This window comes from Heteronotia binoei, chromosome 15 (assembly GCF_032191835.1).
Source record: "Heteronotia binoei isolate CCM8104 ecotype False Entrance Well chromosome 15, APGP_CSIRO_Hbin_v1, whole genome shotgun sequence".
NCBI lineage: Eukaryota > Metazoa > Chordata > Lepidosauria > Squamata > Gekkonidae > Heteronotia > Heteronotia binoei.
In genome coordinates this window covers 18,235,032-18,298,420 of record NC_083237.1, presented here as the reverse complement: position 1 = coordinate 18,298,420, position 63,389 = coordinate 18,235,032, and the positions used below count along the sequence as shown (strand labels likewise).

Sequence of the window (63,389 nt, the reverse complement as noted above, 5' to 3'; positions counted from 1 at the left end):
AACAGGAGCACCACCGACATGGTATTTGTTCTCAGGCAGCTCCAAGAGAAATGCAGGGAACAGAACAAGGGTCTGTATGTGACTTTTGTCGACCTTACCAAAGCTTTCGATACTGTTAGCAGGAAAGGCCTGTGGCAAATCTTGGAACGTTTAGGATGTCCCCCAAGGTTCCTCAGCATGATCATCCAGCTACACGAAGACCAGCGAGGCCAAGTCAGACACTACAACGACCTCTCGGAGCCCTTCCCAATAGGCACAGGTGTAAAGCAAGGCTGCGTTCTCGCGCCAACACTCTTTACGATCTTCTTTAGCATGATGCTTCAAAGAGCCGCAGTAGATCTAGATGAGGACGATGGTGTCTACATCCGCTATCGCACTGATGGCAGCCTGTTCAACCTGAGGCGACTAAAGGCACACTCCAAGACAATGGAAAAACTCATCCAAGAGCTACTGTTTGCTGATGATGCTGCACTCGTCTCCCACTCAGTATCAGCTCTGCAGCATATGACGTCCTGCTTTGCAGAGGCTGCCAAGCTATTCGGCCTAGAAGTTAGTCTGAAGAAGACAGAAGTTCTCCACCAGCCTGCACCCCAGGAAGATTATCACCCTCCCTGCATCACTGTGGGTGAATCAGTTCTGAAGACAGTCCAGCAGTTCAGCTACCTGGGGTGCATCATCTCCTCAGATGCCAAGATCGACAAGGAGATTGACAACAGGCTGGCAAAGGCAAACCGTGCATTTGGCCGACTGCACAAAAGAGTGTGGAGCAACAAGCATCTGAAAAAAGGCACAAAGATCTATGTTTACAAAGCGGTTGTGATGACAACCCTCATCTATGGCTCCGAATCGTGGGTTTTATACCGTCATCACCTGCGACTCCTTGAGCGCTTTCATCAGTGCTGCCTTCGCACCATCCTCAACATCCACTGGAGTGACTTTGTGACCAACACTGAAGTCCTCAAGCGGGCAGAGGTTACCAGCATCGAGGCACTGCTGTTGAAGACGCAGCTGCGCTGGGCAGGGCATATTTCTAGGATGGAAAACCACCGCCTTCCCAAGATTGCCCTGTATGGCGAACTCTCCACCGGCCATCGAAATAGAGGGGCACCAAAGAAGAGGTACAAGGACTCCTTGAAGAAATCCCTTAGCACCTGTCACATCAACCATCACCAGTGGTCTGACCTAGCCTCAGATCGCAAAGCATGGAGGCACACCATCCACCAGGCTGTCTCTTCCTTTGAGAACACACGCATAGCTGGTCTTGAGGACAAAAGGAGATTGAGGAAGAATCGCACTGCTACAGGACCAACCCTAAATCAGACTTTTCCCTGCAGCCGCTGTGGCCGGACCTGCCTGTCCCACATTGGTCTTGTCAGCCACCAGCGAGCCTGCAGCAAACGTGGACTATTGCACCCTTCTTAAATCTTCGTTCGCGAAGCCAAGCCGAGAGAGAGAGAGATAAAGTTTATATCTCCACTACCTGGCATTATATTTTATGACATGCATGGCCCGGCCCGACAAGGTCTAATTTATGTCAGATCTGGCCCTCATAACAAATGAGCTTGGTGCCCCTGCTTTATATCTTTTGATCTTTTTAGTGGTCCTCTGTGCTACACAGACCCCCACCATCTTGGACATGCTATTTTAGAAAGAGTACCAGGAGGAAGGGGAGGACAGTCAGTTGGCAAGTGGCTGTTCCCCCAGTGGTGCTCAAGGTAGTAAGCTGTTCCCATGGTAACCAGGTGCAGAGGAGGTGCAGGGGCAAGGCCTCAGAACTTGGAAGGGAAGTTGGGAGTCCTGACCATCACAGGGGCAATTCCTACAAAGGGCAGGTGGTGATGGTGGTTAGGAAAGCCTTGGAGGGCAGGGTAGCACAGGGCCTAGGACAGAGCAGGACCATTCTGCTACAAAGGGCAAAGGTGAAAGTGGCTAGGACACCCTACTGGAAAGGGACCCAGCATACAATGCTCTGCTTGTGAAGGGTCATGGATCCTACCGGACTTCAAAACGCTCGGGGGAAGTGTAGGATCCCAAATATTTGTTCTCTTGAGGTTGCAGTGGGAATGTGGACTGTAAACCTCCTTGAAGTTATTGAATTTTTACCTCTCATTGACCTGTTGTGGAAGTCACCCTTCTGGTTTACCGCTGGGTGACCGGAAGAGGTCCAGGAGACATCTAGAATGACCTTGGCAGAGATCTCATACTAAATCTGACAGATGGTGGTACAGTGCTCTTCAGAAGACACAGGGCTTTTTTTTGTAGCAGGAACTGCTTTGCATATTAGGCTACACCTCCTGATGTAGCCAATCCTCCAACAGCTTGCAGGGCTCTTAGTACAGGGCCTGCTGTAAACTCCGGGAGGATTGGCTACATCAGAGGTATGTGGCCTAATATGCAAAGCAGTTCCTGTTACAAAAAAAAAGCCCTGGAAAGACCTATAAAGCAGCAGGGATTGCAGCAAAGAGATGTTATCGCTACTACTGCATCAGAGGTGGCTTGTTATTGCCTGCCACGGCGTAGTGACTCTGGACTTCCTTGTAGTTCTCGCATCCAAGTATCAACCGAGGTGTCCTTGTTTAACTTTGGAGATCAGGCAAGATCAAGCCAGCCTGGACCATCCAGGTCACAGCTACAGTGATAAAATACATCTTGTTATATTACTCAGGGGCATTGTGAATTTGCATCAAGATGTCTTCTCAAAATTGGATGATAATTTCATCCGTTGCATCTCCATCCTCACAGACAAGCATTGGAGGATGCGATGCTCTGTGTTTCAGGGACTCTGGCAATGGGACTCGGGGAAGTAGTTTGGCCCAGGGCATGAAGTCCTTAGTATGGATGCAGGGAACCGTGGAAAATGCAAGCCTTGAGACCCCTTATGTTAGGAAGGGAGGAAAGCCTTGCAGAAGTAAGACATCTCCACTGCCCATATCAGGTATTAGGAAAGGGGCAAGCAAACACCATCATGTTTTCCAGGGCTTTTTTTGACCAGGAACGCACAGGAACACAGTTCTGGTGGGCTTGGTTGCAGGGGGTGTGGCATAATATGCAAATGAGTTCCTGCTGGGCTTTTTCGACAAAAAAGCTTACGTGAAACAATTGTGATATCAGCGGGTGTGGTTTAATATGCAAATGAGTTCCCGCTATTTCACTTTATGGAATAGTGCTGATTGCAGGGGGTGTGGCCTAATATGCAAATGAGTTCCAGCTGGGCTTTTTTCTATAAAAAAAGTTCTGGTGTTCTCAATGGCATTTTGGGGAGAAAGGGATCATTCATGTTTCAAACTCAGAAAAGTATTTATCTAATTTTTAGGAAATAACCATTCTGTATTGAGTGAATAACAGTAAAACCATCCCTATGATGTGTCTACACATATAAATCAGCATTACCTACAGTTAGATCATATAGAGAAACAAGAATGATTTCCACATACAGTTATGTTTATCGAACTAGCTGGAATACATAAGAATTGTACAGTTGTGAGTGCCTTATAAAATAATGGACAATTCATTTTATTGTATGTTACATTATATATATTTGAAAAGTGCTTGCACAGTATTCTAGTAGAAATGTGTACTGTTGCCTTCCAGTGCACAAAAGGAGTCAGAAACACTGAACAGGGATCTGTGCCTTTGTTGTCTAGTACTGACTGCATCAGCTTTGTCTTGGAGATTACTGTGGCATGTTCCTCTTTTTTTACATGGGCACTTTTCTTTTCAAAAAGACCACCTTTCTCTTCCATAATCGGAACAGTGCCTCCTTTACCTGATCATTCCTCAGACAGTAAATCAGGGGGTTGAGAAAGGGTGTTAAGGAAGTATAGAAGAGTGTTACTGTCTTAATGACATTTGAATCCGTTTCTCTTCCTGGGTTTACATACAGCCCTGCTGGAGGGCCATAGAAAAGCGTGACCACCAACAAGTGAAATGATATGGTGGAGAAAGACTTTAACCGATTGCCTTTGCTAGAGTTTTTCATCAAAGTGACAATCACAGAACTGTAGGACAGCACAGCAAACACGATGTTGCCGAGGATCACCACAACATCCATGAAAATCAGACTAACGAGGGGAGCCTTTGGAAGTGGAGGACAAGCCAAAGCCAGAATTGGCCCAGGGTCACACAAAAAATGGTCAATGATGTTAGGACCACAGAAAGACATCTTGGAGATCAGTGTGACTGGGACAATGAATGCCAGAAAGCCAAGGACCCAAGAAGCAGTTACTAGGATGTAGCAAAAATTTGGGGACATAATCTGTGGATATCGCAGTGGGTGGCAGATGGCCAAGTACCGATCCAAGGCCATAGAAGAGAGGAAGAAGGCTTCGGTACTGCCAAGAGAGAAAAATACGTAGAACTGGAGGAAGCAGGAACTGAAGGAGATGATCTTGTTGGACAATGCCAGGTCTAAGAGCATGCGGGGCACCGTGGTGCTCACATAGCAGATCTCCAGCCAGGAGAAGTTGCTCAGCAGGATGTACATGGGAAGCCGGGACAAGTGGGTGTCAAGATGCACCAACGTTATGATGGTGATGTTCTCCACCATGGTAAACATGTAAAGAAAAGTGAAAAAGGTGAGGAGCAGGAGTCGTCGCAGCTGCCCGACTTCAAAGCCCACCAAAATGAATTCCTGAACTGTCCCGTTGGTGAACTCCATCTGGAATTAGAGAACAGAGTCATCATTGCATACCATATATTGTTATCTGGCTATTTGTCTCCATAGAAAGAGAAAAGCTAAAAAGACATGGCATCCAGTTAGGGAGAGAGGGGATGTCCACGTTTCAGATCACATCCATTTAGTCATAGAATCATAGAGCTGAAAGGGACCTCCAGGCCATCTAGTCCAACCCCCTGCACAATGTAGGAAACTCACAAATACCTGCCCCTAAATTCACAGAATGTATTGTTCCTCTGGGTACTTATAAATAACAAATTATAAAAAGTAATAGGAAAACATGCGCTTTGAGTAATCTTCTGCACAGGGTAGGTAGGAGTGAAGTTACTGCAAAAAGATGGTCACAAGTTCTAAGCTCCAAATCTCAGAAATCAAAATAAGACAACGGTTGTTTATTTTTTACTTCGGCTATTAAATCGCTGCCAAAAGTACTGTAAAATCAATCAATTAGAATTAAATTATGAGAAATCAAAAGTGTTAATCTTCTCCAAATCTAGGAAGCAATATACTTGAAGGGTGGGTGACCACGAGCTCGAACAAGTAAAACACTTCATGTACTTAGGGTAACATTTCCAGGCTACTACATCATGGACCCAACAATGCAAAGTAACGATTAATAATGCCAAAGGAAATGTTACTCGCTTCTGTTTCTCTGAAAAAGGGAATCAATATGTTCCTGCTGTGCTCAAAGTTTTTAATTTGAAAACTGTCCCTCAATTACTTTATGGAACCCCTATTTGGATTGATTCAATAAATAAAGCAGTTGAAGAAGTAGACTCGGGCTTTTTACAGAAGATTTTGGGTGTTCCATCTTGTGTACCATATGCTGCTTTATGCCTGGAATGTGGCCAAAGTCTTATGACCACAAGTGCGAGGTTTATGACCTTTAAATTTTGGCTTCGATTGCACTATAGATCTGAATTCTCTAGCTACTGTGGCCAGTTCTTGACAGAATCTAATATTTCCCCATGGCTGGTGAATATTGAAAACAAACTAAGAACACTGAATATTTCCTTTGAATCTCTTCTCTCCCTTTCAGAATTAGAGGCAATGTGAACAATAGGAAAGGAAAGGTCCCCTGTGCAATCACCAGTCGTTTCTGACTCTGGGGTGACTTTGCTTTCACAACATTTTCACGGCAGACTTTTTACGGGTGGTGTGAACAATAAGGGTCAGATTATTTGAGGTAGAGCTATCTGAACTGTACAATGCAGCTAATGACATGCTTGTCTCTTAGTCATGGGATCTTATCCACTGCTAGCTACTTTTACCAACTTCAGGCTCCAGCATTACGCAGAATCTTTTCTCTTGCTTGGTTCAATGCCCTCCCTTCAGCGATTTCAACTGGGAGATCTAACGGTACACCTTTTGCTAACAGACTATGCCCTTGTGCAAGTGGGTCCCTTGAAACTGTGCCTCATGTGTTATTACAGTGCTTCTATTATGTTAATATTCAGCGTAGCATTTTATCGTTAATTCTTGATAGTATCTTAGCGCTTCCCGATTCATATGAACTGCTGTATCTATTACACAACAAAGATGGGAACACAACTGATGCTGTGGCAATGTTTTTGCAGGCTGCTCTTCTTATATGCAGTAATGTGTTGTACTTTAAATTTGTATTAGACAGATTGACTTTTTTTTGTACAGATTTTAGACCCGTTTAGAATGTTCTTTTGTCTTGACTCATGTTGGCATGTTTTATCTATTTGTATGCATATATGTTAAACAAAGCAGGAGTCAAGTGCACCTTTAATAGCAACCAAGTTTTATTCAGAACGTAAGCTTTCGTGTGCTCTCTAAGCAGACTTCATCAGACGAGGGGCTCAGGTATTGTGGGCTGAAATACAGGCAGTTTGTTGATTAAGTATGCAGACTGATCACATGGTAAACCAGTGTGTCTTGGATAGCCATAAAAGGTAATAAAGTCCTCTGCCAATTGGTGCTTCTTTAAATCTAGGTGAATCACAAAAGGAATGGCCAAGCCACACTGGTTTACCATGTGATCAGTCTGCATACTTAATAAACCAATCTCTTAAATAGACATTCTGTATTGCTAGTGCTGCTTTATATCTTGTGCTTTCCAGTTAGGATGAGGTGAGAGTTTTACAAAGTACATAGCTCATGCCATCAAAACTAGAGGATGTGAAAAGCAGATTGTCTCTTTATGATTTCTAGTTTCATGATTTTCTAGAACACCTCAGAAGAAATGAATTGGACAGAATTCACCATGAAATAGCTGGCTTGTTTCACGCCACTTATGGCTAGTGTAACACCAGGTGTAAAATGAACACACAGAATCGAACTCTTCCACCAGAACCAAGAAACATGAGATGAAGACAGAGAAATTGTCAGCATCAGCAGGAGTTTCAAAAGTTTCCATTCCATATGAGAGTATACAGATACTAGTTTAGATAGATGCTCTGAAACTGGTGTTGGAGTGGGGAAAGAGAGGGAGAGAAGGGAAATCAATCAAAAGACATTTTAATTTTTTTCACAGACCCTTGCATGATCAGGAGGGGTTTTGTGAGAGGAGATGTCTGGTCTTCCAGTTGTTCAGTGCACTGAATGAGAGACCCTCCTTGCAGGCAGGTAGGGACCTCCACACATTTTTCAGAGAGACTTCATTCCCCAGTATCATAGAAAAATAACATGGCAGCGTCCATACATAAAGATGGCAGGCTGTCTTTGAATGAAACTGGAATTTGAAGAGTCTAACTGGAGGAAAGCACTTTGTCTTAACAATTAAGTACAAATTATGAATGCAGCTGACAATCCTGGAATACCTCACAATCCCTCAGTTTTATTGGTCAGATTCTCTCTTTTCTAGCCACAATTTTACCAAAGATCATAATTTCCTTTAAGAAGCACAAATGTTTTTTTCCCCTGGACTCTGTCAGCCATTCAAGGTCCCACTTCTGTTGCCTTTGCTGTCTGTAATAGTTCCCTTTACTGTACCTCAAGAGCTTTGAAAGCACTGTTCCATCCAGTAGAAAAATCATCAAAAATCTTCTGTCAGCATCGGGTTGGAGGAGAAATCTATTGTACTTTACTGTACTTTTACTGAGCAGCACAGCTGTGATGTTGGTCCTCCATGCAAAAGGTTTTCTGGAAAGAAAAAGGCAATATGAATGAGCACTGAAGACTTAATGCTTCTAATAAATCTTTGGGGGCCCTTGAGTGTGTCCCCCAAGAACATTAATAAGTCTTCACTTCAGAAACAGAAACGTCTGAAGTCTGACTGAGATTCCTCTTTGGACTATTTTAAGCAACCAGATGTACTAGTTGAGTTGATTACGGTAGGTTGTTAAGGAAGGGCTAAAGTATAGAAAAAAAGACACAGCTAAGGTGTATATGAGGAGATACCATTACACACAGCATGAATATCTTCTTCTCCCGTTCCTCCTGCTATGTTAGTCATAGCAGGAGAAACAGTCTCCAGTCAAATTGGCAGACAATCCATGGAGGCTGGTCCAGTAGAGCAAAGTGACAAGGCTGTACCAACTCAGGCTGCTCCATCTGCCTCAGGGTTGCCAAGTGCAATTAAATATCTGGGGTCTTCAGGGGTGGAGCCAGGAGACCGTGGGTGTGGAGCCAGGAGCAAGGTTATGACAAGCATAATTGAATACCAAAGGGAGTTCTGGCCATCACATTTAACGAGACTACAAACCTTTTAAATGCCTTCCTCTATTGGTAATAATGAAGGATAGGAGCACCTTCTTTTGGGACTCATAGAACTGGACCCCTTGGTCCAATTTTTTTTGAAACCTGGAGGTTATTTTGGGGAGAGGCTCCAGATGCTATGTTGCAATTTTGGTGCATCTACCTCAAAAAACAGCCCCCACAGAGCCCCAGATACCCGTGTATCAATTCTTCATTATACCCCAAGGGAATTGGTCTCCATAGGGAATCATGGAGTAGCCAGCAGACATTTTCCCCTCCTTTAGTTTCTGATGACCCCAAAGGGGGTGGAGGGCCTCCAAACTGGGGAATCCCCTGCCGTCACCTGGGGATTGGCAACCCTTATCTGCCTCTTGCCTACCTCCTGATTGTCCTTAGTAGGTAGTCTGTGGGTTGATGGGCTGGCAGCTCGGTCCCTCTTGTCACTGTATAACTCAAAACAGCAATGGTTGCCCTCTTTTCTCCAAGGTTGGGGACAAAGGATGGTGATAGGGGAAGACTTATCCTGAAGGAACCCACTTGTATGTGGTGTGCCACAAGGAGTGGTTCTGCTCCCGATGTTATTTAACATCTATATGCGCCCCCTTGCCCAGATTGTCAGGAGGTATGGGCTGGGATGTCATCATTATGTATATGACACCCAGCTCTATTGATGGGTGGCCAGTCCGACTGTACCCCGGATAATCTAGACCTGGTCCTTCAAGCCGTAGAATCTTGGCTCAGGCTGAGTTGATTGAAGCTGAATCCAACAAAGACGGAGGTTCTCTATCTGAGCTGGGGTGGCCCAAAAAGGTTGATCCCTTTGCCAGCTCTTGACAGGGTGCCACTAATTCCAGCCCCTAAGGTCAAGACCTGGGAGTGCTCCTGGAATCCTCTATGACAATGGAGGCCCAGATAGCAGCTACTACAAAATCCACCTTTTTGCACCTTCAGCGGGTGTGGCAGGTGCCCCCTTTTTTGGAGCATGACAACTTAGCAATGGTGATCCATACTAAGGTCACCTCGAGAATAGGTCACTGTAATGCTCTCTTTATGGGACTCTCTTGACCCTGACTTGGAAACTACAGCTAGTGCAGAACACTGCAGCACGGCTGCTAATGGGGCTCCCTCGATGGGGAAACATTCAACCAGTGCTGAAAGAGCTGCACTGGCTACCTACTGTGTTCCAAGTCCATTTCAAGGTGTTGGTATTGACTTTTAAAGCCCTTTATGGTTGGGGGCCTGCCTATCTACAGGACTGCCTTTCTCCGCACATTCCCCAAAGAGCACTGCATTCAGGGACACAAAACCTGCTATCTATCCCCTGACCAAGGGAGGCCAGACTGTGTTACACACAGGTTAGGGCCTTCTCAGTGGCAGCACCAGAAATGTGAATGCCTTCCCAGAGGCAAAAAGGGCATTGTGGGATCTCTCTCAATTCTGCAGGGCCTGCAAAACTGAACTATTTCAACAGGCCTTCAACATCTAAACCAGGAGAAGACTGCCATCCTACACTGCTGAGGAACTACGATCATAGGATGACTGTCAGAAGATCCTGCCTATTCTGAAGTTGAAAAAGGTAAAGGTAGTCCCCTGTGCAAGCACCAGTCGTTTCCGACTCTGGGGTGACGTTGCTTTCACAACGTTTTCATGGGGTGGTTTGCCATTGCATCCCCAGTCAACTACACTTCCCCCCAGCAAGCTGGGTACTCATTTTACCAACCTCGGAAGGATGGAAGGCTGAGTCAACCTAGAGCCAGCTTCCTGAACCAGCTTCCACTGGGATCGAACTCAGGTCATGAGCAGAGAATTCAGATTGCAGTACTGCCGCTTTACCACTCTGTGCCACGGGGCTCTCTACTGATGTTGAACAGCACCATAAAATGTTTTAATTGTATTCTATCATTTTTAAATTGCAATTGTAGATGTTTGAACTGACTGTCTGACAGAACTGAGTCTGCTTGCGGAGAGGGTGGGATAGAAATCTAAAGTAATAAATAAATAAACTTTGGTGGACATCATAATGCCTATGGGCACCATATTGGGGACCCCTCCCTCCTCTGTGGCATCCAGGGGTGGAATTCTAGCAGGAGCTCCTTAACATATTAGGCCACACACCTCTGATGTAGCCAATTCTCCTGGAGCTTACAGTAGGCCCTGTACTGAGAGCCCTGTAAGCTCTCCCTCATATGCCTTGGAGATCCCTTTTCTGCACTTCAGCAGTATTCAATGTGATGCTTTATCCAGAAGATGGTACACCATAAGCACTGTGTCAAGATATGGGTCATGTGTGCTATTTCTTGTGTCTCCTTGGGGTGTACAGTTGTGAGGTATTGGATAGGCTTGATAGGAAGGAAGAGTGTATGTGTATCTGGTGCCTTTGTCCCTCAAGGACGATATAATTACCCACCAAAACAAGCTTTTTCTCTGGAGATATTCTGCTCCCAGGTGATTTCCACAAGTAACTGTTGTTTTCCTGAGCTATATATTTATTTATTATTCCATTATTTTCAATGTGTGTGGATCATTATCTGAAATCAAATGTAATATATTATGGCCATGCAGCTGGATTCGTGATAATAGCAAAAGTGAAGAAAGATTCTTCTCCAAAAACATGATCACTCGTCACTCTTTTCCATGGTCTTTTTGTGGAACCGGGCAATGCTACAAAATCATAAAAATGCATGCATGCAGAAAATTAGCATGCAATTGTAAATTCCATGTATGTTTTGAGGGGTAGAAGCCATACTGAGCCATGCAAAATCCTCCAAACAGTACCAAAATCCACAAGGCCCTGATCTGGTGTGGCACAGAACTCTGCAAGAGCTCCATACAATAAGCACATTAGGGCCTTGTGGCATTTTAAATTCACTGTAAAATGGTGAGGGCAAATTTGTGGTGGCTTCTTCATGGAGCACATGAAAACCATACAGTTGGGACTCTCATTAACAACAACAACAAATTATTCACTTGTACAAGGGGATCTACATAACATTGCATTTGAAATTTGGTGGTGTTGTGTTGTCAAGACCCTCCTCTTGCATGGCAAGACCTTTGACATGCGTTCCATTTCACAAAGAGTTCTTTGTGAAATCTCTTGATGCAGTCTCTACTCGGAAAATGACAAACTCCTCCGTGACCCTCCATAACCTTAGACTAATTTGGGGGCTGCCTACCTGAGCAATCCAATAAACACTGAACAGGGAAAGGGTCTCTTCTTGTATGGGTAACTACAGTAGTCATCTATCTTTGATGGAAATCTGAGGTGTTTTGTCGTATATTTCCTCTCGCTTTCCTCCTTTTTACACGTGAGGGCAGTAGCAACCTTAAAGACCAAAAAGGTGTCCAGGGTAGGAGCTGCAAAGCATATTCCCTGGAAATTTTGTTGGACTTGAAGGTGATAGCAGACTTGTCTTTTTGTCTTCTACTGCAGAGGAACATGGCACCCGCCTGAAACCATCCTTTTTGCATGGTCACCTTTCTGTTCAAAACTATTGTCTTTCTTCTCCACAACTTGCCTAGTGCTTCCTTCACCTGAGATACCACCGTTAAGTGAAATGATATGATGGAGGAGGATTTTAACTGATTACCTTTGCTGATTACCTTACCCAATGACCTTTTTCAATCAGGGTGACAATCACAGGGCCTAAGACAGCACAACAAACATGATATTACCAAGGAGCACCAAAACATCCTTGAAAATTGGACTAATGAGACAAGCAGTTGTTCACCTGTCCCTTAAGCTAAAAGGTTAAACTAAACCAACCCTCACCAGGTGTTAAGGAAGGGAAGAGATAAACAAATGCTCTCATGTTCTCAGTGACATTTTTGGGAGAATGGGATAGTTCACATTTCAAACTCAGAAAAATAAAAGAAGAAGATGATGATATTGGATTTATATTCCACCCTGTACTCTGAATCTCAGAGCAGTCACAATCTCCTTTACCTTCGCCCCCACACCTGTGAGGTGGGTGGGGCTGAGAGATCTATTGCTGCAGCTGCCCTTTTTCAAGGAGAGCTCTGCGAGAGCTTTGGTTAACCCAAGGCCATTCCAGTAGCTGCAAGTGGAGGAGTGGGGAATGAAACCCAGTTCTCCCAGATAAGAGTCTGCCACTTAACCACTACACCAAACTGGCTCTCAAGTACTTATTTGATTTTGGGGAGAATTTTTTGGGAGAATGGGAGAGTTCACATTTCAGATATTTGATTTTCAAAATATAACCATTCTGTATTGAGTCAACGACACTAAAACCATCTCTATAACATATCTACAAATATAAATCAGCATTACCTACAGTTAGATCATATAGAGAAACAGTAGTGGTTTTTGCATAAGATTATTTTTATTGCACTTGCTGGAATGCGTAAGAATTATACAGTTGGGAGAGCCTGACAAAATAATGGAGAATTCATTTTACTGTATTTATTACAGAATATATGCTTCAAAAGCACCTACCTAGAATTCTAGTGGAAATGTGTGTTGTTATCTTCCAGTGCACAAAGGGGTTGGAAACATTGAGCAGAGAACAGTACCTCTTTTTTCTTTTCATATCATATAAATATTAATTGCTCACAGACCATTTGGTCATAAGTAAATGGCAATGAAATAGAAAATTTATCAATAATATAGATTTTACAGATTTTACAAAATAAATGTTTAGAATCAGCAAAGTGCACAACGTAAAACATCATTTCCCATTTTCTTAAAATCCTCCTCTTGACTCTTAAATCTAAACACTCAGAAGAAATTTTACAACTGAAACTTGGATGGTTAGATCAAAGTCACCAAGCAAAGGTTGGAGCTTATTTGCCACAGGCAGATCAATATTGGAAATCAGTGGGTTGATAAACTGTTTTCTTAAGTAGTTATACCTTTGGCAAGCAAAAAACCCCACATGTTCTACAGTTGCAACAGAGCCGAATCCACAACCACATAATCTCTCCGAATAGGGCTTTCTCATGTAGCGCCCACTAAGAAAAGCAGTAGGGAGCACATTAAACCTGGCTAAAAAGAAGGCTCTTCTGTAGGCTGGGATGGTCAGAAAATCTATATAGGGACAATAGGATTTGGAGTATGTAAAACCAAAGGAGGCAGGAGAGCACATGCGATGAACACGGATAATAGTGCTGTTTAAGTCCCTCTGTTGTTCAGATCAGCTTTTCCTCATGCACTAATCTTGAATGTTTTGTTATATATTTCCTGACTCTTTCCTCTTTTTTACACTGTCAATTTTACTTTTCAAAAAGACCGCCTTTCTCCTCCATAATCGGAACAGTGCCTCTTTCACCTGATCATTCCTCAGACAGTAAATCATGGGGTTGATAAAGGGTGTTAAGGCAGTATAGAAGAGTGTTACAGTCTTAGTGATATTTGAATCAGTTTTTCCCTCTGGCTGTACATGCATCCCTGCTAATGGGCCATAGAAAAGTGTGAACACCAACAAGTGGAATGATATGGTGGAGAAGGACTTTGCCCGATTGCCTTTGCTAGAGTTTTTAATCAAGGTGACAATCACAGAACCATAGGGCAGCACAGAAAACAAAATGTTGCCTAAGATCACTACAACACTTACGACAACCTGACTAATGAGGGGAGCTTTTGGAAATGGGGGGCAAGCCAAAGCCAGAATTGGGCCCGGATCACACAAAAAATGATCAATGATGTTAGGACCACAGTAAGACATCTGGGAGATCAGTGTGACTGGGACAAAACATGCCAGGAAGCCAAGGACCCAACAAACAGTTACTAAGATGTAGCAAAAATTTGGGGGCATGAGCTGTGGATATCGCAGTGGGTGGCAGATGGCCAAGTACCGATCCAAGGCCATAGAAGAAAGGAAGAAGCATTCGGTACTGCCAAGAGAGCAGAAGATGTAGAACTGGAGGAAGCAGGAACTGAAGGAGACCATCTTGTTGGACAATGCCAGGTCTAAGAGCATGCGAGGCACAGTGGTGCTCACATAGCAGATCTCCAGCCAGGAGAAGTTGCTCAGGAGGATGTACATGGGAAGCCGGGACAAGTGGGTGTCAAGATGCACCAACATGATGATGGTGATGTTCTCAGCTACGGTGAGCATGTAAAGAAAAGTGAAAAAGGTGAGGAGCAGGAGTCGTTGAAACTGTCCAACTTCAAAGCCCAGCAAAATGAATTCCTGGACTGTCCCGTTGGTGAACTCCATCTGGAATTAGAGAATAGAATCATCATTGCATATGATATCCTGTTGTTATCTCGTGATTTGTTTCCATAGAAAGAGAAATTATAAAGAGACATGGCATCCAGTTAGGGAGAGAGGGGATCCACCTCCACCACCCTGGTAATAGCAAAACAAGAACTCTGAGTGATCTTCTGCATAAGGTAGGAGTGATGCTTCTGCTAGGAGATGGTGACAAGATCTTAGCTTCAAACCTCAGAAGTCAGTCAATGGTTATTTATTTTTTGTGTAATCTGCCCAAGAATTGACAAAATAAGTTCTGGCAAGCCTGAGAATCCTCCATTGAAGGTTGCATATTTTAGAAAGGATCAAATGGAGAGAAGCACTTTTATTTCTTTATTTCTTTTATTAGATTTATATCCTGCCCTTAACAGGCTCAGGTTGGCTAACAACCAATAAAAGAACATTGAGATATAAGACTTAATACTATACAATGAAATAATCAGTCAAATTACAAAATCTTTAGCCAACAGCAATCCAAGGTTGTTGTTCGTTATGGTGCTCATAATGCCTTAAAATTAAATTGGATGCAGCTGAGAACCCTGGAATACCTCATGATTCCTCAGTTTCATTAGTCAGAATCTCTCTTTTCTAGCCATAATTTTATCATAAATCTTTGTAATTTCCTTCAAGAAGCACAAGCGGTTTTTAGATCCATTCAAGGTCCCACTTCAATTGCCTTTGTTGTCTATAGTTATTGCCATTACTGTACCTCAAGAGCTTGAAAGTGCTGCTCCATCTAGGAGAAAAATCTTCTGTCAGAACTGGTGTGTGTGTGTCTATTGCAACATCCTGTACTTTTTTACCAAGAAGCCCAGTCGTGATGTTGGTGCTCCATGCGACAGGCTTGCTAGAAAGAAAGAGGAGGCATGAATAAGCATTGACATTTGAACGCTTCTAATAAATCTTTGGGGGCCCTTGAGATTGTGTCCCTCTAGAACAATATCAGTATATTTTCAATTCAGAAATAGGCTGCTTATTTTTGCCATGAGGAAAAATTTCTTCACACAATCATTCCCCTGAGGTTTTTCTTTGGACTAATTTAAGCAACCAGATCAATCAATAGAGTTGATTAGGTTGTGAGGAAGGGCTACAGCAATTGGAACTTTTGAGTTTAGGAAAAAAAGACACAGTTAATTTGTGTAGGAAGGGATACCATTACACACAGAATGGATATCTTCTTCTCCTGTTCCTCCTGTTGTAATGTTTTGAAACTATCTGAACTGCCTTTGATGTAGCCTTTAAGATGCCGTGCTATGTTTCATTCTGTATTACTTCCAAGGTATCTTACCTTGGTCAAGTATGGGATTATCAATAAAATGATTCTTTGATTTAAACAATAGCTCGTTTATTCGAAATACCGATGCTTGACATTTTGGAAGTAATCCACTTTGGGACTCTAACCAAATTGGCAACTTTCTAACCGTATGGTGGAAAGAACACCAGACAACGGCAGACTCCCTACATCCCCCGAGAGAAGGAGTGGAGAATGCAGAGAGGAAGAAACCGGGGCCAGGACTCCTCCATGGCACATCCTAGATGCCCGCAGGGTTGTGGGGAGAGGATCACCCCTGCACATCCAACAACCAGTTTATATGCCTCCTTGGCCCGCTGTAGCTGCTCTCGGAGCAAGTCTTTCTGGCGCGGAGTTCTTGCAGGTAGGCATCAATGGCGGGGACATTTGTGGGTGGCAGGATCACCGGGAAGAACCGAGGGTGGTACCCGTAGGTTGCAGCAAACGGGGTCATTTGGGTGGATGAATGGACTGCGTTGTTGTATGCAAACTCCGCTAGGGGCAACAGAGTGGTCCAGTCATCCTGCTGGTAACAGGTGTAACAGCAGAGATATTGCTCTAGTGTGGTATTGGTGCGCTCTGTCTGACCATCTGTCTGTGGGTGGTAGGCTGAGGACAGGTGCACTCGAGTACCCAGGCTGGAATGGAGGGCTTGCCAGAACCAAGAGGAGAACTGGGGGAAGAAGGGCGGCAGGCTTTGACTTTGCATGGATTTTCGGCGGATTAATGCAGTCTCCATCTTCAACGCTTACCCCATACCCCTGATCAAAGATTTACTGAACACGGTGTCAGAGGGGAATATTTTCACCAAATTAGATTTATGAGATGCATACTTTTGCGTGCGCATAAAAGAGGAAAATGAGTGGAAGACCTCCTTCAATACTCCCATGGGACAATTTGAATACTTAGTCATGCAGTTTGGATTACAAGGGGCACCCGGAGTGTTTATGAACTTTATAAATGTGGGAGTGCTGTGGGAATACTTGTATAAAGGGGTTGTGGTGTACTTGGATGATATAATTGTTTATTCTAAGGATTTACAATCCCACTTGAAGCTAGTTCGAGAAGTATTAAAGACCTTATACAGACACCAGCTGTATGCCAAATTGTCGAAATCGAAGTTCCACAAGACAGAACTCAACTACCTAGGATATCGAGTATCCAGACAGGGACTAGCCATGGATCTCGCCAAGATACAAGCGGTGTTGGATTGGGAACCTCTGAGGACACGTAGACAGCTCCAATCATTCCTTGGTTTCGCAAATTTTTATCGTAACTTCATACAAGGATTTGCACAAACCATGTTACCTCTGACTGACCTCTGAAATACCAAGGGGAAAGGGGCCGAGGCTAAAAAGTTAATGGCTAAATTGGCCTGGACAGCCAAGTGTCAAGAAGCCTTTAATAAACAAAAAAGATTGTTTACCAGTGAGCCCATCTTCGTTCATCCTAATGAGTTAAAACCCTTTGTGATTCAATGTGACGTTTCCAATGTCGCGGTGGGACTGATTCTGATGCAACCTGATGAAGAGGGTGGGCTAAAACTGTGTGCGTACATTTCTAAAAAATTTTCCCAAGAACAACAGAATTGGTCCTTTTGGGATAAAGAGGCGTTTGCAGTAATTTTTGCCTTAAAAACATGGAGGTCATGGCTAGAAGGGGCACGGGTGCCGTTTGAAATCTGGACAGACCATAAGAACTTAGAGGTGCTCACGGGACGCAGGAAATTGACAGAAAAGCAAATTCGCTGGGCGAGTTTCTTTGCCAAGTTCAATTTCACCCTGAAGCACATCCTAGGTTCAAAGAACTTTTTAGCTGATGCCTTGTCTCGACTTCCCCAACATAACAGTCAACGGGAAGAAATTGTTGACTCTATTATCTCACCAAGCCACCTGGGGAGGCCGTAACTACCCGCTCCAAAGCAAAGTGCGAAAGCCTAGAGCAAAAATGGGGGGGAGAGAGACTGATTGCAGAAGTGGAAAAGGAAGGCGACCAGAAACCCGGTGGAGTTACCAAAGGGGAAGGAGGGTTCTGGTATCGAGAGGGAAAACTTTATGTCCCTGAAAGTCTACGAAAAGAAGTATTGCAATTTTGCCATAGCAGTAAATTGTCTGGACATTTTGGATATGAAAAGACTTTACATTTAGTGAACTGACAATTTTGGTGGCCGTCTATGAAAAAAGACATTTCAAACTATGTAGCTTCTTGCCCAGTGTGCATAATGGCAAAAAAGAGGGGAGGAAAACCTCCAGGATTGCTACAGCCATTGGAAACAGCCACCACGCCATGGGCAGTAGTATCAATGGATTTTATCATACAGCTACCAATGTCTTAAGGGAAAACGGTCATTTTAGTCGTGGTTGATACATTCTCAAAGCAAGCGCACTTCATTCCATGCGCTCAGCTGCCCACAGCCAAGAAATTAGCCCATGTTTTTCCAACATGTGGTTAAATTACACTCATTCCCAGATAAGGTCATTAGTGACAGAGGACCTCAGTTCATTGCCAACTTCTGGCAGGAATTTTGCAAAGTGACTGGGATAGAACAAGGACTAAGTTCAGCATATCACCCGCAGATTGACGGTCAGACGGAAAGAATGAATGCGCTCCTAGAACAGTATTTATGGTGCTTCATTAACTACCAACAGTCCAATTGAGTAGAACTGTTACCGTTTGCGGAATATGGATACAATAACAGTGTGAACAGTTCCACAAAAACTTCCCCTTTCTTAGTAGTGAATGGGTATGAAGGGAAACCATTTCCATTGCTGCCAGGGGGAACCACCCCAGAATTACTGTCTTCTTTCAAACATTGGTGGGAGGAGGGGTTGGGGAAAACGTGGAAAATAATTCAGGAGAATCTAGAAGCAGCTAAAGACAGTTACAAAAGACATTATGATGAGAACCATGTTCTGGTGTGGGACTTCAAAGTGGGAGATACAGTTTTTGTGTCCACCAAGAACCTTCCATTATAGCAGCCATCTAAAAAGTTGGCCTATAAGTTTCTCAGTCCTTTCAAGATAAAGAGGATAATCAACAAAGTGACTGTAGAATTGGAATTACCAAAATTGTTTAGTAAAATACATCCTGTTTTTCATTGCAGTCTTCTCCGCAGGGACCCTGGAGGTACGTCCTGGTACCCTCGACCACAAGCCTCACATCCTATCCAGATTGGGGGTCAGAGTCATCACAAAGTGAAAGAAATCTTAGATGCTAAATTGAAATGAGGGGTGTTATACTTTTTGATTAGATGGAAGCATTTTCCACCGAGTCATGATGAGTGGGTGGAGAGCTCAAATGTCCAAGCCAAAGACCTAGTATGGAAATTCTACCAATTGCACCCCTCCAAACCCCGGGCGAAATCTTAGGGGGGGCAGTATGTCAAGCATGATATTTCCTATATTCAATTTAGAGTGCATACTCCCCCCCTCCCTTCTACTTTCTTTTCTTCCCTGTACGAATAAAGATTCTTTCTCAAAGCTTCCCCACCTGCGGACTCCCAAGGATGCAGGCGATGCTAGTAATCTTCCTAGTGCAAAGTAGAAGCACCTCCCCCGTATTCACATACATAGCCGCACCTGGTTCCACTCTCTAAAACCACTTGGTTGGCTCCAGGAAAGGTGTTGGTGGACACCATGAGGCACATGGGCACCCTCCTCTATGGCATCATATCTGCTCTGAGCTCCCTCCCCTCCCTAGTCTCTCTTCCACAGGCATCACCTTCAAATCTCCAGGAATTTCCCAAGTAGAAATTGGCAACTATACTGCAAAGGCTTTTTGCTTTAATCCAGGTCCATCCACACCAGTATATTAGTATATTGGGCAGGGACCACTACTTATGGCTCCCTCTTGGTGTAGTGGTTAAGTGCCCGAACTCTTATCTGGGAGAACTGGGTTTGATTTCCCACTTCTCCATTTGCACCTGCTAGAATAGTCTTGGGTCAGCCACAAGTTCTCATAGAGCTGTTCCTCTCAAGAGCAGTTTCTGTCAGAGCTCTCTCAGCTCCACCTACTTCACAGGGTGTCTGTTGCGGGGAGGGAAAGGGAAAGGAGATTGTAAGCCACTCTGAGACTACTTTGGGTAGCAAAGGGCAGGGTATAAATCCGATCTCCTCCTCCTCCTCCTTCTTTGGGCCCCTGATTGGAAAGTTCACCAAACAGGAACTCTGTCAGATGGGGAAATGTGACAACTACCTGAGCCACAATGTTGAAATGCACTGTCTTTTTTAAAGCTATCACCCTATCATCCTCCACTCACATTTCCAAATTCATACAGAACAAATTTAGGATATGTGTGTTGAAATTTGAAGAGGCAGGGGTCATTTTGTAGAAAAATAGGTGGTGGAGCTCCTCCAGGGATTGTTATGCAGTTGCACTTGCTATTCAATGGACAAGGTAGGTAGGTGGGGAGGAGGAGGAGGAACCCTCAGAAAGGTTCAGGAGCTGCGCTCCTGTGAGCTCCCGCTGAATTCAAGCCCTGCCAACAGATATAGCATTGCACCATTGGTACACTGCAGCACTGGTGAATTGAAGGCAAACCTGTAGATGCTTTTGTTGCCCGAATATGTGGAAGTCAAGGTGCTGGGGCTCCTGAGAGACTTGAATACAGAACCAACAAGTCTGAGGCTGTAGTCAGATGGCAGGCTAGGTGCAGTCTGCCTGTGCCCCTATTTTAGCCAGCGTTATTGGTTCCAGAGAGGTTTGTCCAGACACGTCACCCTCAACCCACCTCATTGCACACTCACTCTGCAATGGATTGTTCAGATTATTGCTGCGCAGTAAGCACAGAGTGAGTGGGTGGGTGGGTGGGTAGGTGACATCTTTTTATTTTTGGTTAGTCCTTCACACATGTGCATAAGCGCATAGCCGAAACACTGGCTCCTTTTCGACAGCTCTACAATCTAGGGTTGCCAGGTCCAATTGAAAAAATATATGGGGACTTTGGGGGTGGAGCCAGAAGCGAAGTTGTGACAAGCATAATTGAACTCCAAAGGGAGTTCTGGCCTTCACATTGAAAGGGACCGCACACCTTTTAAAAGCCTTCCCTCCATTGGAAATAGTGAAGGATTGGGGCACCTTCTCTCGGGGCTCATAGTATTGGACCCCCTGGTTCAAACTTTTCGAAACGTGGACAGTGTGTTGAGGAGAGGCATCAGATGCTATGCTGAACATTTGGTGTCTCTACCTCAAAAACAGCCCCCCCCAGAGCCCCAGATACCCATGGATTAATTCTCCATTGTACCTTATGGGAATTGGTCTCCACAGGAAATAATGAAGTGCCCAGCCGACATTTCCCTCTCCCCCCCTGCTTTCTGATGACCCTGAAGTGGGGGGAGGCCCTCCAAACTGGGGGATCCCCTGCCCCCACTTGGGGATTGGCAACCCTACTGCAATTCCTCCACCAAGTACTGCAGCTGCTCTCAGCCTCCTTTGCTGTTCCTCTCTTCCTTGGAATACATGGAGGGAAAGTGTGAGGATCAGGCATTTTTGAACCCCTGCATTGCTGATAAGGATAGTACTTACTATGGTGTTCCTGTTATTATGCATGCTAATTAGAGAAAGCTAGGAATGTTTTTGGCACTACTGGACCTGGGAAATTGAATAATACTTATAAGAATGGTCCCTGGAAGAAGGATTTGAGATCCGAAACGGCTTGCAAAGTGGACCTGTTCTCCTTTGGACCACCTACTTTTAATACTGGACTGAATGTTATTTAGTGGCTTTCAGCCACATAAGGGCAGTAGGAGCACTGAGTAACGTATGAGGTTTTAACTTGGTGATACGTACTGATATTATTCGTTTTGTATTTTGACACTTATTACTCACAAGAAGTTAAAATTGCATTTTACACGGAGAGTTTTTTCTTTTTGTTGTGGCTCAGTCTCTTCTCCGTGGTCCCGTTTACATTGTGAAGCCTCCAGGTGGGGCCTGGAGACCTCCCACTTTCACAACAGGGCTCCGGCTGGGTGAGATCGGCCCCCCTGGAAAAAATGGCTGCTTGGAAGGGTGGACTTTATGGCATCGTACCATGCTGAGGCCCCTCCCCTTCCCAAACCCCACCCTCTCCTGGCCCCACCCCCAAAGTCAACAGGTATTTTCCCACGCAGACCTGGCAACCCTGGCTGGCTGAGGGAGTGAGATGAGACCTGCAGTACTCATATCCTTCTTTGTCCCATAAAACTTGATATTTTGGTAATGTTTGTTGAGCGATAGGTTTGAGGGAAGGGAGGGGGGAGTGTGGCAGGATATCTCTCCTGCATTGGACACTGCTACTGTAGTTGCAAGGAAAAGGAAAGGTCCCCTGTGCAAGCACCAGTCGTTTGCGACTCTGGAGTGACGTTGCATCATGACGTTTTCTTGGTAGGCTTTTTTTATGGGGTGGTTTGCCATTGCCTTCCCCAGTCATCTACGCTTTCCCCCCAGCAAGCTGGGTACTCATGTTACCGACCTCAGAAGGATGGAAGGCTGAGTCAACCTTGAGCCAGCTACCTGAATTCAGCTTCCACCGGAATCGAACTCAGGTTGTGAGCAGAGAGTTCAGACCGCAGTACTGCAGCTTTACCACTTTGCGCCACGGGGCAGTAGTTGCAAACCGTAGTCGCAAACTCATTTGCAAAAGGAGAGGTTGCCTCAGAGCAGCACCTCCCCCCCAAGGGTTGGTATTCTTCTTCTGTACAACTAAAGACATTTTCCCAGATGGTCCTCCATATGCAGTTGTCTTCTTAGGCAGTGCTGTAAGTGAGAGGGAGGAGGGCAAAACCAGACCAAACATTCCTCATGAAGAGCTGTACGTATTAAAACCAGCACCTTGAATTGTATCCAGAAACAAAAAGGCAGGAAATGTAACTGGTTGAGAATGGGCCTGTCTCCCTATTCCAGCAGGTATCTCTGTGCAGCCTGAAGTCTCCAAATATCTTCAACAGCACCTCTTAGAAGACTGGTTGCTTTCTTTTTTTTCTATTTGTCTTTTAAACCTGTCACCCTTCTCCTCATTGGTTTACCAGGTGTGCATTGGACAATACATGTAGACTTTGGGGGTGGATCCAGGATCCAAGGCAGGGTTTGGGGAGGGGAGGGGCTTCAGCATGGTGCAATGCCATAGAATCCACCATTCACATTTTCTCTAGGAGAGCTTATCTCTGCCAGATGGAGATCAGTTGAGAAACTGGGACATCTCCAAGCCCCACCTGGAGGCTGTGCAACCAAAATAGAGAATCACGGTCGAGAGTGACTGAAGAAAAACCCAAAGTTTCCGTGATTACAAGCCTCAATCAAGTAAAACAACTTCAAAGGAGACTTGCAAATATATCAAATATAATAACACACTCTCATAAATTCATAACTTCATAAACATACCCTTACAGAATGGAACACTTCATACACAGGGGCCTTGGTGTAAATAATTCATAAACAAATTAATGTGCAGCTTCAAGGTCCAAAAGGCCATTATTCCCATTAAAATGTCCTCAGTTCCAAAAGACTTCAAATTGTGCAGCGCTTCGTGCTCAATAAACAGCTTGGCAGTCTTGGCAGCAATGAGGCAGTACTTTTAACCTCTCATTTCACGTTCGCTTTATCCAGCTGTGTGTGTGTGTGTGTGTGTGTGTGTGTATATAAATACAAATGCTTGCACAAATAAAGTCACATAGAAATAAACAAGAAAATACACCCAAATATTCTAAGAAACATACTTTGCAGTAATTCATCTTCTTCTTCAGTCTCAAGTCGAGTCTGACTCTTTGTGACCCCATCGACAAAGTCATGCCAGGCCCTCCTGTATTCCACGGTCCTCCGAAGTCTGCTCAAATTTGTGTTAGTAACATCAGTAACGCTATCCAACCGTCCCCTTCTTCTTTTGCCTTCTGTCTTTCCCAGCATCAGAATCTTCTCCAGGGAGTGCTCCCTTCTCATTTGGTGGCCAAAGTATTTGAGCTTCAGCTTCAGCATCTGACCTTCCAGGGAACAGTCAGGGTTGATTTCCCTTAGGACTGATTGATTTGAGCTTCTTGCAGTCCAAGGGACTCTCAAGATTCTTCTCCAGCACCACAGCTTAAAAGCATCTATTATTCTGCACTTGCCCTTCCTTATGGTCCGACTCTCACAGCCATACATTCATGTAATTTATCTAGGGTGTTCAATATATACTATATATTTTTACTTGATTGAAACTGGTAATCAGGGAAACCTTGGATTTTTCTCCAGTCACCCACCCAGAGGCTGGCCAGCCTATCTCCTCAATATTCTCATCTTTCTCTTTCTCAATCTCCACAGTGCCTCCTTCACCTGATCATTCCTCAGACTGTAGATGAGAGGATTGAGAAAGGGTGTCACAGCAGTGTAGAACACCGTTACTAACTTAGCCACCTCTGACTGACTTTCTCTGCCTGGAATCATGTACATCGTAGCTACAGGACCATAGAAGATCATCACCACCAGCAAGTGGAAAGATATGGTAGAGAATGCCTTCATACGACTGCCTCGGCTGGAAGTTTTCATCAGGGTGAGAATCACAGCACCATAGGATAACACCACAAAGAGGAAATTACTCAGAATGAGTGAGGTGTCTGCAACAATTTGACTAATGACAGGGAAGTTTCCTACCGGAGGGCAGGCCAACGACAAAATAGGCCCAGGATCACACAGAAAGTGATCAATTACATTTGGGCCACAGAAGGACAAGTTGGATAGCAAGACCACTGGAAAAATATGCCACAGGAACCCAAGAACCCAACAGGTGACCACCAGAGCATAGCAGAAATTGGGGGACATAATCTGTGGGTAGCGCAATGGGTGGCAAATAGCCAAGTAACGGTCCAAAGCCATGGCTGAGAGGAATAAACATTCTATGCACCCAAGAGAGAAGAAGATATAAAACTGTAGGAAGCAGGCGTTGAAGGAGATGATCCCTTGGGTAGATGCCAGGTCAAACAGCATCCGGGGCACAGTAGAAGTCACGTAACACATCTCAAGCCAGGAGAAGTTGCTCAGCAAGATGTACATAGGAAGCCGGGCCAGCTGGGCATCTAGAACCACCAGTACGATGATGGTGACATTCTCAGCCAAAGTGAACACATAGAGAATGGTGAAGAAGACGAGCAGCCAGAAGCGCTTCTGCTGCCCGACTCCAAACCCCAGCAAAATGAATTCCTGCACTCTGGTCCCATTGGCTGGATCCATGTGGAATCAGACAACAGAAAGGCAGTCACTTGCTGTAATCAGGAATCCTCTGTGTATGTATTTATCCCTTTCACTTGAAAAAGAAAGGCTGTGCAGACATAGAATTGGTGAAAGGGCAAGCAGTCCTCACCCATTCTTTACTTCATAGTAGACAACATGGGATTATTCCTTTCAAGGAGCTATTATTATGATTACCCATAAAAGACTAGATATAAAAAGCAAGTAAAAATATATTTTCTGTGATGTCATTTACTCTTGAATATGTGAAAGACTCAGTCATTGACACTGGTTTCCCCTAATTTACCAATGCTCTATAAAGGTTTTCTGGTAGAAGAGCTTGTTTCTCTTGATTGTGGGCTCAGCACGAATTTAGGCCTCAGCCTCCTTTACTTAGGAAACGGTTCCCATTTCTGCCAAATGCTGCTGCATCTATCAGAAGGTTTACCACAAGCGCCGCATCAGGATTTTCTGTGTGTTGAGCCTGTGTCTAACGGTAGCGTCTGGTAATTTCACTGCTAGGCTATGGGGAGGAAGCATGGGTATATATGTCAATCACAGCTTTCGTGTAACTCTTAATATATAGTGGCCCTAGAGAGTGTGTCCTGGGAGAGTGACACAATTACCTACGAAAACAACAGCTATCTTGAGTCAGACTGACTCCCTCAAGCACCATGACACATAAACAGTTTTCACCACTAATGATTATTTGCATTAATTCTGTGTATTTTGCACACTGACCATTAAGAGCGCTGAAATGTATTTGTAAGCAAGGATGGGTTTGGGATGATATTCTTTTGTGGATGGGAGATAGAAGAAAATTCCATTTGCAAAATAAAATTTACCCTGTCCTGTATACGCTCCTCCCAAGGGAAGGAGCCCCATCACAATATGGTTTCAAGACTCTTTCCCTGCATATAGTGGGGTGGATCATGCCACTATCCTACCACTCCATTGATCACATTCTATTGATTATTTAAAGCAGGGATGGCCAACGGTAGCTCTCCAGATGTTTTTTGCCTACAACTCCCATCAGCCCAGCCATCAGCCATGCTGTCTGGGGCTGATGGGAGTTGTAGGCAAAAAAAAAATCTGTAGAGCTACCATTGGCCACCCTTGATTTAAAGTATTTATGCCTCAGCTTTCTTTCTGGCTCACATTTCAAGCCTTCAACCAATCTAAGAGGGCTTCCTTCAGCAAGTTGCTTTTCTGGAGCTACTTAAGTTGGAGAAAGACCTTCATCCAATCACAGAAGATTTCTTCCAAAACAAGGAGCCTTCATCCAACTTAAGTAGTAGTAGAAGAAGATATTGGATTTATATCCCGCTTTACACTCTGAATCCCAGAGCGGTCACAATCTCCTTTATCTTCCTCCCCCACAACAGACACCCTGTGAGGTGGGTGGGGCTGAGAAAGCTTTTACAGCAGCTGCCCTTTCAAGGACAACTCCTGTGAAAGCCACAGCTGACCCAAGGCCATTCCAGCAGGTGCAAGTGGAGGAGTGGGGAATCAAACCCGGTTCTCCCAGGTAAGAATCCACACACTTTTTTTTTTTTTTTAGATCTTTAAAATGCTTTATTGAATTGAGAAACATGGTACAAATACATCAACAAATCAGTAAGTGTGCACCAAGTACCAATACAGAACAGGGAAGTAGGTGCGTGCACCATAGGCCATCTTAGAGCAAAATTACAACAATTGACATGACATCAGTATAGCATGGTATGAGTTACTAGGAATATTGTTATCAGCTAACACTTTGTCTATAAAGGGACGCCATTTTTCTATAAAACTCAGGGAAGCAATTTGTTGAGAACGATGGGGGTCTAAATCATAAGTAAGCTTATCCAAAACAAAATAATCCCACAATTTCAACCACCAAGTCCGTCGTGAGGGCGGAGATTGCTGCTTCCAGACTAGGGCTATTGCAAATTTAGCAGCCACAAACATATGTGAGATCAATTCCTCTACAGGTTCGGAAGTGTTTGAGGTGCCTATAAGATTCAAAAGAGCGTATTCAGGCGTAAATGGTGGAGAGTGTGAAGTGAGAGCTAGTACTTCTTGGTAGATTTGCCTCCAAAAGCTATTTATGACTGGGCATAGCCACCAAGAGTGAAAAAATGTGCCCTTCTGGCCACAATTCTTAAAACAGAAAGGCGAGATAGGGATGAGTGTGCTAACTGCACTGGAGTTTTGTACCATCGCGTAAGGACTTTTAAGGCTTGAAGTTGAACGTTCATTGCTTTTGTTTTGTATATGGAAGAACACCAAATAGCCTGCCACTGCTCCTCAGTTAGCTCCATGTGCAGGTCTCGGACCCAGGCACCTTGGTAAGAGTGTGGCACTGCGTTAAGGGGGCGGAGTAGTATTTTATAAATCTTTGATATCAATCCTTTGATCGGGATTGAGTCACAAAATAAAATCTTTTCAAAATCAGTAAGTTGAATGTGTAAAGGAGGGGTAAAGAGATGCGAGTCAAGTAAATGCCGAAGTTGAAGATACTCAAACCCCACCAGGGGAGCCAAAGGTCGGAGTCAGCCTCCAGAGTCCCTTTGTCGTTTACTACCCCATTAAGAAGGACATCGACAAAGCGAGTCAGCCCCAATCGTCTCCATTTCACAAATGAGTTTTTACACAGTCCCGGAGCAAACCAGTGCTGACCAACAAACGTGGTTAAGGGAGAGGTTGGAGGAGCTATCTTAATATGATGTTTACGCCAAACCTGCAATAAGGAAGCTAAAAAAGGATTTGGAGAAAGAGAAGATTTAACTCGTTTGGGAACATTCCAGAGCTCTTCTTGAAAAGAAGGGCCTTAAGAAAAGAATTTTCGATCAACTTCCAGTCTGCCACATAAGAGGACCTATAATATTTCACCAAGTTAGAAAGAATAATAGCGTCATGGTATCTAAAAATATCTGGGATCCCCAGTCCACCCATTGAAATAGACCGTCTGCTCGATGCAAAGTTGAGCCTTGGTTTCCGATGTTGCCAAATGAATTCATTTATTTGGGATTGCCACTTATGTAGCAAGGAGGCCGGGACACACAGAGGGACAGTGCGTAAGTAGAACACTATCTTGGGAAGGATCAAAGATTTAATTAAGTAAATGCGTTCCAAAAGGGTGAAAAATTGTTGTTTTCCGGAGTAGGTTAGGATTGACTTGATAGATTTGGAGATTTCCACCTGATTGACAGCTGGGAGAGTATTAAAGTCAAGTGGGACGTGAACGCCAAGGTGTTTCCAAGATTTGTTAACCCACTTATAGCGATAGTGCTTTCTGATAAAGGAGATGGAGGCTGGGGATAGAGTAATAGAATGCAAGAGAGATTTATCAAAGTTTATGGTAAGGCCTGAAGCATTGGCAAATTCAGAGAGGTGAGAATGAATTGCTGGAAGTGACGAGGAGGGATTAGTAAGATACAAAGTTATGTCATCCGCGAAGAGACTTACCTTAAAAACTTCGGTCTCCACAGGGACACCCTGAATGCGAGTATCATTCCTGATTTTGATGGCAAGAGGCTCAATTGCAAGAGCAAATAAAAGGGGTGAGAGAGGGCACCCTTGTCGAGTGCCTCTAGACAAGTTGAAGATAGCTGAGTTTAAGTTGTTAATCCGAAGTAGCGCTGAAGGGGAGAAATAAAAGGAATCTATAAGATTGCGAAATTTAGGACCAAAATCCATTCTTTCGAGCAAAGAGTGCAAATAAAGAGGTTCGACCGAGTCAAAGGCTTTCTCTATGTCTATGGATAGAATACAGGCATCTCGAACGGCCTTGGAAGTACAGTGATAGATCAGGTTCAATGTTTTTTGATTGACATCAGTTAGATCACGACCAGGGATGAAACCTGCCTGATCTGGGGCAATATACTTTTCTATAAAACTATTTAATCGCTTAGTTAGAATGCTGGCAAAGAGCTTGTAGTCAGTGTTTAAGAGTGATATTGGTCGATAGGATTTGGGGTCTAGTTCATCTCTTTCCTTCTTATGCAAAACAATAATCTTGGCAAGACTCCAGGACTGGGGGATAGAGCCAGAGTCAAGAATATGATTAAAAAGAGTTAATAAATACGAGGATAGTGAGGAACTATAAGCTTTGTAGAATTCAGAGGTGAAGCCATCAAGACCCGGAGATTTGTTAGTGCGCAATGACTTGATGGCTGCAGCAAGTTCCAGCTCATCAATGGGTGGTCAAGGTACTTTCTGTGAGTTTCTGACAAAGTGGGAAGAGAAGTGATAGATTGAAAGAAATTAGAGATTAGGTCCGGTGATGGGTTTTTGGATTGGTATAAAGAGGAGTAAAATTGGCTAAAGGCAGCTAAAATAGATTTAGAAGAAGTGCATAAAGTACCTTTGCAGTCTCCGAGACCTTTTACATTCAGGTTGGCAGCTTGTTGTTTGGCTTTCCATGCCAGGAGCCTGTGAAATTTAGGGCTTCGATAGCAATATGCCTGTTTAGTAAATAGCAAATTGCGTTTGATTTTTTGCGTTTCTAAGGCTTCTAATCTCTTTCTTTCCTCTTGCAAGTGTTGATAAACTTTTTTGTTGCATGTATGTTTGTGTTGAAATTCAAGATCTCTGATTTTCGTGGTCAGGGCAGTAATAAGATGTTGCTTTTTCTTTCTCTGGGCCGCGGTCAATGCAATAATCTTACCTCTTAGGACAGCTTTGCAAGCATCCCAGACTGTTTGGGCGGGAGTGTCACCAGAAAGGTTATGACTGAAAAATTCGTTAATTTCGCGTTCAATTTGGTTGGAAAGTTCCTTATCTAATAATAAATAATTGTCAAGTCTCCATGAGAAGCTACGGTCATATTGCTCAGTTGCCCTTATAGTGCAGAGAACTGGCGCATGGTCAGACCAAAGTTTCGATTCAATGGAAGCGTCTACAAGAGTGTTGCAAAGAGAGTTGGAAATAAAGATATAATCGATGCGCGTGTGGGTTTGATGCTGTGATGAGAAATAAGTAAAGTCTCGTTCATTTTGATGAAGAAACCTCCAGGAATCCGTAAGTCCCATATCCGACATTATTTTTTGCAGACCTGAGGGCGAGGGGCACTGGCTGGGGAGGAGATGAGGAGGCAGGCGATTGGTTTTTTTATCTAGCCGGGTGTCCATAAGGAAATTAAAGTCAGCCCCGATAATTAGAGGGCCTTCCTGGAAAGCTCTTAGTTTGGACATAGCCTCGCGAATGAAGTCCAGCTGTCCCGAATTAGGTGCATAAACAGCAGCCAGGGTTATGACTTCTTCGTTAAGCCTACCTTTAACAAATAGAAATCTACCACAATCATCCTTTTCAGTGGCCAGACAAGAGAATTGAACTGAGCATGAGAATAGAATAGCGACTCCTCTAGCATGTGAGGAGCCAGGAGCGGTAAAGGTCAGGGGAAAGTCAGCGGAGTGAAATAAGAGATTAGTGTCATTTCTTAGGTGCGTCTCTTGCAAAAGAATAATATCTAGAGCCTGCTTCTTCAGGCCTGAGAGGATTCGTCTAGATTTAATTTTGCTATTAAGCCCTCGACAGTTCAGTGAAAGAACCTTTAGATCTGGAGCCATTTAGACCAAAGTAAGTAGATGGTGGGAGAAATCTCCCATTGAGGATAAGAGACAAGACAAAGGTAATGTAGGAGTGGAGCATGAGGTCTATGGCAAGAAAGTGCTGCATAGGACCCCATAGCAGCACAGTAAAATGATGAGTATGCAAATATAAGTAAAATGATGCCCAGAAATAAGACTGCGATGGTTACGTGACAGGGTGCTAGAAATATATAAATCACGAGGAGTGGGCCAAAGTGTTGCGGTGACTTATGTCCACTTGACTGGCTTTTAAAAAAGAAATGCGGCGAACCTAAGGGTGGAAGGACCCATGATCCAAAAGACAAAGCTATGGGGCATGAAAGCATACACATACCACCTCTAAAGCGATCAAAGTGCATTAGTGCCATGTCAAACAAACAAGAGCTAAAAAGAAAAAGGAGTTTAGAGAGAGCATACAGACAGCCGTGTAATGACATTACTTGAACAGCAGATGGCATACCAAAGTAACAAGTTGAACAGTAGCTAGCATAGTTAACACTATAGTGAAGGTAACAACAATGAATGCACCATGTTCCCTCCCCCCTCCCCCCCTTCCCCTTTCTCTGTTCCTCCTGCAAACAAGTTATGTTTGTATGCGAGATGGAAAGGCATGTGCAGGAGGACAGATCCCTTAGCAAGTAAGGTGAACAATACCACCAGAAATAAACATATGGGGAAAACCTGCGGGTCCCAGGGAACCACCCGAGACAGGGGACCTCGTACCCTTCCACTACACATCCACCCTCCAAAGCAGCCATTTTCTCTAGGGGAACAGATTTTGGTAGTTTGGAGATCAGCTGTAATTCTGGGAGATCTCCAGCATTCACCAGGAGATTGGTAACTGTACTTGATCTGGGCATGGGGAACTCCATAACCTCAACCAGGGCGTTATCCAGGCACTGTGGGTGCACAGCAGCTGAGGCTGGGTGTGGGAATGTCACACAACTCAGGGTTGATGTTCTCACACCAGTCTGTCCAGTCTGTCTGTTTTCTTGACAGTGGCGGTGTTTTATTATATACATTCTGCTCTACACAATCATTTACTAGACGTATACAGAGTAAGGAAACAGATGTTTATCTTAGCTGTCTGCCCCAAATGTGTATTCCAGGAAGGAGGTGAAAGGGCAGAACATTCCGAGGCCCTCACCATTCTTGCATAGGGCAAAGTACATGAAGGCTTAAGGCTGCCTTCTAAGTCTATAGATGAATTCACGACAAGCTTTGTTTGCCAGACCATTGCCCTTTCCTTCAGCTGGGGCCATGTTTGGTTAATGCCATCCCTCCTAGTGATCGCTCTCCCTAGGATTGCTAGGTCCAATTCAAGAAACATCTGGGGACTTTGGGGGTGGAGCCAGGAGCAGGGGTGTGAAAGGCATAATTGAACACCAAAGGGAGTTCTGGCCATCACACTGCACACCTTATAAATGCCTTCCCTCCCTTGGAAATAATGAAGGATAGGGGCACCTTCTTTGGGGACTCCTAGAACTGGACCCATCCGGTCCAATCTTTTTGAAACTTGGAGGGTGTTTTGAAGAGATGTCATGCTGAAAAAACACCCCCCCCCCCCGGGTCTCAGATACCCGCAGATCAATTCTCCATTATACTCTAAGGGAATTGGTCTCCATATGGAATAATAGACCGCACCCTCACCTGGGAATTGGTGACCCTGCCTCTTCCGCTGTGATAGACCATACCTGCTCTTTCCATCCCCTCTGGCTCAAAAGAGGTCCTACAAAGAAGCAACCAGGCATTCTCATATTTGTGGTGTGCTAGTGGGAAAGGGGCCAACAGGAGTCTGTGATGCTGAAGAGCCGGTTTGGTGTAGTGGTTAAGTGTGCGGACTCTTATCTGGTTTGATTCCCCACTCCTCCACTTGCACCTGCTGGAATGGCCTTGGGTCAGTCATAGTTCTGGCAGAGGTTGTCCTTGAAAGGGCAGCTGCTGTGAGAGCCCTCTCCAGCCCCACCCACCTCACAGGGTGTCTGTTGTGGGGGAGGAAGGTAAAGGAGATTGTGAGCCATTCTGAGACTCTTTGGAGTGGATGGTGGGATCTAAATCCAATATCATCATCTTCTTCTTCTTCTGAATCTGAGCTCCAAAAGGGCAGAGTTATTTTCTGATTGTTTTTGAAAGACCGAACAGTTTTCAGACACTAGCTCTGAATTCTGATGGGAGCTCAGCCACTGCTTAGGATGCATGAGTGCCAGACATTCTGTGAAAACAAAAACGGGGTGGTGGTTTTGCATCTCATTGGATTTTATTGTATTTCAGCGATGGCACAAAAATCATGCAGTTGTGGCTGATCACGAAAAAAGCAACAGATCATCTTCATTACTGTGTGCATTCTATAATATACAAGCAGGGCTTTTTTTTGTAGAAAAGCCCATCATTAACATATTAGCATATTAGGCCACACCTCCAGACATCACCATTGTTCTACACAGGGTTTCCCCCCCTGTAGCAGGAACTTATTTGCATATTTGGCCACACCCTCTGACACTAAGCCAGCCGGAACTGCATTCCTGTGTCATCCTGCTCAAAAAATCCCCACTGTATATCGGGATTATCAGGGCGTTTTTTTGAGCAGGAACTCACAGGAACGCAGTCCCAGCTGGCTCCGCATAAGGGGGTGTGGTCTAATATGCAAATAAGGTTCTGCTGAGCTTTTCCCACAAAAAGCCCTGTGTGAAACAATGGTGATGCCAGGGGGCGTGGCCTAATATGCAAATGAGTCTCTGCTGGGCTTTTTCTACAAAGAAAGCCCTGGGGGTTATTGTATCATCTATCCTCCCTTAACGCCTGCACAACGGGCGCGGCGAGTGGGGTGCTGAGCTGCTGACGTGGCTGGGCGCTAGGAGGAGCGCACCGTCAGGGGAAGCCTGGTGGTGATGGCGGGCAACGACTGGGGTGCCGCTAGTGAGGAGGAAGGCTTATGACGACGACCTTAAAAGCAGCCAGGTGCACGGGCGAAGCAGGGGCCCTAAATGAACCAGTTAACTCCACAAGTTGAACGGTGGAGCTTTACTACGTGATGGGGGAGCACGAGGGGGGTCTTTGCCCTCCCCGGGCTCTCCAGGTTACGTGGAAAGTACCGGACCTGGACCCTTGGCAGTTGGATCCTGCACCCGGTAGCGTGACTGCTGCTCTCAGCGTTACATCTGGTACAGCACTGCCTCAACGCCGGTGCTTGACTTTGCACTTTACTATTCTTAACATCCTACCTCGCATTATACCACTCTCGGTACCCTACTTTGCACTTACTTAAATTTGGAAGAACTTATATTAATTAGCACAATTGCACTTTAACAACATCTTACCTCCACCCACTCATGAACTACTAGCTTAAAATTGAATTTTTATCAATTAACTCATTTTGATTAGTTTGACTAGCTTAAAATTGAATTTTTATCAATTAACTCATTTTGATTAGTTTATTGTATATATTGGGTTTGAATTGTATAAATTTTGGCAAATTAATTTGAGGGTGATTAATAGGGTGGGACTTACAATTAATTATTGTCATCAGATCTAAATTATTTGTTTTACCAATTAATATACAAGGGAGATTGAGGGTTGGGTTTTATTGGGTTGATTTGAATATTGGGATCTAGTGGGGCAGAGTGGATTGGGGAGTATCAGTGATAGCTGTGCATTGGTAGTGGCTAAGATAGCGGCTGCTACTAGAGGGGATGACTGGCCTAGGGATTCCAGTGCTCCTGGGGAGGGGGAGGTATGGCGGTGGAAACAGACGATATAAGGGAGGGAGACCAAGACAAGTTAGTGCTCGATCACCCTCCAGTCTGTGTCCCATCCCAAGGGTGACAGGTAGTAGGGTCAGGTTGAATAACTCACCTCCGTCATTGGTGTTATGCTATGCCAGGTCCATTAATAATAAGACCTCAGTTCTTCGAGAGTTTTTACTGGAACAGGACATGGACCTGGCTTGCGTGACTGAAACCTGGGTCTGAGAGGGAGATACAGTGGCCCTCTCACAAACAGCTCTCCCGGGTTATTCAGTCTTTCACCAATTGCAGACTAGTGGGAGGGGGGGGAGGAGTGGTGCTATTTATACGAGAGGCTTACTCCTTTAGGGTGCTCCTGGCTCCAAGGATCGAGAGTATTGAATGTGCCGGTCTGGCGTGGGAGGCTGGAGAGGGGTTGGCAATCTGACTGGTGTACCGTATGCTTAACGCACCAGCCAGCGTCTTACCATCCCTACTCGAGGCGGCGACTGGCTGGGCATTGGAGCATCCAAGGCTGGTAATCCTGGGTGACTTCAACGTCCATGCTGACGACCCGGCCTCTAGTCAGGCGACGGACCTAGTGTCATCCATGGCGACACTAGAACTCTCTCAATTTGTCACAGCCCCCACTCACCAGGCCAGGCACATGTTAGACTTGATCTTTGCAGCCAGGGTTATGGTGGATGATATAACTGCTGAAGCGGTGCCATTGTCGGACCACCTCACCCTTAGGGCTCATGTAGATATTCCACCCCAAACCTGTTTAGGCGACGAGCTTATTATGGCTCGCCCGCGGAGCCAGATGGACCCGGAACGGTTCCAAATGGCTCTGCAGGATCCTTGGCCCTCTGCCGATTCTCTCAATGGCCTGGTTGAGACCTGGAATAGCCGGCTCTCTAGGGCCATTGATGAGATCGCACCTCGACGCCCTCTATGACCTTGGATTAGGCTGGCTCCGTGGTACACCCCGGAGCTATGCGAGCTGAAACGAGGTCTCAGACAGCTAGAGAGGCAATGGCAGTGTACTCGTGACAAAGTGACCAGAACATCTTATAGGGAGTTTATGAGGTCCTATGAGATGGCAGTCAAGGCCACAAAGAAAACATACTTTGCGGCTAAGATTGCTTCTGCAAATTCGCGCCCGGCACGATTGTTTAGGATAATCCAGAATTTTACTACATTGCCACAAGGCAAGCCAAACATTATGGAATTGGAGACTGGCTGTGAGGCTTTTGCAAAAAATTTTGCAGATAAGGTCCAGTCGCTCCGCCACGACTGCCCTGCCGTATTGGATACAGTAAGTGAACTCGAGGCCCCGTGCGTGTCTTCTGGTTTGATCCTGGACTGTTTCGACCCACTCAGCTTGGAGGAAGTCGACAGAATCCTTGCCACTGCACATCCAACTACTTGTGATCTGGACCCATGCCCCTCCTGGCTAATTAAGGCTTGCCAGGAGGAGCTAAGATGTCCTATACGGGACATCATAAATAGATCTCTTTCGGAGGGTTCTTTTCCAACACCCCTGAAAGAGGCAGTGGTCCACCCTCTCCTGAAAAAGGTTACATCAGATCTGGCTGAATTGGCACACTATTGGCCGGTCTCAAATTTGCCCTTTTTGGGCAAAATGATAGAGAGGAGTGTGGCGTTGCAGTTACAGGGTTTTCTGGATGATGCTACCACCTTAGATCCATACCAGTCCGGCTTCCGCCCGGGCCACAGGATGGAGACAGTGTTGGTCGCCCTCATGGATGACCTCTGGATCGAGGTGGCTCGGCGGTATTGCTGTTGTTAGACCTATTGGCTGTGTTCAATATGGTCGACCATCGGCAGCTGACCTGCTGCCTCGCCGACGTAGGAATTTGGGGGCTAGCCTTAAAGTGGCTTTCCTCCTTCTTTGAGGGTTGGGGACAAAGGGTGGCAATTGGAGGAGAGCAGTCCCAGAGACACCTACTTAATTATGGGGTGCCTCAGGGGGCAGTTCTCTCCCTGATGTTGTTTAACATCTACATGTGCCCTCTTGCCCAGATTGCCCGGAGGCATGGGCTGGGTTGCCATCAGTACGCTGATGACACCCAGCTCTATCTATTGATGGGCGGCTGGACTGACGATGTCCCTATATATCTGGACTGGGCGCTGCAAGCCATGTTAGGTTGGCTTAAGCTGAGTGGACTGAAGCTGAATCCAGCGAAGACAGAGGTCCTTTGCGTAGGTCGCAGCGGGCTGGGAGAGGAGATCTCCCTATCAACCTTTGACAGTGCGTCACTGATACCAGTGCGTAGGGTCAAGAGCCTGGGAGTGCTACTGGAGCCTTCCTTGACAATGGAGGCCCAGATAGCAGCCACTGCTAAATCCGCCTTTTTCCACCTTAGGAGGGCGAGGCAGTTGGCCCCCTTCCTGGAATGTAGCGACCTGGCAACAGTGATCCATGCAACGGTCACCTCGAGGCTGGACTACTGTAATGCCCTCTACATGGGGCTGCCCCTGTACCGAACTCGGAAACTGCAGCTAGTGCAGAATGCAGCAGCCAGGCTGTTAGTGGAACTACCTCAGTGGAAACATGTGTGGCCTAGGCTACGGGAACTGCACTGGCTGCCAATTGTGTACCGAGTTCGTTACAAGGTGCTGGTTATTATCTTTAAAGCCCTATATGGCTGAGGACCTGCCTACCTTAGGGACCACCTCTCTCCATATGTTCCCCAGAGAGCACTGAGATCTAGTTCGCAAAATCTTCTAAAAATTCCTGGGCCAAGGGAGGCCAAGCTAAAAACAATAAGGGAGCAGGCCTTCTCGATAATGGCTCCCCAATAGTGGAATCAGCTGCCAGAGGAGGTGCAAGCCCTGCGGGACCTTAACCAGTTCTGTAGGGCTTGTAAAACCGTTCTCCTCCAACTTGCCTTCTAAGGTGGAATTTTGGTAATGACATCCAGCCATCTCTATATATGGATAGCACCATTAATTTATACTGGTTTTAACTTATTTACTTAATTTAAACTCATGAATTTGTAATTTAACTGTATTTTATTGTAATATCATGGTATGTACCATGTCTTGTAAGCCGCCCTGAGCCTGCCTTGGCAGGGGTGGTGGGATATAAATAAAAAATTATTATTATTATTATTATTAACTCTTCCAGCCTATGAGTGATAACAGTGTGCCTGCAAAGGGATCCCAGACTGCCTTAGTAGGTTCAGGGCTGTCTCAGTGTGTGTCTCTGTGTGGCTGACCCTTTTGCTTGCGCCTGAACCATTTTCACAGTCTTGATCACCGTCTGGGACAGCTCTTTGCCCTGCAGCCAGGAAAGATATACAGGGCACTATTTGGGCATCCGCATCTTCTTCCCACAAGGCAAACAGCTTCGATTAGGAAATTCAGATTCGGAAAAGAGCATGGTAATCAGAAGAAGAATTGCAGATTTATTCCCCGCCCTTCTCTCTGAATCAGAGACTCAGAGCTGCTCACAATCTCCTTTACCTTCCTCCCCCACAACAGACACCATGTGAGGTGGGTGGGGCTGAGAGAGCTCTCATAGAAGGTGCCCTTTCAAGGACTACCTCTGCCAGAGCTACGGCTGACCCAAGGCCATGCTAGCAGGTGCAAGTGGAGGAGTGGGGAATCAAACCCGGTTCTCCCAGATAGGAGTCCACACACTTAACCACTATACCAAACTGGCTCTCTAGTAGTAATAGTATTAGTAATAATTATTATACAGCATTGTGTGTAGCATAGCCAGGAGATCTTAAGATTGTCTGGCAGCCTGAAGTTCTAGCTCTTTTAGCATTATGCACCACTCGGCGTGGTAAGCAAGAGATGTTTCAGAGATGGTTTACCATTGCCTGCCTCAGTGTCATGATCCTGGTATTCTTTGGAGGTCACCCTTCCAAATTCTAGCCAAGGCTGACCCTGCTTAGCTTCTAAGATCTGATGAGATCTGGTTAGCTTGGGCCATGTAGTAAAGGACTGACCCCTCTCTCCTCTACCCTGCAGCCCAATCTGCTCCCCTTCCCTCCATCCACTGCTGCTATTTGCCATTTGAAAAATGATGGGAGCAGGGCTTTTTTTTAATAGCAGGAACTCCTTTATTAGGCCACGCCCCCCTGATGTAACCAATCCTCCAAGAGCTTACAGGGCTCTTCTTACAGGGCCTACTGTAAGCTCCAAGTGGATTGGCTACATCAGGGGTGTGTGGCCTAGTACGCAAAGGAGTTCCTGCTACAAAAAAAGCCCTAGATGGGAGATCATTTTAGAGACCTCCACTTTCCCCTCCTCATATCCTGGTTCTCAAAGCAAGCAGGGGTCATCCTTGTACTTCTATGTAGTTGCCAGGCAACTAGTAGGCTCTTCCCTCATCATTTCCTATGGTTGCCAACCCCATCTTTGGAAATGCCAGGAGGTTTAGGGGCAGTGCCTCAGCAGAGTAAGTCCACCCCCACCCCAAGCTGCCAGTTCCTTCAGGGGAATTTATCCCTACACCCTAGGAATCAAGTGTGGTTCTGCAACAACTACAAGCCCTACCTTGAGGTTGGTCACTTTGCTTTCCTCAGTTCAGTCTCTGGCCTTCCTGACCAGGCAACAAAAGAAATAGGGAGCAAACAGACAATGTGTCCATCTAAGGTTGCCAAGTCTCTCCTAGCGACCGGCAGGGGCTTACCAGGAGCAGGAGGGAGGCCCAGCCGACATAGCTGATGACATGGCTATGCCACTTCAGGCGTGCGTGCACCAGAAGCAACATCATCATCCTGTGATGTCATGGCAAAGCTTTGGTACTCTGTGGTAAAAATGGCTTCTATTGTAGAGTTTTTGCCCAGATACCAAAGTGTCACTGCAACGTTGCCAATGTAATGATGTCACTTCCGGTGCACCCTGGAAATGACAACAGCATGTCACCGGAAATGTAGCCTGGACATCCCTCCCTGTCCTGGTAAATCCTTCCACTGGTCACATGATCAGCAGTGAGGGGGGCAGGGCCTGGTAGTAGGGGAACCTCCACCTTCTCCAGAGGAGGAACTGGCAACTCTATGTCCACCTTGACATGGCAATCACCGCACAGAAAGGCTCATGTTTAACCCACTCATATCAGAGTTAGGAGTTGGACTGGAAGATGAAGTTGTCCAGAAGATGAAAGCTGGATTCACAAAAGGAGAGGGGTTCCTTTTAATCACTGGATGTTTCAACGTCAGTTTCTTCATTCTTTCCCCCTTTTTACACTGTCATGGTTTTCCTCTGCAACCTCTCCTTTTTCTTCACCAACCTGCCCAGCGCCTCCTTCACCTGATCGTTCCTGAGACAGTAGATCAGGGGGTTGAGAAAGGGTGTCACGGCAGGGTAGAAAAGGGTGACAGCCTTCGTGACCTCTGATTTATTTTCTCCACCCGGAGTCAAGTACATCTCTGCCACAGAACCATAGAAGAGGGTCACCGCCACTAAGTGTAAAGATATGGTGGAGAAGGCCTTCCTGCAATTGCCTCTGTTGGAGGCTTTCAGCAGGGTGAAAGTCACAGCACTATAGGACACCACAACAAAAGAGACGTTGCTTACGACAACAGCATTCATAAAAATCTTGTACACAGTGGGGGCTATGGCTAGTGAGGGGCAGGCCTGGGACAAAATGGGCACAGGATCACACAAAAAAGTGGTCGATGATGTTGGGGCCGCAGAAGGACAACGTGGAGATCAAAACCACTGGGATAATGTGCCACAGGCAACCTCCGTGGTCCCGTTTACATTGTGAAGCCTCCAGGTGGGGCCTGGAGACCTCCCACTTTCACAACACGGCTCCAGCTGGGTGAGATCGGCTCCCCTGGAGAAAATGGCTACTTGGAAGGGTGGACTTTATGGCATCGTACCATGCTGAGGCTCCTCCCCTTCCCCAACCCCACCCTCTCCTGGCCCCACCTCCAAAGTCAACAGGTATTTTCCAACGCAAACCTGGCAACCCTGGCTGGCTAAGGGAGTGAGATGAGACCTGCAGTACTCATATCCTTCTTTTGTCCCATAAAACTTGATATTTTGGTAATGTTTGTTGAGCAATAGGTTTGAGGGAAGGGAGGGGAGAGTGTGGCAGGATTTCTCTCCTGAATTGGACACTGCTACTGTAGTTGCAAGGAAAAGGAAAGGTCCCCTGTGCAAGCACCAGTCGTTTGCGACTCTGGGGTGATGTTGCATCATGATGTTTTCACGGCAGACTTTTTACGGGGTGGTTTGCCATTGCCTTCCCCAGTCATCTACGCTTTCCCCCCAGCAAGCTGGGTACTCATGTTACCGACCTCAGAAGGATGGAAGGCTGAGTCAACCTTGAGCCGGCTACCTGAATTCAGCTTCCACCGGAATCGAACTCAGGTCATGAGCAGAGAGTTCAGATTGCAGTACTGCAGCTTTACCACTCTGCTCCACGGGGCAGTAGTTGCAAACCGTAGTTGCAAACCCAGTTGCCAACCGTAGTTGCAAACCCAGTTGCCAAAGGAGAGGTTGCCTTAGGGCAGCACCCCCTAAAAGGGTTGGTATTCTTTTGTACAATTTTCCCAGATGGTCCACCATATGCAGTTGTCTTCTTAGGCAGTGCAGTAAGTGAGGGGGAGGAGGGCAAAACCAGACTGAGTTGATTCTGCTCACCAATGAGAGCCAGTTTGGTGTAGTGGTTAAGTGTGCGGACTCTTATCTGGGAGAACCGGGTTTGATTCCCCACTCCTCCACTTGCAGCTGCTGGAATGGCCTTGGGTGAGCTATAGCTATCATAGGAGTTGTCCTTGAAAGGGCAGCTGCTGTCAGAGCTCTTTCAGCCCCACCCACCTCACAAGGTGTTTGTTGTGGAGGAGGAAGATAAAGGAGATTGTAAGCCACTCTGATATTTAGAGTGGAGGGCGGGATATAAATCCGACATTCTCTTCTTCTTCAGTGCCCCACCCTACCAATCCCAGTGGATACCAGAAGACCCTGGAAGGTACTACTGATACATCCAAAGACCTGAGATTTTTACATCATCTAGTTCAACTCCCTGCTCAATGCAGATAATCGTAGAACAGATAAATCCATTTTATTCTATTCATTAAATCATATAAACTCAATACAAGGTAACATGGACAGAAAACATTCCTCATAAAGTGCTATAAATATTAAAACCAGCACCTTGAATTGTATCCAGAAACAGAACGGCAGGAAATTTAACTGGTTTAAAATGGGCCTGTCTCCCTGTTCCAGCAGGTATCTCTCTGTGCAGCCTGAAGTCTCCAAATATCTTCAACAACACCTCTTAGAAGACAGGTTGCTTTCTCTTTTTGATTTGTCTTTTAAACCTGTCACCCTTCTCCTCATAGGTTTGCCAGGTCTGCATTGGAAAATACATGTAGACTTTGGGGGTGGATCCAGGAGAAGGTGGGGTTTGGGGAGGGGAGGGGCTTCAGCATGGTGCAATGCCATAGAATCCAGCATTCACATTTTCTCTAGGGGAGCTTATCTCTGCCAGATGGAGATCAGTTGAGAAACTGGGACATCTCCAAGCCCCACCTGGAGGCTGTGCAACCAAAATAGAGAATCACAGTCGAGAGTGACTGAAGAAAAACCCAAAGTTTCCGTGATTACAAGCCTCAATCAAGTAAAACAACTTCAAAGGAGACTTGCAAATATATCAAATATAATAACACACTCTCATAAATTCATAACTTCATAAACATACCCTTACAGAATGGAACACTTCATACACAGGGGCCTTGGTGTAAATAATTCATAAACAAATTAATGTGCAGCTTCATTGCACCAAGGTCCAAAAGGCCATTATTCCCATTAAAATGTCCTCAGTTCCAAAAGACTTCAAATTGTGCAGCGCTTCGTGCTCAATAAACAGCTTGGCAGTCTTGGCAGCAATGAGGCAGTACTTTTAACCTCCCATTTCACGTTCGCGTTATCCAGCTGTGTGTGTGTGTGTGTGTGTGTGTGTATATATATATATAATACAAATTAAGTCACATAGAAATAAACAAGAAAATACACCCAAATATTCTAAGAAACATACCTTGCAGTAATTCATCTTCTTGTTGTTCAGTCTCAAGTCCAGTCTGACTCTTTGTGACCCCATCGACAAAGTCATGCCAGGCCCTCCTGTATTCCACCATCCTCCGAAGTCTGCTCAAATTTGTGTTAGTAACATCAGTAACGCTGTCCAACCGTCCCCTTCTTCTTTTGCCTTCTGTCTTTCCCAGCATCAGGATCTTCTCCAGGGAGTGCTCCCTTCTCATTTGGTGGCCAAAATATTTGAGCTTCAGCTTCAGCATCTGACCTTCCAGGGAACAGTCGGGGTTGATTTCCCTTAGGTCTGACTGATTTGATCTTCTTGCAGTCCGAGGGACTCTCAAGATTCTTCTCCAGAATTCTACTTGATTGAAACTGGTAATCAGGGAAACCTTGGATTTTTCTCCAGTCACCCACCCGGAGGCTGGCCAGCCTATCTCCTCAATATTCTCATCTTTCTCTTTCTCAATCTCCACAGTGCCTCCTTCACCTGATCATTCCTCAGACTGTAGATGAGGGGATTGAGAAAGGGTGTCACAGCAGTGTAGAACACCGTTACTAACTTAGCCACCTCTGACTGACTTTCTCTGCCTGGAATCATGTACATCGTAGCTACAGGACCATAGAAGATCATCACCACCACCAAGTGGAAAGATATGGTAGAGAATGCCTTCATACGATTGTCTCGGTTGGAAGTTTTCATCAGGGTGAGAATCACAGCACCATAGGATAACACCACAAAGAGGAAATTACCCAGAATTACCAGGGTGTCTGCAACAATTTGACTAATGACGGGAAAGTTCTGTACCGGAGGGCAGGCCAAAGACAAAATAGGTCCTGGATCACACAAAAAGTGATCAATTACATTTGGGCCACAGAAGGACAAGTTGGATATCAAGAGCACCGGAAAAATATGCCACAGGAACCCAAGAACCCAACAGGTTACCATCAGAGCATAGCAGAAATCGGAGGACATAATCTGTGTGTAGCGAAGTGGGTGGCAAATAGCCAAGTACCGGTCCAAAGCCATGGCTGAGAGGAATAAACATTCTGTGTCCCCAAGAGAGAAGAAGATATAAAACTGTAGGAAGCAGGCGTTGAAGGAGATGATCCCTTGGGTAGATGCCAGGTCAAACAGCATCCGGGGCACAGTAGAAGTCACGTAACACATCTCAAGCCAGGAGAAGTTGCTCAGCAAGATGTACATAGGAAGCCGGGCCAGCTGGGCATCTAGAACCACCAGTACGATGATGGTGACATTCTCAGCCAAGGTGAACACATAGAGAATGGTGAAGAAGACGAGCAGCCAGAAGCGCTTCTGCTGCCCGACTCCAAACCCCAGCAAAATGAATTCCTGCACTCTGGTCCCATTGGCTGGATCCATGTGGAATCAGACAACAGAAAGGCAGTCACTTGCTGTAATCAGGAATCCTCTGTGTATGTATTTATCCCTTTCACTTGAAAAAGAAAGGCTGTGCAGACATAGAATTGGTGAAAGGGCAGGCAGTCCTCACCCATTCTATGCCTGGAATCATGTACATCGTAGCTACAGGACCATAGAAGATCTTGTAGAAATGGGATTATTCCTTTCAAGGAGCTATTATTATGACTAACTATAAATTACTAGATATAAAAAGCAACAAAAATATATTTTCTGTGAAGTCTTTTAATCTTGACTATGTGAAAGACTCAGTCATTGACACTGGTTTCCCCTAATTTACCAATGCTCTATAAAGGTTTTCTGGTAGAAGAGCTCGTTTCTCTTGATTGTGGGCTCAGCACGAATTTAGGCCTCAGCCTCCTTGACTTAGGAAACAGTTCCCATTTCTGCACTGCTGTAGTATTCCTAATGCTGCTGCATCTATCAGAAGGTTTACCACAAGCGCCGCATCAGGATTTTCTGTGTGTTGAGCCTGTGTCTAACGGTAGCGTCTGGTAATTTCACTGCTAGGCTATGGGGAGGAAGCATGGGTATATATGTCAATCACAGCTTTCGTGTAACTCTTAATATATAGTGGCCCTAGAGAGTGTGTCCTGGGAGAGTGACACAATTACCTACGAAAACAAAATCTCAAGTCAGACTGACTCCCTCAGGCGCCATGGCACATAAACAGTTTTCACTGGTAATATTTCCATTAATTCTGTGTATTTTGCACACTGACCATTAAGAGTGCTGAAATGAATTTGTAAGCAAGGATGGGTTTGGGATGATATTCTTTTGTGGATGGGTGATAGAAGAAGATTCCATTTGCAAAATAAAATTTACCCTGTCCTGTATACGCTCCTCCCAAGGGAAGGAGCCCCATCACAATATGGTTTCAAGACTCTTTCCCTGCATATAGTGGGGTGGATCATGCCACTATCCTACCACTCCATTGATCACATTTTATTGATTATTTAAAGCAGGGATGGCCAACGGTAGCTCTCCAGATGTTTTTCGCCTACAACTCCCATCAGCCCCAGCCATCAGCCATGCTGGCTGGGGCTGATGGGAGTTGTAGGCAAAAAAACATCTGGAGAGCTACCGTTGGCCACCCCTGATTTCAAGTATTTATGCCTCAGCTTTCTTTCTGGCTTATGTTTCAAGCCTTCAACCAATCTAAGAGGGCTTATTTCAGCAAGTTGCTTTTCTGGAGCTACTTAAGTTGGAGAAAGACCTTCATGCTATCACAGAAGATTTCTTCCAAAACAAGGAGCCTTCATCCAACTTAAGTAGTAGTAGAAGAAGATATTGGATTTATACTCCGCTTTACACTCTGAATCCCAGAGCGGTCACAATCTCCTTTACCTTCCTCCCCCACAACAGACACCCTGTGAGGTGGGTGGGACAGAGAAAGCTTTTACAGCAGCTGCCCTTTTAAGGACAACTCCTGTGAAAGCCACAGCTGACCCAAGGCCATTCCAGCAGGTGCAAGTGGAGGAGTGGGGAATCAAACCCGGTTCTCTCAGGTAAGACTCCGCACACTTAACCACTACACCAAACTGGCTCTTCCAGTGGAGGAAGAACCGCTTAAACCCTGACCTGGATAGCCCAGGATAGCCCGATCCTGTCAGATCTTGGAAGCTAAACGGTGTCAACTATAGCTAGTATTTGGACGGGTGACCTCCAAGGAATACCAGGCTCAGCCTTGGCTAGAATGTGGAAGGGTGACCTCCAAAGAATGCCAGGTGTATGACACAGAGCCAGGCAATGGCAAACCACCTGTGAAATGCCTCTTGCTTTAAAAGCAAGTCTAGCTCGCCACCTGATGCTGTACAATGCTAAGAGTTAGAACTTCTGGATGCCATACAATCTTAGGATCTCCTGGCTATACTGCACACACTGCTGTACCATAATTATGATTACCTGAGCCGGTTAAGCTGGAGAAAGGCTCTTCAGGCTGTTGGAACCTGTGGTGGGTGGGATTTTGGGAAGGAAAAGGGTGTAGAATGGAATAATGTTATAGAATCCACCCTCCAAAGCAGCCATTTTCTCTAGGGGAACAGATTTTGGTAGTTTAGAGATCAGCTGTAATTCTGGGAGATCTCCAGCATTCACCAGGAGATTGGTAACTGTACCTGGCCTGGGCATGGGGATCTCCATAACTGCAACCAGGGCGTTATCCAGGCACTGTGGGTGTACAGCAGCTGAGGCTGGGGACCCAGGCACCATGTTTGGTTACTGCTATCCCTCCTAGTGATTGCTCTCCCTAGGATTGCTAGGTCCAATTCAAGAAACATCTGGTGACTTTGGGGGTGGAGCCAGAAGACTTTGGGGGTGGAGTCAAGAGCAAGTGTGTGAAAAGCATAATTGAACACCAAAGGGAGTTCTGGCCATCACACTTAAAGGGACTGCACACCTTATAAATGCCTTTCCTCCCTTGGAAATAATGAAAGATAGGGGCACCTTCTTTTGGGACTCCTAGAATTGGACCCCCCTAGTCCAATCTTTTTGAAACTTGGAGGGTGTTTTGAAGAGAGGTGCCAGATGTCATGCTGAAAATTTGGTGCATCTAACTCAAAAAACAACCCCCCCCCAGGGTCTCAGATACCTGCAGATCAATTCTCCATTATACCCTAAGGGAATTGGTCTCCATAGGGAATAATAGAGCGCGTCCTCACCTGGGAATTGGTGACCCTGCCTCTTCCGCTGTGATAGACCATACCTGCTCTTCCCGTCCCCTCTGGCTCAAAAGAGGTCCTACAAAGAAGCAACCGGGCATTCTCATATTTGTGGTGTGCTGGTGGGAAAGGGGACAACAGGAGTCTGTGATGCTGAAGAGCCGGTTTGGTGTAGTGGTTAAGTGTGCGGACTCTTATCTGGGAGAATCTGGTTTGATTCCCCACTCCTCCACTTGCACCTGCTGGAATGGCCTTGGGTCAGTCATAGTTCTGGCAGAGGTTGTCCTTGAAAGTGCAGCTGCTGTGAGAGCCCTCTCCAGCCCCACCCCCCTCACAGGGTGTCTGTTGTGGGGGAGGAAGGTAAAGGAGATAGTGAGCTGCTCTGAGACTCTTTGGAGTGGAGGGCGGGATCTAAATCCAATATCATCTTCTTCTTCTTCTGAATCTGAGCTCCAAAAGGGCAGTTATTTTCTGATTGTTTTTGAAAGACTTCAGACACTAGCTCTGAATTCTGATGGGAGCTCAGCCACTGCTTAGAATGCATTAGTGCCAGACATTCTGTGAAAACAAAAACGGGGTGGTGGTTTTGCGTCTCATTGGATTTTATTGTATTTCAGCGATGGCACAAAAATCATGCAGTTGTGGCTGATCACGAAAAAAGCAACAGATCTCCATTACTGTGTTCATTCTATAATATACAAGCAGGGCTTTTTTTGGTAGAAAAAGCCCATCATGAACATATTTGCATATTAGGCCACACCCCAAGACATCACCATTGTTTCACACCGGGGTTTTTCTGTAGGAAAAGCCCAGCAGGAACTTATTTGCATATTTGGCCACACCCTCTGACACCAAGCCAGCCAAAACTGCATACCTGTGTCATCCTGCTCAAAAAATCTCCACTGTATATAGGGATTATCAGGGTGTTTTTTTTTTTTTGAGCAGGAACTCACAGGAACGCAGCCCCAGCTGGCTCGGCACAAGGGGGTGTGGCCTAATATGCAAATGAGGTTCTGCTGAGCTTTTCCCCACAAAAAGCCCTGTGTGAAACAATGGTGATGCCAGTGTGTGTGGCCTAATATGCAAATGAGTCCCTGCTGGGCTTTTTCTACAAAGAAAGCCCTGGGGGTTATTGTATCATCTATCCTCCCTTAACTCTTCCAGCCTATGAGTGATAACAGTGTGCCTGCAAAGGGATCCCAGACTGCCTTAGTAGGTTCTGGGCTGTCTCAGTGTGTGTCTCTGTGTGGCTGACCCTTTTGCTTGCACCAGAACCATTTTCACAGTCTTGATCACCGTCTGGGACAGCTCTTTGCCCTGCAGCCAGGAAAGATGTACAGGGCACTATTTGGGCATCCGCATCTTCTCCCCACAAGGCAAACAGCTTTGATTAGGAAATTCAGATTGAACATATGAACATCTGAAGCTGCCTTCTACTGAATCAGACCCTCGGTCCATCAAAGTCAGTATTGTCTTCTCAGACTGGCAGCGGCTCTCCAGGGTCTCAAGCTGAGGTTTTTCATGCCTATTTTGCCTGGACCCTTTTCTGGAGATGCCAGGGATTGAACCTGGGACCTTCTGCTTGCCAAGCAGAAGCTCTACCACTGAGACACCGTCCCTCCCCAAGAAATAGAACTATTTCCACAGCTCTGCACAACGGCATATGTGTACGAAGGATATTGTATTGCGAAGCTGAGGTGCGTGCGAAAAGTGTGGTCAATTTGCAGCCAATTTTGGGGGTCCTATAAGATTTCCGGGCAAGAGCTATTCAGAGGTGGTTTGCCATCGCCTGCCTCTGCCCATTGACCCTTGATGGTCTCCCATCCAAATACTAACCAGGGCCAATCCTTCTTAGCTTCTGAGATTGGACAAGATTGGGCTCGCCTGGGCCATCCAGGTCAGATTCAGAAAAGAGCATGGTGATAATAGAAGAATTGCAGATTTATACCCGCCCTTCTCTCTGAATCAGAGACTCAGCTCTGCTTACAATCTCCTCTATCTTCTCCCCCCACAACAGACACCCTTTGAGGGGGGTGGGGCTGAGAGAGCTCTGACAGAATCTGCCCTTTCAAGGACAACCTCTGCCAGAGCTATGGCTGACCCAAGGCCATTCCAGCAGGTGCAAGTGGAGGAGTGGGGAATCAAACCCGGTTCTCCAGATAAGAGTCCATGCACTTAACCACTACACCAAACTGGCTCTCTAGTTGTAATCGTGTTAGTAATAATTATTGTAATTATTGTACAGCATTGTGTGTAGTATAGCCAGGAGATCTTAAGATTGTCTGGCAGCCTGAAGTTCTAGCTCTTTTAGCATTATGCACCACTCGGCGTGGTAAGCTAGATGTGGTTTTTTTTAAAAGCAAGAGATGTTTCAGAGATGGTTTACCATTGCCTGCCTCAGTGTCATGACCCTGGTATTCTTTGGAGGTCACCCTTCCAAATTCTAGCCAAGGCTGACCCTGTTTAGCTTCCAAGATCTGATGAGATCTGGTTAGCTTGGGCCATGTAGTAAAGGATTGACCCCTCTCTCCTCTACCCTGCAGCCCAATCTGCTCCCCTTCCCTCCATCCACTGCTGCTATTTGCCATTTGAAAAATGATAGGAGCAAGGCTTTTTTTTGTAGCAGGAACTCCTTTATTAGGCCACACACCCCTGTTGTAACCAGTCCTCCAAGAGCTTACACGAGTTGGACTGGAAGATGAAGTTGTCCAGAAGATGAAAGTTGGATTCATAAAAGGAGAGGAGTTCCTTTTAGTCACTGGATGTTTCAACGTCAGTTTCTTCATTCTTTCCCCCTTTTTACACTGTCATGGTTTTCCTCTGCAACCTCTCCTTTTTCTTCACCAACCTGCCCAGCGCCTCCTTCACCTGATCGTTCCTGAGACAGTAGATCAGGGGGTTGAGAAAGGGTGTCACGGCAGTGTAGAAAAGGGTGACAGCCTTCGTGACCTCTGACTGATTTTCTCCACCTGGAGTCAAGTACATCTCGGCCACAGAACCGTAGAAGAGGGTCACCACCACTAAGTGTAAAGATATGGTGGAGAAGGCCTTCCTGCGATTGCCTCTGTTGGAGGCTTTCAGCAGGGTGAAAGTCACAGCACTATAGGACACCACAACAAAAGAGACGTTGCCTACGACAACAGCATTCATAAAAATCTTGTACACAGTGGGGGCTATGCCTAGTGGGGGGCAGGCCTGAGACAAAATGGGCACAGGATCACACAAAAAGTGGTCGATGATGTTGGGGCCGCAGAAGGACAACTTGGAGATCAAAGCCACTGGGATAATGTGCCACAGGCAACCAATGGCCCAACAAGTGGCAACTAAGACACAGCAGAAGTCTTGGGACATGATTTGTGGGTAATGCAGAGGGTGGCAGATGGCCAAGTACCGGTCCAAGGCCATGGCTGAGAGGAATAAGCATTCGGTGTTGCCGAGCGAAAAGAAGAGGTAGAACTGAAGGAAGCAGGAACTGAAGGGGATAATCCCATAAGGGGAAGGCAAGTCAAACAGCATCCGGGGCACAGTGGTGCTCACGTAACAGATCTCCAGCCAGGAAAAGTTGCTCAGCAGGATGTACATGGGCTGCCGGGACAAGTGGGTGTCCAGAACCACCAGTGTGATGATGGTGAGGTTCTCAACCAATGTCAACATGTAGAGAATGGCAAAAAAGATGAGGAGCAGGAACCGTTCCTGTTCCCCGACTGCAAATCCCACCAAAATGAATTCCTGTACTCCAGTCCTGTTGACCAGCTCCATCTAGAATCAGAGACATCATCATTCACACCATAAACAAGTATCATGTGTTTAGCTCAGTATCTATTTCCCTCAAGGCTTTTTTTGAGCAGGAATGCAGTTCTGGCCAGCTTGTCAGAGGGTGTGGCTTAATATGCAAATGAGTTCCTGCTGGCTCTTTCTATCACACCCCCCATATTTCCTTTGAATTAGAAGTAGAATTAAGTTGAATTAGAATTAGTCTACAGTCATTCTCTCTCTCTCTCCACCTCCTTCCCTCCAGTTTTAACCTGTTTCTGAGAAAAATCCAGTCATTAAAAATATGCACCTGGGACTTCCTAGCTCAAGGTGTGCTATCCTACAACAAAGGGCAAGGAAGCCAGGGTTCTGGTCTTCTGTGGAAACTTTTCCTGTTTTGTGCTGGTTATAATGCGAAGGATGAGCAAAGGTGTAAAAAATGGAAGAGGTTCTCTGTATCTTATTGACCCCACATTTTTATCCCATCCTTCCCCAAGGACTTCAGGTCAGCAAATATGGTCCTTCCCACTTTATCTTCACAAGAATAATGTAAGGTGGCTTACACTAGGAGACAGTGACTGGCAGAGAGGAGATCTGGATGAAGGACCTTCAACTGGTAGTTCAGTACTTCGTGACTTCCAGGTGCAAACATACACACACACACTCTATCTATCTATCTATCTATCTATCTATCTATCTATCTATCTATCATCTATCTATCTATCTATCTATCTATCTATCATCTGTCCGTCCGTCCATCCATCCATCTATCTATCTATCTATCATCTGTCCGTCCATCCTTCCATCTATCTATCTATCTATCTATCTATCTATCTATCTATCTATCTATCTATCTATCTATCTATCTATCATCTATCTATCTATCTATCTATCTATCTATCTATCTATCTATCTATCTATCTATCTATCTATCTATCTTCATCATCATCATCATCCATCCATCCATCCATCCATCCATCAAAAAGAAATACAGCTAAGAATTACATAGTCTTCTGGTGCTATTCTCTGACTGGTCAGAATTTGGTAATGATTTGTCAACATTTCCCTGAAAAAGCTGGTATTTTGTCACCCCAGGTTATTCCCTGCTACTGAAATGCATGAAAAACCCCACCTTAGCCACCTTTACTTTGAGATCAAATCCTCCTTCAGCAGCTCAGTAGCATTCAAAATGCCGCTCCATCCGCAGGAGCCGCGTCAGGGTTTGATGTGCATCTGATGCTGCTTTGGGTGCCTCTCCATGGTGCTGGTGGTGGCATTCATTGTGGGCTGCACTCTGGGCGTGTTGGATAGGAAGAGTGAACTTTTTTTTAACCAAGCAGACTGTGAATCTCATTAAATACCTGGTGGCTGATTTCTCCCTGAAGAATAATATAATCACCCTCTGAGGCCAATTGACTGTCTTGGTGATGAAAAAACATGGTTAGCTTCCATGGATAAATGCTCTTTCCCCAAGTTGTACTCAGGCTAAGCATGGAACATAATAGGACCCACTGGAGTAGAATGTCTCACCCCAGAAGACTGTCACCCCAGATTGGAGGAGGGGGAGTGGGAGTGGTGGAGCCTGTCCATTGGATCTCCAGGCCAGAGATCGGTTCCCCTGGAGAAAGTGGCAGGCAAGTCCAGAGGGTGGACTCTGCGTCATCCCATCCCTCCTGAGCTTCTTCTCCTCCCCAAATCCCACCCTTCCCAGGATCCACCCCCCCACCCCAAATCCCCAGGAATTTCCAACCCAGAACTGGCATCCCTAGTTATGAAGCAGGTGTGTTTGGTAGAAAAAGATTCTGCTGAAATAGTATTATTATTTATTTATTGAACTTGATTAATTGCTCCAGCCCGACTTGTGCCAGCTCTGGGTGATGTAAAGGTAAAGGTAGTCCCCTGTGCAAGCATCAGACGTTTCTGACTCTGGGGTGACATTGCTTTCACAACGTTTTCACGGCAGACTTTTTATGGGGTGGTTTGCCATTGCCTTCCCCAGTCATCTACACTCCACCCCCCCCCCCCCCCAGCAAGCTGGGTACTCATTTTACCGACCTCGGAAGGATGGAAGGCTGAGTCAACCTGGAGCCGGCTACCTGAACCCAGCTTCTGCTGGGATTGAACTCAGGTCGTGAGCAGAGAGTTTGGACTGTAGTTCTGCAGCTTTACCACTCTGCGCCATGGGGCTCTCCGGGTGATGTACAAAATACATAAAACAATATACACTTTAAAAAAATTACAACAATTTAAATTCAAAATTTGGAATTTTGAAACCCAGATGGCACCCTTTGAGTTTTTTGTCTACTATCCGGACTATCAGAGTGTCATGCTGGCTGGGGCTGATGGGACTTGTAGGCAAAAACATCTGGAGAGCTACCGTTGGCCACCCCTGTGCTATAGGATCCTAAGGGGTGGGGGGGACAACATGAATACAGAAAGTACAACATTCAGTCAAATCTTCCTTTGGTCTTTTTCTGCCAGACATGCTTATTCCAGACAAGCTCATGCAAAGAATCTTTGTCCCTCCTTGGGTTGCCAGCTTAGGTTTGTCCTTACAGAAGAACAAAAAAAAAAAATTGTGTGCTGCCGCTGCAAGAGTCGTAATAGCAAAATATTCGAAGGATGGAAAGTCCCCTCCAGGCTCAGATTGGTTTGCTCAATTGCGCGATCTTTGCATAATGGAGAAAATAACCAATTGCCTGACACAATCCCAAAACGGCCCCGCCATATCTGATTTCGACCAGACGTGGCTTCCAGTAACCGAATGTTTATCATTCACAGAGACGTGACATTGGCTCTTGGATCTAATTCAAATCCTAATGTGATTGTGGCAATAGGATTATTGTGCGCTACTATTCAACAGCATCGCCCCTCTCTCAACATTCGCTGGCCTGTTTTTCAACTCTGTATGAGAAGCATGTAATTACTTCAAATGCTGCCTTTGGCTGACGTAAACATTCGCATAGTCTTATCGTTCCTCAATAAAACGTTTATATTAACCCCCTCCCCTCATATTTCTAAATGATGTGTGTTTACTTTAAACCAGGGGTCATTTTGCAGAAAAATAGGTGGTGGAGCTCATCCAGGGATCGTTATGCAGCTGCACCTCCTATTGAATGGACAAGGTAGGGAGGCGGGGAGGGGGAACTCTCAAAAAGGTTCAGGAGCTGCGTTCCTGTGAGCTCCTGCTGAATTCAAGGCCTGCTTTAAACCTTCGAAAATGGAAAGTCAGGCCTGCGGGTTTTTTTTTTTAAACTCTCCCCCTCCCCCTTTTTTGTAGCAGAAACTTTTTTTGCAGATCAGGCCCCACCCCTCTGCTGTAGCCAGTCCTCCAGAAGCTTACAGTAGGCCCTGTACTAAGAGCTCGTGGAGGATTGGCTACATCAGGGGTGAGTGGGGCCTAATATGCAAAGGAGTTCCTGCTACAAAAAACTCTGCCCCCCCCCCCAAGCCAGCATCAACACAGGTTCCCTATGCTAAGCATGAGACCACACCCTCATTCCCTTCTGGGGCCAAAGGTGCCACCGGAGCACAGTCAGCTCCTGAAGCCTCAGCCTCCTCTTGATGGAGAGCGCCACAAACAGCACCCACCCTCTGTCTGGTTGGATGCTGGGCAGGGGGTCCGGCGACCCTCGTGAGCCTCTGATTGGTCCAGAAATGCCTTCGAGTCGCCAGCCGCATGTGGCTCTCTCTCTCACACACACACATATTGTGTAGCTCAGCTTCAAGGCCCCCACCTCCCCATCGGCCGGGTTGGTGAAGGCATCTCTCTCTTTAAATCACGTCTTGGAGAAAACATTTCTCCAGGCGCTGCTTGGAGAAAACATTTGCAGTTGCTTTCTTTCCACCTCCCTCTCTCCCATCTCCTTCCCGCCAACTTTGCGGCTCTCAAACATTCGACGTTTATTCCACGTGGCTCTCACGCTAAGGAAGTTTGGCCTCGCTGGTGCCTCGACGGCGCCTGTCCGTCTTTCCCAATGTCGATCTGCTCCCCCCCCCCTCCTTCCTGTGGCGTGGGCTGTTGCTTTGGGCAGCGAGGGGAGGGCCTAGCAGGAAGGAGCCTGGAGCCGCCCCACAGCCTCCAACGTGCGTCGTCCCCCCATTGCAAAGCAGGCGCCACAACCCCCCTCGCGCTCCCCCCCCCCAGAAAAAAAACTCCCTGGGGCTCCCCCGGGTCCCAGCTAGTCGACCCCCCCCCCCTCGCCCCGCGCCCCTGGACCCCTTGGGCTCGGCGGCCTCCCGCTTCCCTCCCAAGCTGGCAGGGGGCCGCCGCCGTCGGAGGGCAGCCAAAAGCCAAGCGCGGCTCCCTTGGAGGCGCGGCGTCCCTTCCCCGGCTGCTTGCCAAAGGCGCGTGGGGGGGCGATCGGGCGTGGCCGGCCTCCCCGCTGGGCTCCGGGAGCCCTTTGCGCCCCGGACGGAACCGCTGGGCTTTGCAGGGCTCGCCTCTCCGACGGTGCATCTGCTGCCGGTGAGTGAGTCCTGATTTCCGGGGACCCGAAGCAGGCGCAGGTCAGCGTCCCTCCCCCCCCCCCCCCCCGAAAGCTCCCGCTTGCCCAGGGAGGCTCAGTCGAGGCTTTTGCCACTGGCGGAGGGACGGATGGCCTGGTGGGGGCCAGGAGGCGCGGAGAGCGCCGGGCTCGCTTGCTAGGGATGGCTTGGATGGGAGCAGAGGCTCCTCCGCGGTGGCCCCAGTCTTTTCCCTCCCCCCCTCCCACCGGAGCTTTAGGGCTCGGAAGGGAAGAGCCGCCCCTGGAAGCCGGGGCTGCCCAAGGGAACGGAGGGGGGGGGGCGACTGCGTTTCTCGCCTTCGGCTGCTGCATGGAGGACACCCCCCCCCCCCCGCTGAACTTTACTGGGGACTCTCCGGAGCCTCTCTGCAACTGCGGTTGGCCTCTGAGCTGCTTGGAATCCATCCAGCCAAGCTTATCAGGTCAAGAAAGCGCTTGGAGGAATGGCAGAACCCAGGTTTTGACTTTTTAATCTGTATTGGACTCCAGAAGCTCCTTAGAGCCCAACAAGATTTTCGGGGGAGCAGTTTTATATGAGAGACACAGTCCCCCCTCCCCCCCCCCCCCCCCGCCAGAGAGCTTTGTCTCCAGGTGGGGCCAGGAGATCTCCCGCTGGCAGAGATTGGCTCCCCTGGAGGAAATGGTGGCTTTGAAAGGTGGACTCTATGGCAGAGGTGTCAAACATGCGGCCAAGGGGCCAAATGAGACCCCTGGAGGGCTCCTATCAGGCCTCCGAAGATACTGGCTGTCACCTGCTTCCTTCTCCCTCTCGCTTGCTTCCTTCAGCATCTCAGCTTGCTTTGCCAGGCTTGCTCAATCGCGCAGGAGCTACAGGGCAAAATCTTGATTTCCCCCTTCCTGGTCCCCTGGGTGGGAGAGGGAAAGATCTAGAGCTTCCTTTGCCCCCGTTCCCTGGATCCCATGGGAGAAAGAAAGCATCTTTAAGACCAACAAGCGCTAATGTTTTAAGCATGTTTTATTTTATTTTTAATCATTTTTGTCTGGGTCCTTGCAAAAATTTATACCTCTGCTACCTAATCTTAAATAGGTATACTCATGGCCCGACATGGCCCAGTCCGTCCCGTCCTGACAAGGTCTCATTTAGGGGTGTTTTCACACTGACCTTAATCGGCAGCGACGTCCCTCTTCACCGCGCAGGATCTGCGCGGATTTCGCACCAATTGTTGCGGAGCACCCAGAAGAGCCGCAAAGTCCCGCGGCTTTTTGCGGCGCAAATGGAAACCGCCAAAAACCAGTTTCCATTTGCGCCGCAAAAGCCGCGGGACTTTGCGGCTCTTCCGGGTGCTCCGCAGCAATTGGTGCGAAATCCGCGCAGATCCTGCGCGGGTGAAGAGGGACGTCGCTGCCGATTAAGGTCAGTGCGAAAACGCCCTAGGTAAGATCTGGCCCTCATAACAAATGAGTTTGACACCCCTCCTCTATGGCATTGTCCCATGCTGAGGCCCCTCCCTTCCCTAATCCTTCCCTCTCCTGGATCCAGCCCCAAAGTCCCCAGGTATTTTCCAACCTGGCAACCCTACTGCCATCCGAAACTGGGCTGTAGTGGTTCCTACATGCTGAAGCTTCGGAACTGCCTTCAGGCCAGAGCTACCCTCCCCTCCAAGAAGATGGCTGTTTTGAGGGGGGGGGGGAGAGGCAGATGGCCTTTGATTGGCAGGGTGTAGGCTTATCAATTCCCCCAACCTGGCCCAGCCCCCTTCTTATTAATCTATGTGATGATGTCTGTTTCCAAAAATCACTTGCCATCAACAACTAATTTTGTGGTTTTACAAATATAATCTCCCCCCCCCCCCTCCCGGATACTGATGCAGCCAAAATCTACAATAAAAACCAGGACATTTTGTTCCATCAATTAAAACAAATGTAGAAATAAAGGTAACCAGAGGGTGTGCGGACAATCTGCAGCAAGAACCCACGGAAAGAAACGCATCCTTCTGATGTGCTGCTGGAAATCTTCTATGCTGAAAGTATATTTTTTCTGATCGGTTCTCTCCAGATGAAGTCAGCTCCCAAGTATTTCCCCCTTGTTGATTAGAAAACATGCCAAAATGGTTGTAACAAAGAAAAATGATTGTGTAAGATGAGAGGGAAGATGTCTTGGAGGCTTTTGCTGAGACAATTAGAGGAAATATTTCATGTATGAAAGGAAATATTCGAGTATGAAAGGAATACAAATGTAAAAAATGTAAAAAAACCCCCAACAAAACAATTTGCTTTGAGTCTTGACCCACAGAAGCTTTACACAGCATCCCCCAATTCTCCATGTTTCTCGGTTAAGGGGAAAAGGCTGTTCCAACAAATTACAATGATCTGACTCAAATGGTAACAAGAGAAAGACATTTTACTCACACAAATGGAAGCTCATCTTACATGATACATTCATGTAGGCAGGGCTTTTTTTTTTTTTTTTAGCAGAAACACAGTTCCGGCTGTCTTGGTGTTAGGGGGTGTGGCCTAATATGCAAATGAGCTCCTGCTGGGCTTTTTCTACAAAAACCCCCCTGCATGTAGGTAGGTTTAATGTATTGTGAACAGAGTAACTTCTAAAAAGGTTAAGTTGCTAACGTTCCAAACCCAGCTGAGAGAGGGAGGAGGAGGAGGAGGAGGAGAAGAAGAAAGGTCCTATATAAGATGAAAAAACAGAAGTCAAGCAAGAGTCAAAGAGAGAGGGTGGAGCCAACTGCCTGGTTCTTGTAATACTTTCCCTCCCAGGCCTCTTGCAATTACAATATCCAACAAAATCAGTTTAACTTCCACTGCTTGGGCCACAGGTCTTTGCTCACTCCCCACCCCGCCCTATCAATATTTGGGTTTGCTGTGGGACTCCTTACTCCACCCCACCTCCAACCCAGAGATGGAATGGAAATATTTCTTTCTAGATTTCTAGCTCCCATCTCTTGGACAAAAGTACTTAAAGGATTGTCAGATAGAAGACGGTGCAGAATTGTTTTCTGTGGCTCCAGAAGGTAGGACCAGAACCAGTGGTTTGAAATTAAATCAGAAGAGTTTCCGGTCCAACATGAGGAAGAACTTCCTGGCAGAGCAGTTCCTCAGTAGAATAGGCTTCCTTGGGAGGTGGTGGGCTGTCCTTCCTTGGAGGTTTTGAAACAGAGGCCATCTGACAGCAATGTGGATCCTGTGAATTTAGGGGGAGACATTTGTTCATTTCCTGCATTGTGCAGGGGTTTGGGCTAGATGACCCTGGGGGTCCCTTCCAACTCTATGATTCTGTGACAAGGGGTCCTGTATGTGACCTCTCGCATTCTGGTGCTTAGTCTCCAGCTATTCCACACCCATGCTCTGTTTTGTTCTGTCTTATTGTCAGGGCTTTTTTTTTGTAGCAGGAACTCCTCTGCATATTAGACCACACCCTGTGATGTAGCCAATCCTCTTAAGAGCTTACAGTAGGCCCTGTAAGCTCTCAGAGGATTGGCTACATCATGGAGGTGTGGCCTAATATGCAAAGGAGTTTTTGCTACAAAAACCCTGCTTATTGTCCTCCATCCCGCTTTCTGTCCTTCCAGGTGTGTTTTGCTGCCCTCGAGCTGCTGAGCAGAGGAAGCAATGGAAACCAGTCTGGTGGAGGTGAACGGGACCGAGGTCTCTGCCAAGGACTCTGGCAAGACTGTCGTGAACATCAACATCTGCCAGGAGTCTTCACTGTCCTACCTGGTCAAGGCCGTGACAGCCGCAGGCCGGAAGCAGCCCGGGCAGAAGGCGCCTGCCCCCAAGACCCCGGATCCGTCAACCCCTGCCCCATCCTCTGGCAGAGCCCCATGCACCGGGGAGCAGAAAGTGCTGGGGGTAAGGCCATGGGTGTCAAGTCCCCAATAGTTCAGTGATCAATGAAAGTCCATTGCAAGAATAGCTGCTTATTGATACATGACAGGTCAGAGCAAGATGGTCCCTGCAAAAACTGGCTTTGGCGGGCAAATGCCCTCTTCTTATAGCTTAGGGCTAAACCATTATACATTTGAACTTAAAGGCACAAAGTGAGCAATCCCTCCCCCAATAGTTCTTTCCCAGATCCTTTGCAGGTGTGAACATAATCAGACAGAGATGACCTTGGCCATCTCAGAGACTAGGCAGAAAGAATGCTTCACTCATTACACAGAGATAGGAGCGGCGCAAAGCAGGAACAGTGGGAAGTGAGAGTACTCCCAAACTAATGGCAAGAGTCTCTCTTGACAATGGGGGGCATGAAGAGAAGGACTGGTGGCCCCGTTTGAGGAAGGGGCACCCTTGGCTTCCTGCCTGAAGAGGGAGATGGCTGGGCCTGAGTCTTAGCCTGGAATGCCAGCCAGTCTCTGTGCCAGGTGAGAAGAAGGCACTTTGGTCCCGATATGCTGCTGATGCTCAGCCTCTGTGCCTTAGTAAAGGGCATTCTGTCCGTGCTCAGAGACATCTCTGTGGCCTTCAGAATGGGTTCTCCAATCCTAATTCCAGAAACCTTTATTGGCATAACAGAACTGGGTCTCACTTGCAGAGTTGATTGAAAATGAAGGGGGAAGGGGAGGAGAAGAAAATCCCCAGGCCTCTGTGGTTTCCCAGGGCCTGGCCTGTGTGTTCACTCTCCTGGTGCTGACCGGGTTGTGTTTTCCCTTCCAGGGGGTCCAGATCCTGCTCGGAATCGTGTGCATTGGCCTCAGGGTGGTGCTCTTTCTCTTGCATGACCATATCATAGTCAGAGACTCGTGGGCCCCTTTCTGGATGGGGAGCCTGGTGAGTGGGGGGGGGGGCTCTGAAAGGGGCATCTGGCAGGGTGGGGAGGGTCCCTGTGATCTGGGCATCCAGGTGGCAGATGCTCAGCTCCTTTCCCTCCCGTCTCAGGCCTGGGGGGGGGGGGGGCAAAGGAGAGAGGGTCCTCAGGGAAGGATCCTGCTTTGGTCTGGGCCTGAGTCTGTAGAGCTGGCAAAACGGGAGGTTGGCCCCCCTTGGAAGGGGACAGGGCCCTGCTGCCCTCACCCACAATGTCCTTTGAGAACCAGCTTGGTGTAGTGGTGAAGTGCGCTGACTCTTCTCTGGGAGAACCAGGTTGGATTCCCCACTCCTCCACTTGCAGCTGCTGACGTGACCTTGAGTCAGTCACAAGTTCTTTTAGAGCTTGTTCCTCTGAATAGCAGTTTCTGTCAGAGCTCCCTCCGCCCCATTTACTTCACAGGGTGTGGGGAGGGGAGGGGAAGGGAAAGGAGATTATAAGCCGCTCTGAGACTCTTTAAGGTAGTGAAGAGTGGGGTATAAATCCAATCTTCTCCTCTTCCTCTTCTTCCTCTCCTCCTCCTTCTTCTTCTCCTTCTCCTCCTTTTCCTTCTCCTTCTCCTCCTACTCCTTCTTTTCCTTCTCCTCCTCCTCCTTCCCTTCACAGTTTGTGGTGTCTGGCTCCTTGTGTGTGCTCAGCGAGAGACGCGGGGGCCGCTGCTGGGTGAGTGACCGAGGGGGCTTCCTGCTGGGGCCCATTCCTCTGGTGTCCCCCCAAAGGGCAGGGGCTTCCCAGGCCTGGGGCAACCTCTCCTCTGGAGACTCCCTCCCAAACATTTTCTCCCGCCCCCAGGTCCTCCTGGCCACCCTCTTCAACCTGGCCAGTGTCGTGGCTGGCTGCGTGGGCTTGGCACTGGGCATCGTGTACATGCCGGATCTGTGGTTCAGGCGCTATTGGATCGATGACGCCTGCATGAGGGAAGCCGGTTATACACCAAGTGGAAGATGGAGGCCCACGTGGAGCCCCAACAATTTCTGGAGCATGGAAAGATGCAGGAGCTGGATGATGAAGCTGCTGGTGAGCAGAGCTTTCTCTGAGCCCTCGGAGGCCTGGACAGTGGGGCTGGATCCCTAGTGCTTGCTGGGGGTGGGGGGAGGTCAGACTTATATGAGCTGTGCCCGGGGCTTTTTTTGTAGCAGGAACTCCTTTACATATGAGGCCTCACACCCTTGATGTACCTTTATAGTTTATTGTGCACTTTCTTTCTCTCCTCCCCCCCTCAAATACTTGCTTCTGGGGTCCGTTGTTCAACCCCCCTGTGAGAATTTTACTGAACTGTAAGATCTTTGGGGGGGGGGTGGAGCCTGGGGAGGGTGGAGTTTGGGGAGAGGAGGAAGCTCAGGAGGGCTAGGATGATGCAGAGACCACCCTCTAAACCTGCCACTTTCTCCAGGGGAACTGATATATGTGGCCTGAAGATCAGATGGACAGGCTCCACCACTTCCACTCCCTCTCCTTCAATAGGAGCTGATGGCCTTCTGGGGTGAGACATCCTACTCCAGTGGGTCCTATCCAGGGTGGAATTCTAGCAGGAGCTCCTTTGCATATTAGGCTACCCCCCCCCCCCGATGCAGCCAATCTTTCAAGAGCTTACAAAAAAGAGCCTTGTAAGCTCTTGGAGGATGGGCTACATCAGGGGTGTGTGGCCTAATATGCAAAGGAGCTCCTGCTAGAATTCCACCCCAAGTTCCATGCTTATCCAACTTGAGAAAAGAGCGGGCCTCATTTTGGGCAGGATCTCGCAGGAGTGGAGCTCTGGAGCCTCTAAATCTGATTGCGCTCTTTCTTTCTTAACTCCCCCCCCCCTCAAAAAAAAGAATACTTGCTTCTGGGCTCCATTGTTCAACCCCCCTGTGAGAATTTTACTGAACTCTTAAGATCTGACAAACTTTCTAATATTTCCCCCCCACACACACAAAAATGGGGAAATAACCAAAACATATCAAGCAGACAGTTGGAAATCTTCCTCATGCCACTGTGGCCACATGGGAGAAAATAATTTTAAAAGTATCACGGGAGTAAGGTTTTAGGATGACAGTTCGAATTCCAGAAGCATTTTAAGGTCGATGCTGAGCTGATGTAATTAGGTCCTCCTTCTGGTGATGTCAGGGGTGTGTGGCATAGGCAAACGAGTTATGCAAAGGAGTTGTGCTGATGAGCTCTGGCACCTCTTTTTCTACGAAAGGACCCCTGCTGCCTCTGCCCAACCGCAGGGTGTTCTTCACAAGAGCCTGAAACAAACAGACAAGCAGGCAGGTGTTGCAGAGGGACTCTCTTGGGCCTTCTTAAAGCTGATCCATTTTGCTTTCCCCCACCCCCTAGAACGTCTTTACTGGTGTTGAGATCCTGCTCCTGATTTTCACTGCAGCTGCCACAGGAATCGCCGTCTTCTGCTTCGGATATGGCCTGCGTGTTCTCTGCTGCACCCCACGGGTATTTGGAGGGGATGCCTGGTGGGCAGGGAGGGAGGATGTGGGATGCTTCGGGATGGAAAGCACCTCATGGAAGTCAACGGTACACTTTTAGGCTTTCACATACCTCCTCAGGACAAAGTGTCGGGGCAATGTTCCCTCAAAGCTGTGGGGTCTTGTGAGCAAAAATTCTACTTTGTGAGCTGCCAGCATTCAAGTTGTGAGTGACTGCATCAATTAGCTTGCCCTGGGGCCATTTTTCCTGAGTGAAGACAAAAATTTGTGAGCCGGAGGCTAAAAAAATGTGAGCTAGCTCACACCAACTCAGCTTAGAGGGAACGCTGGTCGGGAACTGTGAGGTCATCAGGCTTGTCCAGGCCTTCTGTAAGCAGAGAGCCGGTTTGGTGTAGTGGTTAAGTGTGCGGACTCTTATCTGGGAGAACTGCGGTTGATTCCCCACTCCTCCACTTAACAGCTGTTGGTGTGGCTTTGAGTCAGCCATAACTCTTATAAGAGTTGTCCTTGATAGGCAGTTTCTGGGGGAGCCCTCTCAGCCCCACCACCTCACAGGATGCCTGTTGTGAGGGGAGAAGATATAGGAGATTGTAAGCCGCTCTTGATCTCTGATTCAGAGAGAAGGGCGGGGTATAAATCTGCAGTCTTCTTCTTCCTCCTCCTCCTTCTTCTTCTGGCACTGCCTTAGCTAAGCTAGGCCTCTGAAGTGCAGGGGGCCGTTCCCTGCACCAGCGGTGGCCATTTTGTCTTCTTCCCAAGTAGCGACTCCTCCATTTTCTTCCCCTTTATTTGCAGGCGGACAGTGAGGACTACCTCCCAGTTGGGGATCCAGAAGGGGCCGGTCCAGAAGTGCCCCCTCCATATGAGGAGCCAACCAAAGAAAACATGGCTGCCTAAAGTGGTTGGGCCCACTTGCCACCCCTTACTGTGTGTGAATCCACCCCATGTCACGCGTGGCACCTTGCTGTCTCTCCATGGGGATTGCCGGGGGGAACTGTTCTGCTCCTCCCTCTGCACTTATACCATGCTGTGCTATCTGCTTCTGTCCTGTTGAGTCCTGAGTTTATCCTGGCACGTGCCTTCAGCTGTCTCTTGACTGGAGTATACTGTCTCCAGCACCAATAACCTCTCTTCTAGCACATTGGTAGATTACAATGGATTCGGTGTTGATGATTCGGAATGCTTTAATTCAGTTTTAAATTGTAAGGTGGTCAGGGCAGAGGCCTGTGTCCTTGTGAGCTGGTGCTGCTGTGGAAATAAAAACCAATGAAGCGCTTGGTGGCTGTCCTCGCTGGCTGGTTCCTGGACTGCACGTCAGAGAGCTTCCCGTGCTGTGGGAGCGATTATGAGCCGGGAGGGCTCTCTCCCCTCTACAGATGAGAAATTGGAGGGAACTGGGACCAAACTGGATGTTACGTGTTACACAAGGTGGATCGGTGGTGCTGGACCCCAATCTCAGTCACTTGTGTGAACAAGGGAACTCGCCTTA

General features: G+C 46.7%; 6 protein-coding genes across 6 annotated transcripts; 1 reads left to right on the top strand and 5 right to left on the bottom strand.

Moving 5' to 3' along the window:
- Positions 1-3,697: 3,697 nt before the first annotated feature.
- LOC132583247 (olfactory receptor 11G2-like) lies at positions 3,698-4,657 on the bottom strand. Its single transcript, XM_060254916.1, has one exon. It carries the CDS (start codon positions 4,655-4,657, stop codon positions 3,698-3,700), a length of 960 nt encoding a protein of 319 aa, XP_060110899.1.
- An 8,867-nt stretch (positions 4,658-13,524) lies between these two features.
- On the bottom strand, positions 13,525-14,514 carry LOC132583246 (olfactory receptor 11G2-like). Its single transcript, XM_060254914.1, has one exon. It carries the CDS (start codon positions 14,512-14,514, stop codon positions 13,525-13,527), a length of 990 nt encoding a protein of 329 aa, XP_060110897.1.
- Positions 14,515-24,067: 9,553 nt separating this feature from the next.
- LOC132584321 (olfactory receptor 11G2-like) lies at positions 24,068-25,018 on the bottom strand. The gene has a single exon (XM_060256184.1). The coding sequence runs from the start codon at positions 25,016-25,018 to the stop codon at positions 24,068-24,070; it is 951 nt and encodes a 316-aa protein (XP_060112167.1).
- A 17,747-nt stretch (positions 25,019-42,765) lies between these two features.
- Positions 42,766-43,716, bottom strand: LOC132584258 (olfactory receptor 11G2-like). Its single transcript, XM_060256097.1, has one exon. It carries the CDS (start codon positions 43,714-43,716, stop codon positions 42,766-42,768), a length of 951 nt encoding a protein of 316 aa, XP_060112080.1.
- A 5,516-nt stretch (positions 43,717-49,232) lies between these two features.
- Positions 49,233-50,192, bottom strand: LOC132583245 (olfactory receptor 11G2-like). The gene has a single exon (XM_060254913.1). The coding sequence runs from the start codon at positions 50,190-50,192 to the stop codon at positions 49,233-49,235; it is 960 nt and encodes a 319-aa protein (XP_060110896.1).
- A 4,406-nt stretch (positions 50,193-54,598) lies between these two features.
- Positions 54,599-63,175, top strand: LOC132584144 (transmembrane protein 176A-like). The gene is made up of 7 exons (XM_060255949.1): positions 54,599-54,654; positions 58,240-58,519; positions 59,324-59,437; positions 60,081-60,137; positions 60,267-60,491; positions 61,797-61,907; positions 62,696-63,175. The coding sequence occupies exons 2-7, from the start codon at positions 58,280-58,282 to the stop codon at positions 62,795-62,797; spliced, it is 849 nt and encodes a 282-aa protein (XP_060111932.1). The 5' UTR covers positions 54,599-54,654; positions 58,240-58,279; the 3' UTR covers positions 62,798-63,175.
- Positions 63,176-63,389: the final 214 nt, after the last annotated feature.

Coding starts and splice junctions, on each gene's coding strand:
- LOC132583247 (XM_060254916.1), bottom strand. CDS start 4,657: ATGGAGTTCACCAACGGGACAGTTCAGGAATTCATTTTGGTGGGCTTT.
- LOC132583246 (XM_060254914.1), bottom strand. CDS start 14,514: ATGGAGTTCACCAACGGGACAGTCCAGGAATTCATTTTGCTGGGCTTT.
- LOC132584321 (XM_060256184.1), bottom strand. CDS start 25,018: ATGGATCCAGCCAATGGGACCAGAGTGCAGGAATTCATTTTGCTGGGG.
- LOC132584258 (XM_060256097.1), bottom strand. CDS start 43,716: ATGGATCCAGCCAATGGGACCAGAGTGCAGGAATTCATTTTGCTGGGG.
- LOC132583245 (XM_060254913.1), bottom strand. CDS start 50,192: ATGGAGCTGGTCAACAGGACTGGAGTACAGGAATTCATTTTGGTGGGA.
- LOC132584144 (XM_060255949.1), top strand. CDS start 58,280: ATGGAAACCAGTCTGGTGGAGGTGAACGGGACCGAGGTCTCTGCCAAG. Junction 60,138..60,266: donor GACGCGGGGGCCGCTGCTGG/GTGAGTGACCGA, acceptor TCCCGCCCCCAG/GTCCTCCTGGCCACCCTCTT. Junction 60,492..61,796: donor GCTGGATGATGAAGCTGCTG/GTGAGCAGAGCT, acceptor CCCACCCCCTAG/AACGTCTTTACTGGTGTTGA.